Source organism: Gossypium hirsutum, chromosome D06 (assembly GCF_007990345.1).
Source record: "Gossypium hirsutum isolate 1008001.06 chromosome D06, Gossypium_hirsutum_v2.1, whole genome shotgun sequence".
Lineage (NCBI taxonomy): Eukaryota > Viridiplantae > Streptophyta > Magnoliopsida > Malvales > Malvaceae > Gossypium > Gossypium hirsutum.
The window spans coordinates 32,016,780-32,088,868 of NC_053442.1; the positions used below are offsets into that span (position 1 = coordinate 32,016,780).

Sequence of the window (72,089 nt, forward strand, 5' to 3'; positions counted from 1 at the left end):
TGTGTATTAAGTGTTGAAATCGACCCCAAAAATGGACATGCATATTCGGCCAAGGGGAATGAAATTAGCTAATATGTTGTGTTGATGCATGATTTTTGCATGTATGAGACTTTAATGTCTAATGTATAAATATGGGCTAAGTGCCTTGTGTTCATCTTTTGATGCCTAAAATGATGAAATCAATTTATTTGTTTGATTAAGCTCAAGAGCAAAGGGGAAATAAAACCGATAAAGGAAAGGAAAAAGTGGTTGAATAGCTAGCGGAATCGTTCGACAACACCCGAGGTAAGTTCTTGAGTAAGAGATCTTAAATTTCGATGTGATTAAATCATGCTCTATGTGTGGCTATTGAGCCGAATGTGCAAGGACAATATGTGCCTTGTGTTTGAGTTTCGTAAACGAAAATGAAATATGAATGTGCTATGAATTATTGTTAGATGTGCATGATTAATTGAATGCTGTCCGGGCTAAGTCCCGAAGGCTTTGTGCTAAGTGAATATATCCGGATTAAGATCCGAAGGCCTTTGTGCGAGATACTAAATCCGGGTTAAGTCCCGAAGGCATTCGTGCGAGTTATTAAATCCGGGTTAAGTCCCGAAGGCATTCGTGCGAGTTATTAAATCCGGGTTAAGTCCCGAAGGCATTCGTGTGAGTTGTTAAATCCGGGTTAAGTCCCGAAGGCATTCGTGCGAGTTGTTAAATCCGGGTTATGTCCCGAAGGCATTGTGTGAGTTACTAAAACCGGGCTATGTCCCGAAGGCATTTGAACGAGGAGCTATATCCGGTTAAATCCCGAAGGTACGTGATTTGGTAATGAATGAGCTTGCTGTAAAATTCCAGCGAATACTCGAAAAACATCCCAATATGGGGATATGTTACGTATGTGTTGAATTTAATCGAGCCCTTACAATAAATGTTCGCTCAGTTGATAAACGAGCTACCGGCCTTCGGCCAAGTTAGTTTATTGTGTATGTACATAAGGGTTATTAATGTTGTGAAGCAAGTTTGATATCGGTAAATTGCGTATTATGAAATATTCCGTTTAGCTAAATGTGTGCTATTCTTTGTGCATGCTGGAATTCCTTGCTCAAACTTACTAAGCATAAATTGCTTACTCGTTACATTGCTCCTCTGTTTTATAGATTTTTGGTTCTCCAGCTATCGGACTCGGGATCTTGAAGTCGAAGTCGCCCACACTATCAAAGGCTCTTTTGGGTACTATTTTGGTTGAATTTTGATATGGCATGTATAGGACTACCCATTGTTGTCTTTCGAGTACTTTATGAAATGTATAAGTGTACAGCCATGCGAAAATGGCTTGTAGAAGTGGAGTATGGCATTAGACCATTCGTATTTATGAATGTATAGATGGTTTCATGATGTAACTATGTTGGAATGGAAGTGTTGAGCAAATGATCAGCCACTAGAATGGCTAAGTATGATCATATGTGGGCTTATGTATGACAAGGCCCTAGTTGGTCCATGAAACCCCAAATTAGGTAAGGTTCACTTTGAAAACAGAAGCTGATAGCAGCAGTGGTGTGGATTGGAAAAATCACAAGAATTCGTAGGAGTGGAATTAAATAGTGAATAAATTATGTAATCGAACCTTGATGAATCTACTTTCATATGGAAGTAACGAAACAATTATAGGAACAGTACAGAAAGAGATATTCGGGTTCTTGTGTAACAGGGCCAGAACAGTTTCTGGATTCACTGTTCCGCCTTTGGAAATTCACTATAAATTGACCAGAGATAATTAGGGGTCATACCATATATGTATGGATTCCTCTCTGAGTCTAGTTTCCATAGAAACAAACGGCATCAGTATTGAAGCTCTGTGCAGAGAGATATCCCAGTCGTAATGGGAAAAGGTCAGTGTAGTCGACCCCTGTAACATGGGAGACTTTGACTAATAAACTGTACTAATTGGCCCGACCAAAAATTCTAGAAAAAAATCCATAGGTGGGGACATGAGTCTAGTTTCAGGGAAAAATCACAAAACTGATTTTTGAGTTGTGAAACTCAAGATATGATTTTTGAAGCGACTAGTACTCAGACTGGGCAGTGTCTGGAAAAATTTTTCAAAGTTTGTTAACATCTCGTGTCCGACTCCGGTGTCGGTCTCGGGTTCGGGGTGTTACATTTTATTGGTATCAGAGCTACGGTTTAGTCGATTCTAGGACTACCGTAATGTTTTGGGTCTAGCTATACATGCCATTTTATGTGATTACTTGATAGTGTGGTGATTTCCGACAATTGTAAATGTGTTTATTTATAGTAATGGATCCCGATCGTGACCGAGAGGTAGCTGATGATCTTGAGAGTGTAGCGCCTGCTCCCGTACAAGGGACAGTGCCGGCAAACTCTCAACCTAATGCTAGTAATCAGAATGATGAAGCTAGACAAGCATTCTATAGCGTGATGAATGATTGGTTTAACCAATACATTCGAACTAATATGGCTGTTCCACAACCTCCATTCCCGAACAAATACTACCCCCGCACCTACAATACCGCCGGTAACGGACCAAATAAGGTCACATAAGCCCCAGTTGACAGAATCCGAAAACATGGGGCTACTGAATTTAAGGCTATGGATAGCGATGATGCCGAGCAAGCTGAATTTTGGCTGGACAACACTATCCGGGTACTCGATGAGCTATCTTGTACACCCGATGAATGCCTAAAGTGTGCTATCTCCTTGCTACGTGATTCTGCCTACTATTGGTGGAGTACTCTGACTTCTATTGTGCCCCGAGAGCAAGTAACTTGGGAGTTTTTCCAAACTGAGTTTCGGAAAAAGTATATCAGTCAGAGATTTGTTGATCAAAAACGGAAGGAATTTCTTGAGCTTAAGCAAGACTCCATGTCGGTTACTGATTACGAGCGAAAATTTGTTAGACTTAGCAAATACGCTCGGGAATGTGTTTCGTCCGAAGCTGTTATGTGTAAACGCTTCGAGGATGGGCTGAATGAAGATATAAAAATGTTCGTTGGCGTTCTTGAAATACAAGAGTTCGTGGTACTTGTTGAACGAGCTTGTAAAGCCGAAGAGCTTAGAAAAGAAAAGCAAAGAGTTGATGAGGGAACTGGAGAGTTTCGTAAAACATCCTCGGGGAGGTCTCTTCAACAGACATCGAAGAGATTTCGAGATGATGCAGGCCAGTTTAGAGGCACTTCGGGCCTTTTTGGACGAGATCGTGATCGACCCCCTGTGGGTACACGAGGCACTTCGGTCGCCAGTGTTGGGAATGAACGTCGAGACAGGACGAAATGCCGATATTGCGGTAAATGGCATTCGGGGAGTTGTAGATTTCCTGACCGCTCCTGTTACAAATGCGGATCAGTGGACCACTTCATTAAAGATTGCCCGAGGTTGTCGGGACAGAATGCAAATCAGAGTGGGAGACCGGGTGCTACCACTGCTCGAGGTAGACCATCTGGAAATATGGGCAATGCTGGTGGTGGTCAGAGAGGATCTAGAGATGATATAACCAGATCCGAAGCCCGTGCGCCTGCTAGAGCTTATGCTATACGTGCCCGCGAGGATGCTTCTTCGCCTGATGTTATTACCGGTACATTCACCCTCTTTGATACTAATGTAATTGCTTTGATTGACCCCGGTTCTACCCATTCTTACATATGTGAAACCTTAGCATCCAGTAAGACTTTATCTATTGAGTCTACTGAGTTTGTAATTCGGGTGTCAAATCCCTTGGGTCGTTACGTGCTTGTCGACAAAGTGTGTAAGAAATGTCCCCTGGAAAATTCGAGGTTCCTATTTTCCAGCGGACTTGACGCTTTTGCCGTTTGATGAATTTGATGTTATCCTTGGGTTGGATTGGTTGACTGCGCATGATGCGATTGTGAATTGCAAGAGCAAGACTATTGATTTGAGGTGCGCAAATAACGAAGTAGTCCGAATTGAGTCTGAGGACTTGGAGGGGATGCCAGCTGTAATATCAGCAATGTTGGCACAGAAATATGTAAGAAAAGGGTGCGAAGCATACCTTGCATATGTGCTTGATGACAAAGAATTAGAAAAGAAACCCGAATCTGTGCCGGTGGTTTGTGAATACCCGGATGTTTTTCCGGAAGAATTACCGGGTTTACCACATGTTCGGGAGGTAGAGTTTGGTTTTGAGCTTGTACCTGGGACTACGCCGATTTCGATAGCTCCGTATCGTATGGCACCAACCGAGTTAAAGGAGTTGAAAGCTCAGTTGCAAGAACTGACGGAGAGAGGTTTCGCTCGACCAAGTTTCTCACCTTGGGGTGCACCAGTATTGTTCGTGAAAAAGAAGGACGGAACCATGAGGTTGTGCATTGACTATCGTCAGCTGAATAAAGTGACGATAAAGAACAAATATCCGTTGCCGCGCATCGATGATTTGTTCGACCAACTGAAGGGAGCCTCAGTGTTCTCAAAAATAGATTTGAGATCGGGCTATTATCAGTTGCGAATTCGAGATCCAGATATTCCCAAAACTGCCTTCAGAACGAGATATGGTCACTACGAATTCTTAGTGATGCCGTTTGGGCTCACTAATGCCCCTGCGGTATTTATGGATTTGATGAATCGGATCTTCAGACCGTATTCGGATCAGTTCGTAGTTGTGTTCATTGATGACATTTTGGTCTATTCAAGAGATGAGACCGAACATGCTGAGCATCTGAGGCTAGTGCTGCAAATTTTGCGGGATAAGCAGTTATATGCTAAGTTCAGTAAGTGTGAGTTCTGGTTAAGAGAGGTTAGCTTCTTGGGTCATGTGGTATCCGCGTCGGGTATTCGAGTTGACCCGAACAAAATTTCAGCCATACTTGACTGGAAACCTCCGAGAAATATTACTGAAGTTCGGAGCTTTTTGGGGCTCGCCGGTTATTACCGACGATTTGTGAAAGGTTTCTCGATGATAGCCACACCAATGACGAAGCTACTTCAAAAGGATGTTAAGTTCGAGTGGACGGAGAAATGTCAGAAAAGTTTCAACCAACTGAAAACTCATTTGACTGAAGCTCCAATTTTGGTGCAACCCGAATCAGGTAAAGAGTTTGTCATTTATAGTGACGCATCCCTACTTGGGTTGGGTCGCGTATTGATGCAAGAAGGTCGAGTCGTGGCCTATGCGTCGAGACAATTGAAGCCACACGAGAGGAATTATCCGACCCATGATCTCGAACTAGCTGCCATCGTGTTTGCTTTAAAAATATGGCGACATTATCTGTTTGGTGAGAAGTGCCATGTATTTTCGGATCACAAAAGTCTCAAATATTTGATGACTCAACTAGACTTGAATCTGCGACAAAGACGTTGGCTTGAGTTGTTGAAAGATTATGAGCTTGTCATTGATTACCACCCGGGAAAGACTAACGTGGTTGCGGACGCCTTAAGCCGGAAGTCATTGTTTGCTTTACGAGCGATGAACGTGCATTTGTCTGTTTTACCAGACAGTGTGTTAGTAGCTGAATTAAAAGCTAAACCATTATTGACTCACCAAATTCGTGAAACTCAGAAAGTCGATGATGAATTGGTTGCAAAACGGTCTAAGTGTTTTCCGAACGAGGAATCGGAATTTCAAATTGATGATGATGATTGTTTGAGGTTCAGAAATCATTTGTGTGTTCCAAGGAATTCGGAACTCATTTCGATGATTCTGAACGAAGCCCATTGTAGCCGAATGTCAATTCACCCGGGGAGTACGAAAATGTACAACGATTTGAAACGTCAATTTTGGTGGCATGGTATGAAACGGGACATCTCTGACTTTGTTTCGAGATGTTTAATATGTCAACAAGTGAACGCGGAACATCAAGTGTCTTCAGGATTACTCCAGCCGATCATGATACCCGAGTGGAAATGGGATCGAGTCACAATGGACTTTGTGTCCGGACTGCCTTTGTCAGCAAGTAAGAAGGATGCGATATGGGTTATTGTTGATAGACTGACTAAGTCGGCTCATTTCATCCCCGTACGTACGGATTTTTCATTGGATAAACTAGCTGAATTGTACGTTTATCAAATTGTGAGATTACACGGGGTACCTGTTTCTATCGTGTCGGATAGAGATCCGAGATTCACCTCACGATTTTGGAAGAAATTGCAAGAAGCTCTGGGTACCAAGTTGCATTTTAGCACTGCTTTTCACCCCCAAACCGATGGTCAATCCGAGCGGATAATTCAGATACTTGAGGATATGTTGAGATGTTGCATCCTCGAGTTCAGTAGTTCATGGGAACGGTATTTACCTTTGATTGAATTCGCTTACAACAATAGTTTTCAATCAAGTATTAAGATGGCACCTTATGAGGCTTTGTACGGTCGTAAATGCCGTACACCATTGTTTTGGACCGAGCTCGGTGAAAGCAAAATTTTCGGAGTTGATTTGATTAGAGATGCTGAACAGAAAGTAAAGGTAATCCGTGAAAGTCTGAAGGTATCCACGGATCGTCAGAAATCGTATGCAGATTTGAAACGAAAAGACATCGAGTATCAGGTGGGAGACAAAGTGTTCCTTAAGGTTTCACCTTGGAAAAAGATACTCAGGTTCGGCCGTAAGGGCAAGTTGAGCCCAAGATTCATTGGGCCGTACGAAATCTCTGAACGAGTTGGTCCGGTTGCGTATAGATTGATTTTGCCCCCGGAGCTTGAAAAGATTCATGATGTCTTTCATGTTTCGATGCTTCGACGCTATCGATCTGATCCATCGCATATAATTAGCCCATCAGAGGTTGAAATTCAAGTCGACATGAGCTATGAAGAAGAACCGATGCGTATCCTAGCTAGTGAAGTGAAGGAGTTGCGAAACAAAAGAGTTCCGCTAGTAAAGGTGTTATGGCTCAAACTCGGGATCGAGGAAGCTACTTGGGAGACCGAGAGCTCGATGAAAGAACGATACCCAAACCTATTTACCGGTAAGATTTTCGGGGACGAAAATTTCTTAAGTGGGGGAGAGTTGTGACAGCCCAAAGTTGACCCTAGTCGGGAAGTGGTTTCGGGACCGCTAAACCGAGTCACCGAAATGTTTGAATGTGATACTTATTGTGTAGAATATGTAATTATGAATGTGTGAAAATTTCAAGCTTCAATTGGGTTGATTTCATGTGAATTTAGTCAATAGGACTTATGTGAGAAAATTCTAAAATGTGATAGGTCAATGTGTGAGGACCTACTAGTGCATGTGGACAAAGGGGGGACTTGCATGTCAAATTTCCCCCCCTAATGAGTAGTGGCCGGCCATGACAAGGAAGGATGGGCAAAACATGTCATGAAACATGTTTTGTTAGTGGAAGAATAAAATAAGGAGTATGGGTAATAAAGAAATGGAAAACAAAAGAAAAAAAAATGTGTGTGTGGTGTTTGTTCCCCCCATTGCCGTGAGCTCAAGAGAAGAAAGGAGAAAAGTTTGTGTTCATCCTTTCTCACCTCCATTTTAGCCTAAATTAGAAAGAAAAACAAAGAAAAAAATTTCTCATCCTTTGGTTCATCCTTGGCCAAAAATTTTAAGGAGGAAAGAAGAAGAAAGGTGAAGAGATTCGGCCATGCATGTAGCTAGGCCAAGGTATGTTTAATGATGTTCCATGAGATGCATGCATGTTTTAGTTGTTAGCTTGAGTTCTACCTAGCCCATGGTCTAAATCTTGCTATGTGATGGAAATGGCACTTGACCATGGATGCATCATTCTTGGTTGGTGTTTGATGTTGTGGTGATGAGGCATGAGGATAAGTTAAGATTCGGCCTAGGTGGAGGTTGTGTTAATGCCATTGCATGCAAAATATGAAGCTTGTTAATGATGCATGTGATGATGGCTTGATGATTCTTGAACCTCCTTTTTAGCATTTTTGTGTGAGCACATATGTGCATTGGTTGCTAAAGGGAGAAGAATCGGCTAGCAAGATGTGTGCTAAGGCCGAATGTAACTTTGCATGTTGATGAGCAATGCATGTGTTAAATCGATGAAAAGGGGGAGGATGCTTTACTAGTGTGTATATGTGTGTATTAAGTGTTGAAATCGACCCCAAAAATGGACATGCATATTCGGCCAAGGGGAATGAAATTAGCTAATATGTTGTGTTGATGCATGATTTTTGCATGTATGAGACTTTAATGTCTAATGTATAAATATGGGCTAAGTGCCTTGTGTTCATCTTTTGATGCCTAAAATGATGAAATCAATTTATTTGTTTGATTAAGCTCAAGAGCAAAGGGGAAATAAAACCGATAAAGGAAAGGAAAAAGTGGTTGAATAGCTAGCGGAATCGTTCGACAACACCCGAGGTAAGTTCTTGAGTAAGAGATCTTAAATTTCGATGTGATTAAATCATGCTCTATGTGTGGCTATTGAGCCGAATGTGCAAGGACAATATGTGCCTTGTGTTTGAGTTTCGTAAACGAAAATGAAATATGAATGTGCTATGAATTATTGTTAGATGTGCATGATTAATTGAATGCTGTCCGGGCTAAGTCCCGAAGGCTTTGTGCTAAGTGAATATATCCGGATTAAGATCCGAAGGCCTTTGTGCGAGATACTAAATCCGGGTTAAGTCCCGAAGGCATTCGTGCGAGTTATTAAATCCGGGTTAAGTCCCGAAGGCATTCGTGCGAGTTATTAAATCCGGGTTAAGTCCCGAAGGCATTCGTGCGAGTTGTTAAATCCGGGTTAAGTCCCGAAGGCATTCGTGCGAGTTGTTAAATCCGGGTTATGTCCCGAAGGCATTGTGTGAGTTACTAAAACCGGGCTATGTCCCGAAGGCATTTGAACGAGGAGCTATATCCGGTTAAATCCCGAAGGTACGTGATTTGGTAATGAATGAGCTTGCTGTAAAATTCCAGCGAATACTCGAAAAACATCCCAATATGGGGATATGTTACGTATGTGTTGAATTTAATCGAGCCCTTACAATAAATGTTCGCTCAGTTGATAAACGAGCTACCGGCCTTCGGCCAAGTTAGTTTATTGTGTATGTACATAAGGGTTATTAATGTTGTGAAGCAAGTTTGATATCGGTAAATTGCGTATTATGAAATATTCCGTTTAGCTAAATGTGTGCTATTCTTTGTGCATGCTGGAATTCCTTGCTCAAACTTACTAAGCATAAATTGCTTACTCGTTACATTGCTCCTCTGTTTTATAGATTTTTGGTTCTCCAGCTATCGGACTCGGGATCTTGAAGTCGAAGTCGCCCACACTATCAAAGGCTCTTTTGGGTACTATTTTGGTTGAATTTTGATATGGCATGTATAGGACTACCCATTGTTGTCTTTCGAGTACTTTATGAAATGTATAAGTGTACAGCCATGCGAAAATGGCTTGTAGAAGTGGAGTATGGCATTAGACCATTCGTATTTATGAATGTATAGATGGTTTCATGATGTAACTATGTTGGAATGGAAGTGTTGAGCAAATGATCAGCCACTAGAATGGCTAAGTATGATCATATGTGGGCTTATGTATGACAAGGCCCTAGTTGGTCCATGAAACCCCAAATTAGGTAAGGTTCACTTTGAAAACAGAAGCTGATAGCAGCAGTGGTGTGGATTGGAAAAATCACAAGAATTCGTAGGAGTGGAATTAAATAGTGAATAAATTATGTAATCGAACCTTGATGAATCTACTTTCATATGGAAGTAACGAAACAATTATAGGAACAGTACAGAAAGAGATATTCGGGTTCTTGTGTAACAGGGCCAGAACAGTTTCTGGATTCACTGTTCCGCCTTTGGAAATTCACTATAAATTGACCAGAGATAATTAGGGGTCATACCATATATGTATGGATTCCTCTCTGAGTCTAGTTTCCATAGAAACAAACGGCATCAGTATTGAAGCTCTGTGCAGAGAGATATCCCAGTCGTAATGGGAAAAGGTCAGTGTAGTCGACCCCTGTAACATGGGAGACTTTGACTAATAAACTGTACTAATTGGCCCGACCAAAAATTCTAGAAAAAAATCCATAGGTGGGGACATGAGTCTAGTTTCAGGGAAAAATCACAAAACTGATTTTTGAGTTGTGAAACTCAAGATATGATTTTTGAAGCGACTAGTACTCAGACTGGGCAGTGTCTGGAAAAATTTTTCAAAGTTTGTTAACATCTCGTGTCCGACTCCGGTGTCGGTCTCGGGTTCGGGGTGTTACATGGTTTCTCACGAGTATGGACCTAAGAATTAATTTAAGTTTTTGAATTATTATTTGTTGAGATCGAAATACACCAAAAGGTGGTGAATTGGTGTTTTAAAAGGTTTTCAGGAAATGGAAAAAATCAAACGACTCAAGAAATTATAGTGGTTCGGCCTCAATTACCTACATCTACTACCATAGCTTTCCTCAACAAAGCATTTCCCAAATCCACTAGATTTGAACCTTTAAGGATAAGGTTTAACCTTACAAAACCCTATCTTTTCAAAGGTAAGATAGAACCACTTCCCCTTAAGGTTTTCTACCCAAAACCTTAAGTAACACCTCACAAATTAGAAAAAATAATGATGAAAAAGATGATACCTCTAAAAGGTAGATAATTAACAATTAAGAACTCTTATACAAAGTTACAACACTTGAAAGAATGAAGAAAACTTAACCCACAAGTGTGTACAAGAAATATTAAGTGAAAGATTGAGAAAGATTGGAAAATTGAGTTCTTGGAGATTAGGTACTTGTTTCTTGTCTTTGTTGACTTCAATGAGGAGCCCTGACCTTATATTTAAGTCCTCTAACAACCTTGTGGATGTTACTAGTTGTTAGAAACAAAATTGATTCGTTACAGCCATAAAAACTAGTATTAAATGTAGTTTGTAGATTCATTGTATCGGTAGATTGAATCTTATATCGGTAGAAGTCTGTCCAAAATATGACCGTTAGACTCATTCTTTCAGTATAAGTTCCCTTGTATCGGTAGAACTCTGAGGGTTTCATTTGGTATCGGTAGAACCAATCAGAGTATAGGTAAACGTGCAGGGGATGTTATACTTTGGCTACTGTCTTGACTTGTTTCAATAGAAGTCCTCAAGGTATCGGTAGAACTCTGGTGGTTTCAACTTGTATCAGTTGAAGCCATCAGAGTTTTTGTAGAAATGTAGGAAAGGCTGAACCTTGGTTACTATTTTGACTTGTTGTGGTAGAAGTCCTCAAGGTAGCAGTAAAACTCTAAGAATATCAGTAGATTTGACCAGGGTATCGATAGAAGCGCCTGGCCAAAACTACCTTGCTTACTAGAGTGCATTCTACCGATAGAAGTCCGAGTTATATCAATAGAACCAAGAGTTGCATCGGTATAACTTCGAGTTCTACCGGTAGAATTATGTAGCCTTTTCAAGGTTATTTTCATCTTGAGTTCTATCGACACTTTGTCCACCTAAGTATCGGTAGAAGTCCTTTAGACTTAAAAAAACTCGTTAAAAATCAAGTTAATTCAAGGCTTTTTAAATTTTTATTTTTTCCAACACTTTGAAAATAATTTTCAAGACTTATAAACAATTTTTGTAATTTTAAGTAGGGTATTTTTAATATTCTTTTGTTATATCAAAATACTTGAAAAACTAGAGCTAACATTATTTAATTAAATAATTGAAGTTCGAAAATGAAAATAAATTAATTGGTCATTGTGAATCCATTGAATGTAGAAATTAAATATATTTTCTCACATATTCTTTTACGGTAAAGTTATTATGACTTTAACGAAATTAGAATTGAGTTGAGAAAATTATTTAATTAGCAAAATTAATTAATTAAAATTAATTTAATAAATAATATTTATTTTAAAAAATAGAAAATTATGCATTCGATTGAATTAAATTATAAAATATTAAGTTAAAAGTTAAAAAACACATAAAATTGGACCTAATACAGAGACCCAAAACCCCTCATAGTAAATATGAGGGGTGGTAACCTTTGTAAAATAACTAGCGCTAGCCGCCCTTCTTTCTCCTAATTCAACTAGAGGATTGTTTTTCTATTAAATAAATATATTGTATTCTACTCATTCAACTAGAGTTTCTCTTCCTTTCCTTATAAATAAATGATACCGGTAGGGCTTTTAGCACACCACAACAAGAAGTTATAAAAAAATTGAGATACTGTTATTCTACCTGAAAATAAGTCAGAATTTATTTCTAAGTATAAATTCTATTTTCCGAGAATAACAATTCTACCGATTTCTATAAGAGAGAGAGATTTACTTCCCTGCTGAAAGTAAGAATTATTTCTAATTTTGTGTTTGATTCAAAATTGTTCGAGCCCACCCTCGAGGCAGTTCATGGTACGAGAATAGTGGAGAAGGTTGTTTGGTTGAAAGTTGGGAACGTCTAGGATCTATCTCACTCAAAGCATAGTTATTATTTCGGGAAAAAGTTTATTGCTATAAATATAAAAAGTCGGATTAGTTTTCAAAGTTTTTATTTTTTCGTTGTGTAAGAAAACTATTTTCAAACCAGATTTTTTCCAACACACCATAGCATCAAGAGCGTCATCCTTTTCAGTCAACTCACCCATAGTGGTATTAAGAACCCTTTGTGCCGCATCCACATTAGCACTGAGGGCCTATGCCACTTGTTCTTTAAGTTGATCTTGCCTCAATTTCAACTTTGTGGTACTAACATCAACTTCCTCAAGGGTCCCTCACATCACTTATGGATCCCTCGATTTGGAAACCCTGTCAATTAAAGCTGATAGTATATCCCTCGAGCTGCTAGCTTTCTTGCCCCCCACCATGGGTCTCCCTAGGCTCAACCTGCTTGTCTATTCCTTTCGTCATCTTGATCGACACCTTAAACCTTAGCTCAAATACCAACTGTCATATGGTTAGAACTTTATCCTGGCAAACTACACAGCCTTAGACGATCTTTTTCTTCAAATTTTCTTAAGTCAGTCTAACTCTTGAAAAATGAGAATTCTCCTGGAAATTCTCCAAGGCACTAAAAATAAAGCGAAAGCAACTCAAAAATGAAAGGAATTTAAGTGCTTCACTAGTCCACCAAGGCTTCAAGTAGATAGACTTCTCCATATGTTCCACGAATTGGGCCAGTTCAAATGAGTCAAATGAACCACATTTAATCAATTGACCCCTAAAAGACGCTATTTGTACATTAGTCATGGGCTTTGATCTGTGGCTCGTGACACTAGTATCAAGGTGGAAACGATACATCCACTGTTACGGTACTAACTACCTTGATTTTGATACAAAAATTGTATATAGCTAAAAGTACAATAAATTTTTATAAAAATTGTACCAAAGTTCTTTAGAATGGTTAAGCACTCGATAATTGTGTTGTACTTAGGAAGAACGATAACTTATTCAAATATTTGCAAGTATTTGATTTGTAATTGTGATAATAAATATTAAGGACTTAAAAAATATTTGGGTTCCAATCTTTTAAGGCATTAGATATGCATGATATCCACTTTACTTTTAAAAATTTTTATTTGTGAATTGATATACTGGTTTAGGGATATGTAACACCCTTAACCCGTCTCTATCGTCGAATTAGGGTTACAGAGTATTACCGTACAATCGAAAAACATTTAATCTTAATACTTCACAATACAATAATTGAATATTACTTAAGTAAATCACATTAAATACAATCAAACATATGCATTTGGTCCCTAAATTGAGCCTTTGAGGCCCTAAAAATAGCTTTTTGGGACTAATTTTAACAAAACAGAAGATTTGGGAAAAAGTTGGAAAAATTAGAAAACAAGGGTCACACGGCCGTGTGACATAGCCCAGGCCGTGTAACATTCAAACAAAGGGACACATGGCCATGTCCCAACCCCTGTCCTTGGAAACACGAAAATTTACACATTTTTACATACACTTTTTAACTTAAAATCATACAGTTTTGATAAAATTCTTGTCGAAAAAATAATTAAAGTGCACTTACAATATGAACATGTTGAATTTTAGTTAATTTTATAATTATTTTTGATGAATTTTGGTTATTTTCAACAGATTTGCACAAAGAGTGAAAAATGGTTTGACAGACACTACTAGAAGCACAAAACCGAGAAGCAATTTGAAGTATCGAGGTGAACTAAATTTTAGCCTAAAACAGTCTAAAATTATATGTATTAATTTATAATATAATTAATTTTAATTTATATTCAATTTATTTTGGGTTAATAAATTATTATTAATTAATTATGAAAAAGTGGTCTAGTTGAACTGAACCGAGTGAATCGAACCGACCAAGAAATGGACAGCCCAAAAACCGTCTCAAGAGTTGACCCAAATAAGCTTATTACCTGATTATTTAAGCTTGCAAAGAGGCCCTTGAATACTTGTTGAAGTTGCATTCAAACCCCTCTACAATTGGTGGCTTTATAGATTTGCCCCAAGCCTAAATTAGCAAAGTTGAAACTATCAACCTTGCCACATGTGTGGCCGGCCAAGGGAGGGCTATTTGGCTGATAATTTAAGCTATTTTTAGCAGCCTTCCTCAGCTATAAAAACCCCCTTAGGCTGGTCATTTGAAAAACACACCTCAAGCATTCACATCTTTCCTCTCTTCTCTCCATTTTCTCTCTTCTTTTCCATTCCAAAATTTTCTTACTCTCTTGGCGATTTATCCTTTTGGGAAAGGGGCATTGATTAGCTATTTGGAGCAGCAATTAAGTGTTCATAGCAGCCTTGGTCGATGAGAACAACGGAGAAGGAAGAACGGAGCAACTAGTCAAGCTACGAAAAAACACCAGATTTGATTCTTGTTCCCTATCTCTTTAATTTTTGTTGTTATACTGAACATATCTATGAATATTTATGTTGTTGGAATGGTTAATTTAATCAATTTAGCCTGAATTTAATTCGTGTTAGGTTGATTGCATTTCGTTTGCTAAAATTATTGAAATTGTGTTTATGTTGTTATAGGTCTCGGTAAGATGCTTGATTAAGTAGAATCATGACTAAGTTATTCTTGCATTACAATTGTTAGGTAACTAATGAATTAATTATTTAAACAGATTGAAATTGTAATTAATAGACATAGTACTTAATCAGTGCATGTTTAATCATCTAAGGTAGCTGAGGGTTAGATTAGCAACGGTATCTGACAATACATTTACCGTGCATAACTTGCAAGATTATTGTGATTAAACTGTTTCAAGGTAAGGATACTTTGTTACATCATATAGTATTTTATGTGCTTATTAAATCGAGTTAATTGTTTGAATTGACATAGGGATATGTACAAGAGATTATTTCAATTTAAATAAGCATGTATGTGCAATAACATATTTGCCTATTAAAATTTGTTTAATCGGTTGAATTGAAATAGAGATATAGTCAAGAGATAAATGGATTTCGGTAGGTGAGTATGGTCATAAGTTAGCAAATTACCGAGTTGCCGTGAACTTATTCGTAACAATATAAACATGAGTTTAATAATTCTAAGTTAAGAAATGTAATTAATCTAACACAATTATGTCATCTTGATTAAAATTGTATTTTGAAATCGTGCATTTGAGATTTATTTATTTAGTTTACTTAGTTTAAAATCTTAGTTTTTAATCACCCTCTTCAAACAAAATATTTTTCTTCACCAAAGTGTTTTAAATAGCATTCATAAATAATTCTTTTCACGGTCCCTGTGGGTATGATAACTTGACATTTACTTGTCACTTTATTACTTGTTACGATTGTGTACACCTACACATTTTCGTCGTTCTAGTCCTCACCTGTGTAACTCACTGAGTAGGGTCACATGGCCGTGTCGCAGACCATGTAACTCTCTGAGTTGCCACACACGGTTGTGTGCCAGGCTGTGTGTTAGGTCGTGTAACTCACTAACTTGAAACACTAATAAATGATACACGGTTGTGTCACCAGGCCATGTGATCCAGAAATTGACCCAAAACTCATGTCATTTCAAAGCCGAACCATATCTAACCAACCATTCCATTTGAGCTCACATTCAAGGGATTTAAACACCGTTCAAACACACACAACATGCCATTTCAAACATCCTAATTCATCTAACCAATATGCCATTCAAAGGCATCACAATTGTATCAAAACATTATGGATCAAACCAAAGCAATTTGAACATATCTCAAGCACACAACTTAGTTCATTTAACTACTACATGATACCACAAATGACCATTCCCAAACCATCACATACATACCAAAAGAGCCTTATATAAAAGTATTTAAGAAAAGCCAAAATGATACAACTTGGTAAAGCATTAAAGTTCATTAACCCAAACATAACTTCAAAAGCATAAATATGCCAAAACATCCATTATAGAGATCCTATACATGCCATTATTAACCTTGGCTAAAATACTCAAAAACTACTGAAATGGTTTTTGGATAGTGTGATAGGTCTCCGATAATCTATAAAACAAAGAAAAGTAACTACGTAAGCGAGTGCTTAGTAAGCTCGTATAAACTTAGACATAACTTACATTTTCATTAGCACAATTTATAGAATAAGCACAATATCGTAACCAAGACCTTAAGCTTAGCATAAGCCTATACAAGCACCATCAAACTCAAATGTTAGTATGCTTATCCATGATACGAATATATTCAATCATATAGTAGGTAACTTTCACATATACATCATTTGATTCATCAAATTTTTCATATTATCATGAACCGTTTCATTTCATTTTCTTACCCATTGAACCATCTAGAATTGCATCGGATACTTGGGAATACTCACACACATAGGTTGTCTTTATATATAACTGTAACCTTTCCTTTTCAATAATGCTCACATAAGCTGTGAAATAGGCCTACTCACATGAATCGTGGGTCATAATGTAAGCTACATGATGCTGCTCACACGAGCTATGGAGAATCCGCAACAAATGCAAGACCTTAGCCATCGATAGGACATTCAAGACTAGCACCCGAAACATGAAATCTCTAATGACATGTCATTTGTATCCTAGAATTCTTAAGGTTCAAATGGGATTCGTTATCCGTCAATTATTCATAGCATCAATACATTTATATTCAAATTCATTCATAACTAACACAATATAATAGATAGTCAAATTTAACTAATATTAATACGATTACAATTCATACGAACTTACCTCAATTACTTTGGTCATAGAAGTAGAATCGAACACTAACCCGAAGCTTTAGTCTTTCCTCGATTTAAGTCTGATTATGGTTTATCTTGATCTAAATAAATAATTTCATTCAATTAAGTACTTATAGTATTCGATTTAATCCATAATTCATATTTGTGTAAAATTAAAAAATTACCCCTAACATTTTAACTTTTTACAATTTAGTCCTTAAGCTCATAATTTGAAATTTAACCATTTTAATCCTCCATACTAGCTAGCCGAATTTCATAGGAACTCAAACCAACCCACTTAAATCATTATTTCATAATTTTACCATGAAATTTTACTGTTTTCTCAAATAAATTCCTAAATGCAATTTCATCAAAATCACTTAACAATACATGCTTATTTTACAACCAAGATTAATAATCCATCAATTAACATCACAAACACATCAAACTCATTCATGAAAAGCCCCTCAATCTTTAACAATTTTGCAAATTAATCCCTAGGCTAGCTAGATTAAGCTAAAACGAACTCAAAAACATAAAAATCATTACAAATGGGGCACAAAATTATACCATGCAAGAAGAAATTCAAACCAAAGCTCTGCCCCCTTCAAAAATGGTAAATTCGGCCAACAAAGAAGGAAATGGGAAAGATGATAACCTTTACTTAGTTTATTTTAGATTTAATTTACCATTTTACCCCTATTAATAATAAAAAATTTCAAGTTAACCTTATCCATATTTGTCCGCTAACTCATTTAATGGTATAATTATCACTCAAGTCCATTAATTTGCCTTTCCATAACCATTTAACCCTTTTAACTAATAGAATTAAACTTTTACACATTTTAAGATTTAGTCCTTTTTACCTAATTAACCATTTAAACATCAAAATTTCTTAATGAAACTTTACTACATCCTTAATATAATCCTGTAGACATTAAATAAATAATAAAATAATAATTCACTCGTTGAAATTGTGATCTCGAAACCACTGTTTCCGATACCACTGAAAACGGGTTTTTACAGGATAAATTTTTTTAAAATTATCTCCTAGCTCTAGTAAATATGATTTATATAATTATAAAAATATTAAAATTTCCAAATTTTTTAATAAATGTTTTATATATTTTTATATTTTTTGTAATTTTTTTATAATTTTATAATTTTTGCAAGTATTTATAATTTTAATACTTTTTAAATAAATTTTTTAAAGATTTTATAAGATTTATTAGATGATGATGTCACTATAATGCCATAATATGACATGTGACAACATATGATTAGATAGATATCGCAACAACAAAGATATGATAATGTAAGAGATTGAAATAAGCTAAAAAAAAACTTATAAAAGCAAAGAGAGAAAAACGACATAATTCCAACCCATGTCTCTTAAATTGGCGCTTTATTTCTTTTTACAAGTTTTTAGATATTCTTTTATTGATCTAAAGTAAATAAAAATAAATAAATGATTCGGGGGAAGCCGCTAACGAGGGGTGTTGAGGGATTAGCATGAGCAATGGGTTATTGGTTTAATAGGAGTTTAAGACTTTATTCTGCGTTCAATGCTGAGTTATGAGATATTTTAGATGGCTTGATGGCAACTCAAAACAAAAATTGGGACAAAATGTCAATTTAAACGGATAGCGTAGAGGTTATTTAGCCTATCCAAGTTGCTTTCTCAAGGACTTTTAATTCAACACTTATTAGACGTATTCAATAATTTTTGTTGAAAATAATCTAATGGGAAATGATACATACTCCTAGAGAAGAGAATATAGAAACTGATCACATCGCTAAATTAGCTTTCAACTTCTACAATTGTTCGCAGAGAGAGAGCCCGTTGAACTTCAGTAGTTTAACGTCATAATTGTATTGGTTAACTTTTTCAAAAAAAAAAAAAACTAATCTCGTGGGAGAGGGATTCTAACTTATACTTAATCCACATAGCACTTGCGTATACAAATTCATTATCAGCAAACAAAAATTCGAATTTAGTTTTGTAGTTAACAGGGTGAAGTTCCATCATTTACAAAAGAATATTTAAATAACAGAAGAGCAAAATAATTAGTAGACAAACAGGCAGTGGGTTTCAACTTCATTGTTTTCTTTTAAACGCAATTAGAATAGAAGAAAGACATAACTGTTGAGCTACTCAAATTCCGGTGTGAATACTGGTTTTTGTATACGTTGAACATGCATATGAGCAAATTATTCTATGTTTTCCTATGTATTTGGTGGTCGGACAAAAGTGTTGGATAAGGTACTTCAACAGTTCCAAGCGGTTCACAAATCAACCATTCTAACCCTTCTCTGGATTGGTACTCTGGTCTGTTCCCAGTTATGCTGACTGATCCAATCCGGTTCAAATAACATTGAGAATCGCCCCAAGTTGAGGCCTAAAACAACAAATTTCATGAGCCAAATACGAATAATACTCCTTGATATTTGAGATCAGACCATGAACACTCATTAGAACTATCCCAAAAGGATCCCAAATTCCACATTGGATATGTACAAAAGTTCAACAACAGACACAAGTGTTTAACCTACGAGGCTCAATATATCAAAACAAACAATATATCTTAGGTTGGTGCGGACCGTGGACAAGATGCAAGACGCTTTACCTATGCACTCCACCTCGACAAAGAGACCTAAAATATGGCAACACATCAAATTGGCCAACTATTTTCCCTATAAAAGGATCAAAATTTTCAAGTACAAAATGTAACGATTCAAAACAACTCGTGAAGACCAATTAAAGATACAATAGCTATGCATACAGAAAAGGCTCGGTCCCCTCAAAGCATGGCAAGGATTGACAATCAAGACGAATGAAACGAATTCATTGTTTCAGCAATTTTTATCTTCAAAGCATCCAAAGACTCAGTGAGGTCAAATACCTCTTGTCGATCCATCTCCAGCAACATCGCAGCCACTTTTCCAGCATTATTTTGTTCAAGATGCTCCATAAGAGGGTATAACTGTTTCCCCAACATCTATTATTTTTGACAAAGGGAAAAATAAAACAATATATAAATTATTCAGAACAGAGATACAGTTCACTGTACAGATTATTTGGAACTTTAATGCATGGTCTAAAGCCTTGCAAATTAATTACCGGTTCGCTAAGATGATAATACTGTAGAACATTGAGCAGATAATTGTCTTACCTTTGTTATTGTTGAAGTGACTAAAACAGTTTGAAGTCCAAGGTCTTTGGCTTTTGATAGTTGTTGATTCTTTAATTGGTTGAGGATCTTGTGAATTTCGGAGCCAAAGCCATGATCGAACATGGCATCCATTTCATCCAATACCTGTTTAGAGATTTTTGCTGTCACTAAATTTGCAAGATATTGGATATCATTAAGAAACAGAGTATCCTAATACCTCCAGAAGCTAGAACTCTAATATATAAATTGCCGCATTCTAAAACATTGTTGCGTAAATTATATAGTTAAAAGTCAAAATGTTGGGATACCAAGTATTTGATGTCATCTGGAACAACACTTCCCTCCTCAATGTACTGAATAGTTTCACTTGGAGTAGCAACAAGCATGCCTATTGAGTCATTTGCCAAATTCTCGGAGATTCTTGACTTGCTGTAACCATATTCTGAAGTAGAATTCAACTTAGCATGATGGCTGATGAATCTTGCTGTTTGAAAATCCTGCATGATGATCTTGATTTAATCACAAACTTCCACTGATGAGAACTATGGAAGTTGCAAATCTAACTGTGAGGTTCTCTCACACGGGTATAAGAAACAACAAAATAGATACATAAATAACTTTAACAATGGACTTATCAACATAGTGGCATCTTAATTAAAAATACAAAAAAGAACCCCTCAAAGAACTAAAGATATATGTCCAAGAAGTTGTAACAAAGAACCTTGTCGCATTGTTCCTCCGAGGAGCACAAAACAATAGCTCGAGGATGCTTTGGCTTCACGCTGAGCAACGCCTCGTCCCGTCTAAGCAGCTGTTCAACTCAATGTCAGTAATTTGTTCAACCTTTATTGCAAACATTTGGCTGCTATTACATAACTAGAAACATTTTATTATGAATATCAAAGAAAAGTTATATAATAATTGGAATTAATTTGTTGAACTGGTATAATTATTAATTCCTAAATTTTTGGAGGGATACAAGAATACTGATTGACTTCATTTCATGAATTCAACAAAAGGAAATTAATGATTCATATCAGTGTAGAATAGATATATACCAGTATCACAATCTTCAGAAGAAGTTGCTGACAAACATAAATCAATTATAAAGAAAGAGTATGGAGTTACAATCTTGGACTACCACTTGTTTGAACTTTAATGTCGAAGCACTAGATATAATTTTAGATTCTATATGCTTACATATTTACTTAGGTTACTTCGGTTGCAAAGTACAGCTTCCAAAGAGAAAATTAAGGATCAAAATGACAAGTATAAGGTTACCATGTTAGCGATAAAAAAAAGGGTTTACCTGTATGAGAGGTAACAAGAAAGCCAAAGTCCTTCCAGATCCCGATTCAGAGCTTAAGACGACGCTTTTCCCATCCAACAAAGCTGGGATCCCAACACACTGAATTTCAGAAGGAATCCATATTCCCATCTCACTCAAAGCCCCAATTATGTCAGCTTCCAACCCCAGTTCTTGGAAACTAGAAACAAATTTCGTAGCACCACATTTGTTCTTGTCATTCTCAGAATCAACGTCATCCCTTTCTCTTTCCTTTTCAACAACAGTAGAGGTAGGTTTGGAGACGGAGTTGCCTTTGAGCTTTCTTTGTCGGAACTTTTCAAGAATGAGGGAGTCTCTATGGGATTTTGGTGAAGAAGGTTGTAGTTTTGCTGTTTTTATAGTAGGCTTAGTGTTGGAGGAAGATAGAGGCCTAATTAATGGAAAAGGCTTGATGGGGTTTAATGGGTTAGTTGAAGAAATAAGTTTAGAGGAGACAACAAGGTTGCAGAGGTCGGCAAGTGATTTGCTGCTTCTTTTCATGGTCTTTTGCCGTCTATTTTGTTGGCGTTTCTGCTTTTCAAATGTTACTTGTTTAAGGGTTCGTAGCTGTATTTGTGCCCTTCTCGCCTTGTTATTTATTTCTCTTTTGGACATAATAAGTCAATGTTAGTTAAATTCGGTTGTTAAATTTTCAAAAATAGATAAATATTTTTTAAAAGAATTGTTAGATTAAAATATTAATTTTTTAATAATAGTGACTCACTTGATATTATTTATCACATCAACAAATAATTTAAAAATAAAAATTAAAAAATATATAAAATATCAAAATAAAATACATATGAATTATCATACAAGCTATCATGTTTAAATAATTAACATTTAGTTAATCTTTTTATTAAATAAATAACAATTTGATTCTTTTTAAAAATTGATATCAAATTGAAAAAAAAAATATAAATATTAAAAGCTAATTGTATCATTATACTTTTTATTATATTATCTTGATAATTCAATTTTGTAAAGTAAATAATTTTTGAAATTTAATTTTATATATTTTTTAAACTTTTAATTCTTTTTTTATAATTTTAAAAAGTTTTTAAAAAAATTTATGTATTTTTATAAAATTTTATAAACACAGGTCACAATCATGATTATAAAAGAATATTTTAAAATAGTAGGAAAGAAAAACAAAAATATCAAGACGAAAGAAGTGCAGCATAAAGACAGTTAGAAAAAGGTGAAAAGTTTTTTTAAATATTATATAAGAGATGAGATGATGGCCTTCTGATATATAGGAAAGGCCAAGTATCTTTGCAAATGAGACGATAACTAAGACTTGATTTCAACACAATTCCATTATTATTACTACGCCAATTTTCACAACCCTTTTCCCCCATATTTCTTAGCACTTTAGAGCAGCAGGGAATTTCCATTTGCTTGATGCTACCTTTACTTCATGCTTGGCCTCATTCATTCTCTACATTTATGCTCTTTTTCCTTTCATCCTCGTATACAACAAATATGTGTCAAACACCAACATAATCTAATTTTCAACGTTTTCAAAGTATTTAAAAGATCTCTGAAAATCATGTCCATGATTATGCGTCAGTGAACAATTTAATAAAATACTTTAAAATAAAAGTCAGAGCAACATAATCCATGCCTGGTACCTTTTATGCAACCAAATGCACCTGCACCTTGCCAAGACAATGGGAACTTTCTCTACCTTTTCTTTATTATTATAATTATTATTATTTATTTGACAGATTTATTAACAACTGCATTGCAGATAGAAGGAACATTTCCACTGCCATGTTTGCCAATAAGAACGGGGATTCCCTTATGAATCACCACTGCCTTTTGTTTTTTTATTTCCTTTTGATTAAAATATCTGTCTTCTAAAGCAAGTAATGCCAAAAGCCAAATCTAAAATCCAAATTAACCACAATGCTAAAAAATTCAAACAATTTTCAGGGTTGCTTCTTGAATCCTAAGACCTGAAATATACCTTACTAAAACTGCCAGGGATAAATCAAATCACTTGTAGAATTCGGACTTCAAGACACCAATATAAGGCAAGTTCCTATATAGTTCTGCAAAGTCCATTCCATAACCTACAACAAAATAATCCGGACACTGCAAAAAAACATAATATCAAACCAGAAAATATTATAAAAGAAAAAATGCAGCAATGCAGAAATTAATATTTAAGAAACCATGCATTTTGCCAATGCTAAAGAGAAAACCCCTTGAGCATACTGGCAGATTGACCATATAACCAAAGGTATGTAGATATAAACCATCAAGAAAACAAATGGGAATTGCAAACCAAGTGCCTGAGAAAGTTTTGCAATGTGATACAATCAAATGCTCCATTTCCAGGAAACATGAGTAATGTCGTACCTATTATTCAAAGCTAACAAGTAGTACTTTTTACCAGTAAAAAAATTTGAAAGCATGATGGTTAAAATGCAACATATCTAGCAGAAGCTCCAAAATATTAATCTACAATGAGGTTTCTTTCAATAGTACTCGGTAAAAGACAAGCAATATTTCTTTCTATAAATGATCATAGATTCTGAAAAAAAAAAAAAGAGTGTATTCTTTGAAAAGCAATTAATAAGATACAACAATAATCAAAATCACAACATATGTGCATAAAAAGTTTGGGTATAGATTTTTACCTCAAATCCCTTGTAGAACTTTCCATCACCAACTAGCTTGATATGGACCTTCCTTCTCGTAGGTTTATCAAGAAAAGCACAAATTGATACGGAGGACACTCCTTTTGCTTCCAAGTGTTCGATTAGACAGGATAAAGTGCATCCTGTATCTACAATATCTTCAACCTAAGACAATATAAAATGGACTAATCTATTAGTGAACTCGGTTCTAAATGTTAATGGTAATACTCTTATTAGAACAATCATTTTATTTATTACTTTTGCTTAGGAACTTTATATTATGTGTGTATATATATAAATCCTAAACAAAGACTGAATAATCATCAAAAGTTCAAAACCTCTCTAGTGCAATCAATTAAGCACTAAAACATCTATTTTCACCCAATTAAGCTCTTGACCAGATGAAAATCGATTAATGGCCATTACCAATTTCCGTCTAATCAGGGTTTTGTTTTATGAATACACTATTGGGGGTGGGGATGGCGGATGACAGGGTTTGAACCCTTGTCATCTAGCTACCTATAGGGAGCTTTAACTGCAGCTACACACATGTTAAGGTTTTTTGAGGACTCAAATGGATGAGAAAAGATGTTTTAGGACTCAAGTGATTGCAATAAAATGATTGATGCTTTGATGATCATATCATTTTATTTTGGAGGTTTCTTTTTTTCTTTTTTTTTCACACCCCTTTTAGTTATTTAGTTTTTACTTCTCCAAAAGTTGCTAAAATGCATAACAATAGACTAAACTTAATCAAATGGCTAAGATGCAACACCAAGTTGAATATAGTTTATATCAATTCAAAACCTGTAGTCTTTTTGCTACAAAAAATACCCTTCCAAACTTTTAGTTCTTCAATAATACTATTTGGAGAACCTAATAATATAAACCCACTTCTTATGCAGTTTATGAATAAGAAGAAAAGGCAAATTGCAAGAATATCAACCAAATAGTTTACCATTGTTCCTTTTTATTATTATTATAAATTTCATAAACATTCGTAGAAAGCAAAGTAATAAACAATCAAATTACGATATCAACCCACAATGTAATTAGTTCAAAAATGATTTGGTATAAAAATAAAGCATTGAATTGTCAATTCTTCAAACACCCATTTTCCTTTTTCATTTGGAAAATAAATAAAAAGCTGCAAATCAACAATTGAACAACACTACATTACATTTCTTTCAAAAGCATTGAAAAAAAAAAGAAACATAAGAGAAAGGGTAATGGGGGATTACGAGAATGACGTGTTTTCCCTTCACATCGAGCTTCAAATCAAGGGAAATGGAAGGAGCTCCATTAGAGAGAGTATCGGAGCCATAAGATTGAGCTCGAACCAAGTCAACGAAGAGAGGGAACTGGACTCTCTTGACAAGATCAGCCAAGAACAAGAACGCACCATTGGCGACTCCTACAAAGAGGGGTGGGTCGGGAGCAGCTTTAAAATCAAGGGTAATTTGAGAAGCGATCTGGGCTACTCGGTCCAGAATCTGATCTTGGGTCCAAAGAACCTTCTCTATATGAGAGTCCAGAGACATGGACATGGTTTCAACAGTGATGGTTGTTCACCAGAGGCAACTGCGGCTTTTTTGTTTTCCTTGAAATGCTATTTTTATTATATTGCCTAGGGTTAACTTCATGTGGTTTTTATATCGTCAACCCTTTTTATTGACCAAAATACAATTAACACTTTTTCTATACTATAGTAAAGTCATTCCCACCCAACTTTTTTAAACATCGATGTGGCACCAAATTGAAGTGAGCAATATGCGGCTGGCTTTCCTTTGGGGAATCTGCCTATTAACCTCTGTGGAGTGATGGAATAACAGTTGCCAATGAAAACCCTTTGATTTGCAAACTAAACACGTCTTTCATCTTTGTGGGATGTAATGAAATCCAACACGTCGTCTTCAAAAACCCTTACAGTTTTAAAGAGCAAAGAAAACAATGGAAGAAAATCAGTGGGAATTTTTTTCATAGATCTGGAAGAAGCTTTAACTTCTATAAGTGTAAAAAACTGTCATCTGAATCTAAGTTTAATAATTACAAACAAATAGAGAAAAATCATAAATATAAAAAAAACATAAAAATAGGAAAAAAGAACCACTCTTCCTTCCTTTTTACAAAACCAAACCAGTTGAGAAGTGTTGAACTTGAAAGAGAGAGAGAGAGAGGATCAAAGGGTGAGTATTGAATTGACGAGAAAATTAAGAGAATCTGGAGCGTTGAAAAGTGGAGCATGCACGTGTTTAGGGAAAAAAATATTTTTTATTATGCAAAATTCATTTCTATTAATTTTTGAGTTTAGATATTAAGTTATGTCCACATTATATATTACAATTACTTCTTTTTAAACCAAAATTCTGTGGCACAAAGCATTTATGAATATTCATACAAATTACTTGTTTCTGAACCATAATGTTGTGGCTCATACTCATGTATATTTATACAAATTGCTTTTGTAGAATAATTTATTTTAAAACTATTTTATTTTTAATTGTTCTAAATCTACAGTGTTTGCACTATAAAAAATCAATGAAATCTTCGTATAATGATATGGAGATAGAATTTCAAGCCTGGTGGTGAATGAAACAAAAGTTTTGGTTTTGCCACCTTCGATTTCAATTGTATAATAAAAAATTAAAACCAATACTTTTTTCATATTTAATTTATTAACTTTCAATTTCGAATTTATATATCCACCTGACAGTTAAATGCCGTCCAAAGAACAATGCCAACAAAGCTCATTTTTTGGTTTTGAATTAGTATATGTATATTATATAAGAAATTAATCAAAGTTGGAGGATATATACTAAAATTTTAAATAAAATCGGATTCGAGGTGGAAGGTATAAAAATCGGATAGGATGGTCTAGTGGTGGAGTTAGGATGTTAATCTTGAAGGATCAAACTAAAATTAAATGTATTATGTAACTACTGACTTTTAGAAAAGGACTATTTATATTTTTAATATTATTTTTAATACTATAAAAATATTGGAGGGTCTAGGACTATAATATATATAAAGGGAGAAATTACAAAAATCTTAAACCTTAGGAGACCTATTTATATTTTTGAATGAGTCATAATATATTTACAAAGGATTAAATTAAAAAAATTAAACTTTGACTCTACTTGGCTCCACCCCTGGGGTGGCGCTACATTTATGCAGGTGAAGCGACAAGTAGATGGGTGAAAACCCGCCAAGTCTTTCAACGTTCACGCATTAAAGCCAATGATTGATTCTTCTACTATACTATACCAAAATGCAGCAGCCTTCGTTCTACCACTTTGCTAATACGTAAGATGATGAGATTGGTGATCATAAACTTCATAAAGACCAAAACGAAATAGCATAAAATTAGATGCATGCTCATTTCACAGCATATGATAAAGCAAGGATGACAACGTGTAATTAAGAGTAAAGCCTTATGACATGATAAGCAAGGAAGATAATGTGTAATTAGAGGGCTTATTTAGTAATCGTATTGGAAACAAAACCTTGCTGCTGCTACCCATGCTTGTTATCTTCTCAGACTTAGGGTTACTTTTCCATTACTGTTTTGGTTGAGAAGTGATCTTTAGAAAAAGTATATTTAAAAAACGTGGTAGAAAAGTTTTGTAAAAAATTTTGATTTATTAATTTTTAGTGTTCTTCGTTGCTGTCAAAAGTTATGATTGAAAATTAAAATAATTTTTTTGGACATAATTGTGGAAAGTTAAAAATTACTTAAATTATACAATATTTAAACAATTTAATATAATGATACATGAACTATAAATTTTAAATTTTGTAAGTAATTAATAAAAAATTATTTGTAAAATTAGCGATACATAAAATTTTTAAAAACTTAAATATAATAAATTATATTTATATAATTTAATATAATGATAAATGATATTTAAATAATTTGATATAATGATAATTTAATATTTTTTAGATTTTTAAATAATTAATATAAATAAGATTACCCAAAAATCAAAAACACCTAAATTATAACTTTTTAGTTTGAGTGAAAAAAAAATACTTTTTCACCACAATTTTGACCCAAAAACCAGATGTCCGTCATTGCTCTTGCTGTGTAAATCCAATTTTAGCTTCTCAAATGCAATGAAGATCTGAGACTTTAATAAAGACAAGGAGAAAAAAAAAGTTGATTCTAAAGTCGCTAAAATGTTATAAATTAATGTTTAATATTAGCATTCGATAAATAAATATATAATATGATTAAATATAAAACTATTATAAAAGTTTTTTAAATGCCTAAATAAATCTAAAAAGTTAAGTGCATAAATTTTCATAAAGTAAACTATAATATTAGTATTAAACCAATAGTAATTCACATATAAGTTAAATCTTCTAATTTGACAAAAAAAAAACTTTAATTCAATTAGATTTTTCACTGTCAAAATTTTGTTTTTAGTCAAGCTTAACCACAAATTTTACATTATTTTGAAAAATGAAAATTTTATGTTGAAAGAAATTCACAATTTAAAGTGTTTAGGGGATAAAAATATAATTTCTTTACATAAATAAAAATCACTTAAAGTGTTTTTATGGTGTCTTGAGGATGTAATATGTCAAACACAAAATAAATGTAAATACAAGATTCACAATAATTTGTAAGAAAAATGGTAAATCTCTAATCAACATTTAAGAAACTCAAAATTATAAGACAATTAATTCTAATTTATTCAATGATTTGTATTAATTAACTTCTAAATATAGTTATAATCACGATATGAGTGGTTTCATATAAAATCAATATCTAAACCACGATATGAGTGGTTTCATATAAAATTAATATCTAAACATCATTAAATCAATAAAAATTAATTTGGTATAAAATTAAATTATCAAAGGAAAGGCACCTTTCTTACTTTTTATAGAGATTAATCAAGAAATATTGAAAAGAAATTTTTTTTATCAAATTAAAGTGATCCACTTGAAAGCATTGAAAGATTGATTGATATTGTAAAATATTTAGGGAGAGTATAAGGGAAAAAGAGAAATTTGAGAGAAAAAAATGAATTTTAAAAGAAACTAAAAAAAATGAATTTTGAAATTTAGTGGGTGGGGAGAAATTAATTTCATTTTATATAAATTAATTTATTTTTAAATTTGAGGGGACAAATTTATTATTTATATATAAATAATTTATTTTTCTTTTTATAAAATATTTCTTTTTAAAAAATCGTGGCTCCGCCACTGGACCATGCCACAGCAGTCAAGCTAACCAGAAGAGAAATAGCAGCATCAGCATGCACACGCATTCACACAACACAGCCAGCAAGATCAGTTAGTATATGCACACTATCTCCATGGTTAAACGAGAGAAAGGGAAATTCGTTCTAGAGAATCCCAAATCAAATAAATACTAGAACCAAGCTAATAAATGATGATGGTCTATATGTCTCAGATATCTAAATTCCTAAAAAAAATTACTTCCGGAGAAAGCCCAGTGAAGTCAAGACTTTTTGGGCCCTCTAAAAAATGACAGACCATTGCACCTATAAAGTAATATATTTATTTACCTATTGATAACAGGTGAACTCCATTCAGTCAGTTCCAATGACCAACTCCTTACTCGCATCAGATTCTCCTGCTGCAGAATCCCGAAGGACAGCCATTGCCTCAGCCACCTTCTCCTTCGAAGCATCTGGAGACTCGATGAGATGGAGAACCTCTGTTTGGTCCATCTCTAGCAACATCCCAGTCACCTTTCCCGCATGTTCAGGCTCAAAACCCTGCACCAGCGGATAAAGTTGTTCTCCCAACATCTGCATTTGTATATAAATATATATAATAAAAAGTATCATCAAAGAAGAAAATGAATTACATGTTAGCACACCTTAACAGACCAATCATTATAGATGTTAAGACGAGTAAAACAGCAAGATCAATCATTATAAATTAATAGAAAGGATACTACATGCCTTGTTACGTTCTCTAGGGGAAGCAGAAGCTAAAGCAGATATGAGTGTCGATATGTGCACTGGGTTAGGTCGTTGCACTTCAACAGGGTTTACTGGCATCCTTGAAACACCATATGGTAACGGCAGGATAGGGCCTACAACGCTTTGGGTAACTGTAGATTGATCCACACCATCTCTAGCATTACCCATGTATCCCAAACCTTCATTGGTATTACGGTGCAGCACCTGAAGAACAAGAAATTCTGTAATATAGTAATTATACTATTAAGCCCTGCAAAAGAACTACAATGGGGAAAAGTGCCTGCTACCTGTTGCTGCAGCATTTGTTGGGAGTTTCCACCTCGACGAACACCCATCCTTTGACCTGGTTGTCCTCGTTGTCTTTGGAGGTTGTATGGCATAATATAATTTGGAGTGACACCAGGACGGATTCCAGGTATGAGTTGCTGCTGGTAACCATATCCTGCAGGCTGAGGGTGTAACAGACCAGGACTGCCTTGACCATAATATAGCTGCTGAAGATCAAGCCTATGAGGACCAGAATGATATCCAGGAACCCCTGATGCCAAAGGTGACATGGCACCTTGTGTACGAAGTTGAGCAAAATACGACTGGAAACAAAAATTGTTCATGGAGGCAATTAAGGCTACATAAATTACCATGCAAAGAACAAGAATTTAAACCTCAACTAACTGATTCTTACTCCAGGATGGTGCTAATTCAAAAAACATGCTGCTAGAAACAATGTCATCATATAGATTTGTAACTGAAAATCCTGTTAAAAATGCTAAACCTACATCATAAAGTTCAATCGTCTATTTGCTCCATAAACGGTTTGTTTGACAAGCTAAAGATCATTTGGCATTTACATGTCCTAGTGTATTTGGATAGCTTTGTCCAATTACAAGTAGGCAAGCTAAGACAAAGACAACATATCAAGAGTCTATGCTAAATAGAAACATGAGATTAAATCACCTGTAATCTAGCTTTTCTTTCTTCTTTGCGTTGAGCGACAGCAACATACAGAGGCTTCTTTCCAATCATCTTTCCATTCATTGCATTCAACTGTAGAAAGTAAAAATAAAGAACAATTAATGAATGCAGAAGACCTAAAATAAAAACAAGCAGGCATTGAACAATTAAAACCTACAGCTTTCGAAGCTTCTTCAGGTGTAGAAAAGGCAACAAAACCAGAGCCCTTACTAACTCCTTGTGGATCAAGCATAACCTTAAACAATAATTAAGGGACAAAAAACATTTCAAGAATTATTGTAATCAAGCATGAAAGAAAAGGAAAGAGATAAGAAACAAAAACTTAATGGAAAGAGTGGGAAGGAAGTACAAGCCTATCCATTATAAAGCCGTACCATGCATGAGGTAATTGTTCCAAACTCCGAAAATAACTCCTTCAGTTTTTCAGTATCTATGCTGTCATCCAGATTTTTCAGATACAAATTTGCAGCTTGTAGTTTTTCATATCTACTAGTTCTTTCCTGTTCAAATTTGGCTTTCAACTCTGCTTCCCTTTCTGCTTTCCTTTGAGCCCTTCCCACATACCACGTCTTGTCATCATTTTTCATCCCATTTAACTTCTCGACAGCAGCGGCAGCCGCATCTGGGCTCTGAAAGTTCACAAAACCAAAACATCTGGACTTACCATTCTGGTCCTTCATGACAACAACACTGGTGATGGTACCATAAGTTCCAAAAACTTTCTTAAGGTCCTCATCACTTGTTGTTTCTGACAAATTTTTTACATAAACATTAGTGAACTTCGGCGTCACATTGGCTGGCACCCGTTCTTGTCGTCGAACATGACGTCCAACATAAACTTGTTTATCATTTATTAGCATACCATTTAACCTTTTGATTGCATTCTGTGCGGCTTCATCATTTTCAAACTGAACATAGCCGAATCCTTTTGCTTGTCCATTTCTATCAGTAGCAACCTTGCAAGAAAGTACATTCCCGAAGGCAACGAAAATGTCATACAATGCCTTGTTATCAATAGCTGGGTCCAGGTTCTTGATAAAGACATTGGCATATCCAGTCTTACGAATAATAGGATCGCGTTGAGAAAACATAATTCGTATAGGTTTTCCATTGATGGGAGTGAAGTTAAACATTTCCTTGGCATGAGCAGCTGCAGTTTACAAACAGTGTATGTCGTCAAGACAAAGCAGTTAAGGATTCACATTAGCAGTCATCGGTCACTAAAACTTTGTAAAATACAAAAAAAAAAAAAGAGTAACTTTTTCCCCACTTCAAGACACTCGTATGTATTGATCCTAGACACAATCACGATGATCACAATCAATCACTGATCTTCATCCCATTAGCAAAAAATATGTCCAAATCATTTTTTTATTATTAATTACAATTTCCCATTTTTATTCATGAATTATCAATGATCACACTGACAAGTAAAAACAATGTCCAAGTTCAGTCTGATTATCGCAAAATCAACCAAACAATGCTTTCCAGTTTCCACCCTCTAATCAAGAATAAAATATAACAAAAATAAATAAGCATAGTAATCACTTGGATCATTTTAAAACAACAGAGAGAAAGACGATCATCTATTTCTATAAAAAAAAAAGAAAATTACCGTCTTGGTAATTGCTGTAATTGACGTAAGCATAACCGAGAGAAGATCGCTTATTCTGATCCCTACAAATTCTAATGGAAAGAACAGTTCCAACTTGGCCAAACAGATCATACAATTGCCCTTCCACCACGTTCTCCTCCAGATCCCCCACGTAAAGCGACACATTCATATAACCACTTCCCACCGCCGCGCCCCCTGCCGTTTCCGGAGCCACAGGAACCGCCGTCGTGGCCGTCGCCATCTCTGTCTCTCTCTCTCTCCGAACAAACAGAAAGTCCAAAATTCCTCTAAAATTTTAAAAACAAAAGTAGAGTTAATAAATACTAGGTTTGTTTTGACCCGTAGTATATATTATTATGTATATGAATGGAATGTTATTAATGTTTTATTATTTTTTATAACTTTTTTTCTTTTTATTAAATTTCCTATTAATTTTGGAGGAGCGCAGAGAGGGAAGGGAAAAGACAGGGAGACGCGAGACGGAGCCTTCCTATATAGTGAACGAAGCGGTTCGTTTGCACGTGCGGGTAATGACGTGGCATTCAAGGAATTTGGGGCCCCGCTTTTGTCTTTTTATGTCGTTCGTTTTTTTGCCCACACTTTTTATGTCGTTTTGTTGTTGCTGCCTGTTTAGCCTTTTTTTTAGCTTACTCGCAGAAGAAAAAGAAACCCGCGACAAAAAGAGCGAGAGTTCCAGAGCCGTCGTTTGTGACGTCGCCGAACAAGGAATATACACGTTTTCCTCTAACTTTTTTATACTACCACAATACATGGGATAATCATATGGGCAAATAATTAATAAAAGCCCAATTATTTTTAAAATTATCGAAATGACCAGGTCCTGAATTAATTATCAAAATGAACCATTTTTCTCAAAAACACATCCATGTCAGTGCATTGTCAGGGGATAAAGCAGGAAAATGCTTTTTCAAGGAAGTACTTTGTCCACGTGGACAGAAAACGCTTCCTTGAGGGCGCGCTTTGTATCCACGTGGACAAAGCGCTTCCTTGAGAAAGCGCTTTTCCGGTCTAAGATTTTTTGCAATCAAGGTTAGGGTTTGAGATTTTTGGGATTTTAATTTTTAGGGTTTTAAGAAAAAATTAAATAAATAAAGGTTTAGGGTTTCTTAATTAAATTAATTATAAATTTTAAAAAATTATAAATTAATTATTAAGTCTAAATTTATTTAAATATAGTTAAATATAGTTAAATATTAATTACAATTATTATATTTTTTCTCGAATTTTGAATTTAAACTTCTACAGTTTAAAATATATATTAAATATTAAAATATTAAAATTTATGTCAAATTCCATTATAAAGTTATTAATACTTATTTATAAATCATTCACTAACAATCGATAAAACATTTACCCATGATCTTAAGACTTAAGGAATTATTATCCTTAAAATATTCTATTATTAATATGATTGTATTATATTAAATTTCATGTATTTTTTTGCATATTATATTATATTAATATTTTTAATTTATTATAAATTTAAAATTACAGCAAAAGATAAATTTAATATATATATAAAACTTTTAACTCTTTTTCTATTTTAAAATTTGAAAATACAAAAACTCATTATATATTTTATTTTTAATTTATTATTAAAAAATTCTTTTAATAAATTTAATTTTTACTAAAAACATTTAATTTTATTAGTTTATTTTTTAGAAGAGTTTAAAATATATAACGGATAACAGCTACCTTTATTTGATTTTTCCTTAAAAACCCTAAATACTAAACCCCAATCTAATTTTTTTAAAATTTATAATTAATTTATTCAAGTAACCCTAAACCCTAATTTATTTAATTTTTTCCTTAAAAATCCTAAACACTAAACCCTAATCTAATTTTTTAAAATTTATAATTAATTTACTCAAGTAACCCTAAACCCTAATTTATTTGATTTTTTCCTTAAAAACCATAAATGCTAAACCCTAATCTAATTTTTTAAAATTTATAATTAATTTAATTAAGAAACCCTAAACCCTTATTTATTTAATTTTTTCCTTAAAACCCTAAAATTTAAAAACTCAAAACCCCCAAAACCCTAACTTTAATTACAAAAAACTCTAAACCCTAAAAAACAGGAAAGGTGCTTCCTCAAGGCAGCGCTTTGTCCACGTGGACACAAAGCACGCCCTCAAGGAAGCGTTTTCTGTCCACGTGGACAAAGCGCTTCCTTGAGGAAGCGTTTTCCTGCTTTATCTCCTAACAACGCGTTGACGTAGAAGCGGTTTTGGGGGAAATGGTCCATTTCGGTAATTAATTCAAGACCTGACCTATTTTGGTAATTTTAAAAATAAAGGGGCTTTTATTAGTTATTGGCCCTAATCATGTGTATAAATATAAATTTATTAAATTAATTATTTTAAATTTTTATTAAAATTCAATAATCGTACTTTGAATAAAAATAATTATAACATAAATGTTTAATTCCTTAAATTATAAATATGATATTAAATTGATTATAACTAATAATTTTATAATGTAATTAAAAAGTTGATGATAAGTAATATTATAAATTGATTATTCCTTAAAATTATTAAAATAAAAAGAAAATTGAAAAGTAATATTATAACATGGAATAAATAATAAGTCTATAATATAAGTAAAAAGTTGATGATATCATTGTTCCATCAGTTTGATTTTATGACCTACAATTTGTTAAAAAATATTAGTATTATTTATAGTGTTAAGTTTAATATCCATAATAATAAATTTAATGTATAAATAATAAATAATTTATTTTAAAATTAAACTATTTAAAATAATAATTTTAATGTATTATTTAGTTTCGGAATCAATTATTTTGTTTATGTATTATTATTTAAAAATAAATATAATGTATTATTATTTATGCTAAGTTTGGTTACTAGTGTAACAACTATAGGAAAAATCAATAAAAAAATAGTTATCATTAATATAGCGAATGTTTACAATTTTTCTTAAAACTAAGCCCTTTTGTAATATTTATAGTAACAAATCCTAAATAGGAATTATGTCTGTGCTTTATGCGAGGTGGACTCAAGTCAATCCTGACTTTTATCCAAATGGTTTTCTCCACTATCCTCGTACCACGAATTGCATTGAGTGTGGGCTCGAGCGACACAAACCAAAGCACATAAAATAAACTATTTACTTACTTTCAATAGGAAAGTAAGCTCTCCCTATAAACCGATAAAACTTGTAATTTCCAAAATATAGAATTTATTCTTAGTAAATAAATTTACACTACTTTATGGCAGAATAACGATGTATTAATAATGTATGAATTGTACTTTTTAGGCCCAACAGTGTCCTTATTTATAGAGGGAAGTCCTTGATAAATAATATTATTTAATAGAAAATAAGACTCTTACTAAAACTGGAGGAGTGACGGGTGGCGCAACCCGTTTAATTTTACTAAGGTTGCCGCCCTTTGTGTTTGCACAAGGCACAAGTTGGACCTCTCATGTATTAGGTCCAATTATATGTGTTTTTTAGACTTTTAACCCGGCACTTTATAATTAATTCAAATCAATATTTATTTTCTATTATCCAAAATAAATTTTATTTAATCAATTACTTTAATTAATTAAATTAACTAAATTAATTTCTCAATTAAATAAAATTTTCAACTTAGGCTCCGTTTGTTTCACTGAAAATGACTTTCAAAAAATGATTTTTGAAAAATGACTTACTTTTTGGAAAAGCTAATATTTTCTAGTGTTTGGATGAATCTGTGTAAAATATTTTCTGTTGTTTGGTAGATTTCTTAAAAATATTTCATAAAAGTTATTTTCAATGAAACAAACATACATTTGAGGTTTTTTTTCATTGTTTAATTGAATTCATTTTTATCTATAATTTTATATTTTACATTTTTTTTGCATATATTAAAAATATTATGTTAAATTTAGCTTCATTACAAGTTATTTTTTAATTATATGGCTAATAAGCGAGTATTTTTATTTTAAAATGTGGCATCAACAAAATTGACAAAAAAATTTAATGATGTCAACAATTGGACTTGATTTTCAAATTTGAAAAGTAAAGGGACTAAATTCTTGAAAAAAAAAGTACAAAGACTAAATTACAAATTTGTGAAGTGTACATAGACTTATGACATATTTTAACCTTTACACTACAAAACATTTATTATTAATATATTTATAATTGTAATAAATATTTATTATTAAAATATTAATATTGAATATTTTCAATAATATGTGATTAATATTATTTAAAATTATTATTTTTAAAATTTATTATTAAAATAAAATTGAAATATTAAATAATTTATTATTTTAATAAATTATATTTACTATATTAATAATTTATTATATGACTACATATAAATAATTAAATATGTAAGTTTAATAATATTAAAAAATATAATATTTTAAATATTTTTAAAAATAAAAATAAAATTTATCATCAATATAATAATATTAAGCTTGATTAAGTTAATTTTTATATAAAAATAAAATTATCTATAGATGAGCTCTTTTCTGGAAAATGACTTATGCTTTTTGAAAGGGTAAGTCATTTTATAGGAAAAAAAGCTTATTTTATGTTGACCTGTAAGTCATTTTCTGTTGACCAAACTGTTTTTTGTGAAACAAATACAGGAAAATACAAAAAATATTTTCCGTAAAACCTTTTGCATGTAAACAAACAGACCCTTAATTTGAATTTCGTTAAAAGTCATAACAACTTTATTGTAATAGAATCTATGAGGAAAATGTATTTAATTTCCTTATTCAACATATTCATAATAACTAATTGATTTAATTATATCTTCAAACTTCAAACTTCAATTATTTAATTATAATTCATTAAATAATAATTCAAAAAACCTTAAATTAATTTTTAAGTCATTTCTGTACTTAGCGAGAAAACGCATTCATTGTGAATATTGTTACATTCAATCTATTTCTCGTACTTAATCATTTCTATTCATATCCATTCTTTAGTTCTATATGCAATTCACTTCTGGTTATTTCGAGCTAGTGAAGGTATTGATTAGACATATATAATTAGGACTCAAATAATTTATAATTAAGTTTTAACTTTTCGCCTATATTTATAAACTTATTTAGTCACGAAGTCATTCCACTAAAGTATTTATGACCGAGCTCTCTCTTATTATATTACGAAAGCTACTTAATAAGTGCTCGTCTAACGACCTTGTCATAAGTGTGTTACCCTTATTGGATATCTTTAATTTCTTTGAGATAAATTCGTTCTCTCAATATGATTCTATTTTATCTTATGGTAATCATTACATCTTTCTTCATGAAAAGTCAGTTACCATCAAATAGTAATAAGCCATTTATCACAAAGACAAATGACCCGTGGCCAAGTTTACTTCTCATCTATCATGTAATGCTAATGAGAGGATATAACTTACCCATTTCTTGGGTTATGAATTCCACTATTGTGAATGATGCTACATATTGCAGAAGTCGTATACTAAATGCACCGGTTTTCTATCACACCCCAAGTCGGTCAGATCTGAGATTAAGGTGTAGAAATGTGAAGTTATTTGTTTGGCGTATTGAAATCCACCATGTTACAACCTTCTGGCGAATTAGAATATGGCATATAGTTGGAACGACGGAAATGCGCAAGTGTACACAATCACAACAAGTAATAAAGTGACAAGTAATGTCGAGTTATCGTACCCATAAGGATTGTGCAATAAAATATTTATGAAATGAAAAATTAAACAATTTGGTGTTGGAAAATATATTGGGTTGAAGAGGTTTTATAAAAACTAAAAATCAACTAAGTAATTTTAACTAAGAAAAAATAAAAAGTAAAAATATTCCAATGCACGATTTCTAAAAGATGAGTTTTAATCAATATGACATAAATGTGTTAGATCAATTTTATTCTTTAACTTAGAATAATTAAAGTTGTGTTTATGTTATTATGAATAATTTCATGGCAACTCGGTAACTTGATAACTAATGCACATACTTACATACTAAACCCAATAACATCTTGACCATATCTCTATATCAATTCAAATGGTTAATTGAATTTTAATAAACAAATAAAAGATTAAGTGAAGTAACAATATATCTCTATATTGAAACAATTTAATCACAATAATCTTGCACGTTATGCAAGGCTAATGTATTGTTTAATACTGTCGCTAATTTAACCCTCAACGACCTCAGACGATTAAACATGCACCAATTAAATATTGTGCCCATTAATTACAATTTCAATCCGTTGAAATAATTAATTCAATTGTTACCTTACAATTAAAATGCAAGCATAACATAAGCATGATTTTATTTAATTGAACAATTTACTGAGACCTAATAACAATACAAACACATTTTAAATAATCTAAGCAGACAAAATGCAATTAATCTAACACGAAAGGAATTTAAGTCATTTTAATTAATTGAAGAACAACAATACAAATATTCATGTTAATGATCAAAACAAAGATTAAGAGAAGGGAACTAGAAGAACAAATCTCGGTCGTTTTTCGAAGCCAGACTAGTTCGCTCTTCTCTTCTCTGCTCGTTTTGCTGATCCAAGGCCTTCACAAGCACTTGATTGCTGCTACTCCAAAAGGCGTGCAAGCTCTTTTTCAAGAGGGGAAATTGATAAGGGTAGAAGGGAATTGAAAGACAACTAAAAGGGAGAAAGAGAGAACAATGAGAGAGAGATTTGTGAAGTGAGGGATGAGAAATGAGAGAGTGAATGGGGCTTTTTATAGTGGGAGATGGCTGCTAAAATTAGCTAAAAATAGGAGCCAATCCCCCTTCCCATTGCTTGCAATGCTAGGTGGAAGGTTTGGTTGATTCAAACTTGCTATTTTTAGCTTGTGGCTAAAGATAGAAGGCATGAAAATAGGAGGGGTTTGAATGACATTTAGGAAAAGTTTAAGGGCTAATTTGCAAGTATAAAAATAAGCTAAAATAAGTTGATTGGGTCAGCTAATGTGGACAGTTTGGGCTGCCATTTTCTTGGTGGATCAGTCCTCTTCACTTAACACAACTATGCCTCTTTCTCTTCATCAGGCTTGTAATTAATTTTTATAATTAATTTTAACCCAATTTGTGTTAGATTAAAATTAATTATAAAATATCCCTAATAATTATTATTGGATAGTCCTTTGGCTAAAAAAAATAATCGGCCATGCTCTTGGGTCGCTTGGTACAACAATTGCCTCAACGGTTCAAGCTTCTCAAGGTGCCTACCGATTCGATTATTACCCTTCGTGCAAAACTATCGAAAATAAATTAAATTTGTGTAAATTTATTATAAAAATAATTAAAATTTAAAATATTCATAATATGAGTGCAATTTAACTATTTTATAATTAAAGTATGATTTTCGACAAAAATTACTATGAAACTACATAATTAGAGCTAAATAGGAGCTACTAAAGTCTATATATTTTTGTGTTTCTACACCCCCAAACTTAATTCATTGCTCGTCCCGAGTAATGCACAAATTGTAAAAGAAGTTGCTTGAAATCACCTTTTGAAAGATTTCTTCGGAAAACATTTCTCCCACAATTATGAGCTTAGTGTAATTATGCTCAAGAACAAGAATTTTGAAATTATGCAACTCAAGTATACATATTGTTCGAATTATTCTTAATTACATATGTAATTATGCTCATGATATCAAAATATGCACAATTACATATGTTTTCTCAATTGACTCACCAACCCTACTACGGAACAAATATTTGGACGTGTGCATAACATAACATAAATGAGACTTCCTACTACCAAAACATAAGGAACCTTTCTCATGTATTATCTTTCTTCCACTTGTTGGAAAAATGTGGTTCAGAAAATGTTGTGGATCCTTAACAACTTTGGCGGTAGCATTAGATGGTATGCTACAGGTTCAACCAGCTTTAAGACCTCATAAGGTCTGATAAACCACGAATTAAGCTTGCTTTTCATGCCAAACCAAATGATCTTCTTCCAAGGTGAGACTTTGAGGAAAACTTTATTGCCAACTTCATAGGAAATGTCCTTTCTTCTACGATACGCATAAGACCTTTGGTGATCTTGAGCAACCTTTAAATGATTTTTGACAATTAGAAAATTTTCTTCAGTCTCACAAACTAAATTAGGGCCAACAAGCTTTGTCTTTCGTCGACCTCTATCTAGCAGACTGAAGATTTGCACTTTCTTCCATACAAAGCCTCGAAAGGAGACATGCCAATGCTGGTGTGTGATGGCTATTGTTGTAGGCGAATTTGCCAATGGCAAATATGTAAGACCCCTAACCCGTATTCGTCGCTGAAATAGAGTTAAGGAGTATTACCGAAAAATGTAAAACTTGAAACATTTATTTCTAAACATTTCAAAAATCATATTATAATCCATTCAAATACATGCATATTGTCCCCTATACGAGCCCTCGAGGCCCTAAAAAACACTATAGAAACGAATCAGGAAATTGGAAATGTATATAATTTTTGTGAAAAATTTAGAATTTTTTTCAAACTACAGGGGTCATACGACTGAGACACACACCCGTGTCTCAAGCCGTGTGGAGATTCGAAGTAGGGACACACGGCTGTGTCCCAGCCCGTGTAACTCTCTTACTTGGGTCACATGGGCAAACCACAAGCCCGTGTAACCCTCGAGATGGCCTCACACTCCCGTGTGCTAGGCTGTGTAACAGCCTGACTTGCAACCTTTTGAAACCTACAGGGGACACACGACCGTGTCGCATGGCTGTATGTCATATATGGCTGGGACACACGATCGTGTCTTTGGTCGTGTGGACAAGAAATAGGCCATTTTCAAGCCATTTCCTTCACCCAAATTGTGCACACATAAACAATCCATTTGCACCTATTTCAAACATCCAAATTGTACCTAAAATATGCATAATCAAGCTAGCATAATATGATACATATTCATACAACCAATATGCCAAAAGGCACCTCAATTTTCATGACATTACATATACTTAAACACAAGCATAACTTAGCCATTTAACAACTCAATAATTGCAACCAAATTTCATACCAAATTCTACAAAAATGACCATACCAAATTCATATTCAAATAGACTAAAATGATCGCTAAAACATACATCAACTTGACCATTCCATCATCAAGCACAAAAGGCACCAAAATGCCAAATTATCCACCACTATAAAACCACATTTATATACAAGCCAACATGACAACTAATTCATTAACCAAAATACCACTTTTACAAGCCAAACATAATGGCTATCTCATCAAACACAAAACACTATACATGCCATTGTAACCATGACTTAAAAACATCAAAATATACTGATATAGCCGATGGATAGTATGATAGGTCTTTGACGAACTTCCAACCCAAACGAGTCTCCGATTTACTACAAAACATAAAAAAAGAACACGAGGTAAGCATATAATGCTTAGTAAGTTTGTAACACATAAACGATGCTTACTAATACAATGCATAAGCTTAAAATAATTATGGATCAAATCTAATACAAGCTTGGCACAAGCCTAAGCATCACCATAAATCCAAATTAATGCTTAATCACATAATTTCAATATCAACACATGATAAAATAACTTTCTTAAGTTTAAAACATATGAATCCATACTTTCCACCATCAAGCATCCACATATTTCCTACCTTCCATTCTAACAAAGTGAATTGCATAAAAAATTCTTACCAAAGCCTACGCGAAGTAAAATTACAATGGTTGTCACCATCCCTTTTCATAGTTCGATAGCTGAAGCTATCCCTTGTCATATTTCGATGGTCGTCTCCATCCCTTTTCATTGTTGATAGTCATCACCATCCGTTTTCATAATTCGATAGCTGAAGCTATCCCTTTTCATATTTCAATGGTCATTACCATCCCTTTTCATAATTCGATAGCCAAAGCTATCCCTTTTCATAGTTCGATGGTCGTCACCATCCCTTTTCATGGTTGATGGTCGTCACTATCCCTTTTCATATTCTGATAGCTGAAGCTATCCTTTTTCATTGGTTGATGATTGTCGATACGCCGTTGGATTTTTCCACCGAAACACAATTTGATGTTATAAAATAATAGCATTTAAGATATAATTTAAAACGCTATTTAAACGTATAAACTTACCTCGACGATAAAATATAGAAATGGAGTCAGTTAATCTGAAGCTTTTTCTTTGCCTCGATCTAAAGCCGTATGAGGTCTATCTTGATCTAAATGAATAAATTCAATCAATTTAATCACTATTTTATTCAATTCAATCCAAATTCACATTTTTGTAAAATTATGATTTCCCCCCTAGTGTTCTACTTTCTTTATAATTTAATCCTTAAGCTTGTAAAATGAAATTCATGCAATTTCCTCCTATCCAAACCTAGACGAATTTCATACAAGCTCATAGCAGCCCACACATTTTATTATTTCACAAATTACACCATGAATATTTCATATTTTTCAATTAAAACCTTAATTGACAAATTCATCAAAACTCACTTAACAAAAGTTGTTTATCTAACAACAAAGATTCATTTTCTTCCATCAAACATCACAACCAACTAATATACATTCATGGTAAAACCCTAAACTTTCAACAGTTTTGTAAATTAGTCCCTAGGTCAGCTAGGTTAAACTACAACGACTCTAAAACATAGAAATCATTAAAAACGGGACCAAAAATCACTTACATACACAAGGAGACTTGACCGGATGCTTAAGAACCCTAAAAATGGTGTATTTCCTCCCTTCAATTTCGGCAAGAAGATGAATGAAGAAGAAAATTGGCTTTGTTTTACTTAATTTGATTTTATTTATTAAATTACATATATAACCTTTATTATAAACCTTAAAATTCATCTATTTAATGTCTAACTTTGTCCACTCAATTTAAAAATGGTCTATTTACCATCCAAGTAATCAAACATTTAAGTTCCATAGCTATTTAATGCTTTAGCCTATAGAACTCTAATTTTGCATAATTTGCAATTTAGTCTTTTTTATCGAATTAAGCATGCAAACGATAAAATTTCTTAAAAATTTTTTATACGACACTACTAACATGCTATTGACATTAAAATAATAATAAATTAAATATTTTCATATCAGATTTGTGGTCTCAAAACTACTATTCGGATTTCACTAAAAACAGGTTGTTATAAGTCTCCCCCTAAAGAAATTTTTGCCCCCGAAAATCATATCAGAAAAAAGGTTCGTATATTGTTTTCTCATAGCTTCTTTTGTTTCCCAGGTGGCTTCCTCTATCTCATGTCGTTGCCAGAGAAGTTTCACTAAAGTTGTATTTTTATTTCGTAATTCTTTAACCTCTCGAGCTAAGATTCTGATCGGTTCTTTACTATATGACATATCAGGCTGAATTTGAACATCCGTTTGTGAGATAACATGCGAAGGGTCTGATCGATACCATCATAACATTGATACGTGAAACACATTATGAATTCTTTCCAACTTCGACAGCAAAGCTAAATGATATGCTATTGGCCTGGTAGTTTCAATAATCTTATACGACCCGATAAATCGCAGACTTAGCTTTCCTTTATGACCGAAATGAAGAACTTTCTTCCAGGGCGATAATTTCAGGAATACTTTATCGCCAACTTGAAATTCAATATCTTTACATTTTAAATCCGCATATGATTTTTGTCAATCTAAAGCTGCTTTCAAACTATCTCGGATTACTTTCACTTTTTCTTTAGTCTCTAGAATCAAATCAACCCCGTGAATCTTTTTCTCACTGAGCTTAGTCCAGCTCAACGGAGTTCGGCATTTATGACCATACAAAGCTTCGTACGGTGCCATCTTTATTCTCGATTGATAACTATTATTATAAGCAAACTCAACCAACGGTAAATATTTCTCCCAATTGCCTTCGAATTCTAAAATGCAACATCGAAGCATATCTTCAAGTACCTGAATTACTCGTTTGGACTAACCATCTGTCTAAGGATGAAAGTAGTGCTAAAATGTAACTGCGTACCTAGAGCCTTCTGTAACTTGCTCCAGAATGGTGATGTAAACCGCGGATCTCTATCCAAAATAATGGAAACGGGCACTCTGTGTAATCTGACAATCTTAGCAACATATAGCTCAGTTAATCTTTCAAGAAAATAATCTGTACATATAGGAATAAAATGTGCAGACTTCATCAGACGATCAACGACAACCCAAATTGCATCTCTCTTCCTCAGAGACAAGGGTAGTCCCGATACGAAATCCATGGTTATACGCTCCCATTTCCACTCCGATTTCATTACTGACTGTAACAAACCAGAAGACACCTGATGTTCAGCTTTAACTGCTGACATAGTAAACATCTCGATACAAACTCAGAAATTTCTTGTTTCATACCCGGCCACAGTACATTTGCTTCAAGTCATTGTACATCTCAATGCTACTAGGATGAAAAGATAAACTACCACTATGAGCCTCATGCAAAATCTTCTGGACTAGATTTGAATTTCTCGGAATGCAAATTCTGCCTTTGAAGTATAAACAATTTTCGGATCTAATCTGAAAATTTAAATCAGAAGTCGACTTAAATTGTTTTCATTTAACTAACAACGCATCATCATGTTTCTGAGCCTTGCAAATCCATTGTAAAAACACCGGTCTAGCATTCAACTCAGCTAGGATCGAACCATAATCAAACAACATCAATTGCATATTCAACACTCGCAAAGCAAATAGAGATTTTCTACTCAAAGCATCAGCGACTACATGCGCTTTACCTGGATGATAGTCAATGATCAAGTCATAGTCTTTCAATAATTGTAAACAGAAAAATATGTAGGATTTTTCCTATGTAATTTATCACCTTTTTACTTAAATCAGTTGTTAAAACTAAGTAATTGTTTAATAAATTAATGAAATATGTGAAAATATGAAATTAGGACAATGAAATTATTAAAATGTACTTTTATGTTTTATTATATAGATTTCATGCAATAAATGACTTATTTTATATTAATTTGAATATATTATATTTTTTAAGACATAAAATGGGCCATGCATGATTAAATTAAATAATAAAATTTAAAATTATATTTAATAATTTATTTTAAATATTTCATTAATAATTCGGGTTTTAATTAATTAATTAGAATAAATTTTATTCTTTGGTCCTCTAACTTGTTGATTTATTCTGGATAGGTCTGATAGCTTTTCTGGATTACAAAACCGTCCAAATTAGAGACCAAGTCAACCCAATATTTGGCTACAAATGGCTGTCCATTTAAACCATTTTTTGGTTTAATTGCACAAGGTCCTTGCAGTGTTGAAGAAATTAGAGATTAGCCCGAAGGTTTACGATTGACCGAGTCTCAATCCTAAGTTGTGTGGCATCCAAAATTGCTTAAAAATCAAGCAAAAATCAAGTCAAAAGCCACTAAGCATGGCCGACCACAATTTGAGGAGATTTGAAGAGGTTAACATCCTCTATTTTTAGCAAACTATCCCCCTCTCCTCACCTATAAATAAGACCCTCTTATTCCTTCATTCATCATCCCTCAATCATTCCTCATTCCTCATTCTCTCTTTTCTCCAAATTCTCTTAGCCTTTTTCATTTCCACACCTAGCATAATCTCTTCGTAGAGATTTTAGCAATTAGGCCTCTTAAAGAACCCTTGGTCGGCCACCTTGGAGAGCTATCAGCAAAGGAGCAAAGCAAAGGAACGAATGAGCCTCGTCAGTAAGAGTCTTGGGTGACAACCACTCTGAATTAGGTTTAATCTTCCTTTTCTTTAATTTAATATAAAGATGTTTGCTATGTGTTCTTTGTTCTTTTTACAACAATGTTAGCTTAATTTTATTTAAGCTAGGATGATTGCTTTGATTAAATAATATTTATTTGATTCATGCTTATAATATTTGTGCCTCAATCGATCATGTTTTCATTTAAAATCAAGTCTGTATTTCATTCATACGTGATTGAAATGCACCTGAATTAGCTGAGTGATACTGACCAGACAACAGTTAATGGACACATAATTAATATGCATGCTCAATTTAGATCCTGACCCGGTTAAATTGGAGGTTGCATAACAACTCTGACCAAGCTTTGTTATCTACATAGTTTTTAGATTTGTGTGATTAAATTGTTTCAAACCTGACATGTCCCTGTTACCTCACATGAATGATAAGAAACCCTTAGTAAATAAGGATCAGTAAAATGCGTATTTACTAAGTAAAGGATTCCGAAATGGCCTAATGTGGTTTCCAAACTCATGAAAGATCGAGTTGCCATGAAATGTTTTTTCGAATTTTATTAAGCATGTTGATAATAAATTGAGTTTAATTAAAGTAATTGTCTCATTTTATTTATGTTATAATTGTTGCAAATTGTGTCTAATTTTACTAAACTCTATTTCATTCATATAGTTTGCATACTTAGGATAATTTGCATTAGGGATCATTGCATTTAGTTTAATATATCTTAATCACCACTTCTCAACTATATTGTGTTTTTATTTACCAAATTGTTAATATATTTTTACAAATAGGTGACTTAGCAAAAATACAATCCCAGTGGAGACGACAACTCGATACTTACTTATTACTTGATAACAACTGTGTACACTTGCACAAAGCTATGCGTTACAATAACTCGAGCCATCTACGCTGTCTCGGTTTCAAATCTTTTTGTGACATTAAATACTTCAAACTTTTATGATTTGTAAAGATGTGACACTTTTCACTGTACAAATGGTGTCACCAAATCTTCAAAGCAAATACAATAGCTGCAAGCTCTAAATCGTGTGTCGGATAATTCTTTTCATGCAACTTTAACTGTCTGGAAGCGTAAGCTATTACTTTGCCTTCCTGCATCAAAGCACAGCCTAAACCATTCAAAGAAGCATCACTAAAAATCATGAACTCTTTACTCGACTCAGGCTGACCTAACATTGGTGCCCCGGTCAACAATGCTTTCATCTGATTGAAACTTTGCTGACATTTCTCAGACCACTCAAATTTCACATTTTCTGCAATAATCTCGTCATCGGTGTAGCAATGATTGAAAATCCCTTAGCAAACCTTCTATAATACTCGGCTAGTCCTAGAAAGCTTCTAACCTCAGATACATTCCATGGAGGTTTCTAATCAACAACAACTGATATCTTACTTGGATCAACTTTGATGCTTTCAGATGATACAACATGCCCCAAAAATCCAACTTCCCGAAGCCAGAATTCACATTTTCTAAGCTTGGCGAATAATTTCTTTTTGCGCAGAGTTTGCAAAACAATTCTCAAATGCTTGACATGCTCAATCTCATCTCGTGAGTAAATCAAGATATCATCGATAAATATTGCCACAAACTGATCTAAATACGGTCCAAAAATTCTGTTCATGAAATCCATAAATACTACAGGTGCATTAGTTAAGCCAAATGGCATCTCAAGAAATTCATAATGTCTGTACCTGGTCCTGAACGCAGTTTTTAATACTTCAGAATCTTTAACTCGTAGTTGATAGTAACTAGAACGAAGATTAATCTTTGAAAATTCTGTTACACCTTTCAACTGATCAAACAGGTCATCAATATGTGGTAATGGGTATTTATTCTTGATCGTAACTTGGTTGAGTTGGTGGTAATCAATGTATAATCTCATAGATCCGTCCTTTTTCTTAATGAACAGAATAGGTGCACCCCAAGGTGAAAAACTAGGTCGAGCAAAACCCCTATTTGTCAATTCTTGCAACTGTACTTTCAACTCTTTCAACTCAATAGGAGCCATTCTGTAAGGAGCTATCGATATCAGTGATGGTCCCAGTACTAACTCAATGGCAAACTCAACCTCTTTGATCAGCTGTAACCCGAGTATTTGGAAACACATCTGGATACTCACAAACCCCTGGAATTGATTCTAACTATAACTCAGAAACTCTAGAATCAAATACATATGCAAGGTACGCATCACAACCCTTTCTCACATATTTCTGTGCTGACATAATCGAAATAACACTAGGCATACCACTCAAACTATCTGATTCAATCTGAAGCTTTTCACCGTTCTGACATTTTAACACAATAAGCTTTCGTTTACAGTTCACAATAGCATCATGCAGAGTCAGCCAATCCATGCCAAAAATCACATCAAACTCATCAAACGGTAATAGCATCAAATTGGCTGGAAAATTACAACCCTGAATCATCAATGGATAGTTTTTGCAAACCTTATCAACTAGGACATACCGACCTAAGGGGTTCGATACTTTAACAACAAATTCAGTGGACTCAGTAGGTAAATTCTCACTTGACACTAGATTCGTACATACATATGAATGGGTTGATCCTGAATCAATCAAAGCAGTAACATCAGTATCAAAGATAGAAAAGGTACCAGTAATAACATCTGGCGTTGAAGCTTCCTCTCGTGCTCGAATTACGCAAGCTCTGGCTGGTACTCGTGCCTCAAATCTCATAGTAGAATCTTTTGTTCCAGTATAACTATTACTCGCATTTTAAGGATTACGAGGTGGTCTACCTCTCGTGACAGTATTGCTAGGTCAAACATTTTGAAAATTTTCTTTCTTGAGTACATCTGGGCATTCTCAAATAAAATGCTTATATGAACTACATTTAAAACACGCACCATTTTTCACCTTGCATTCACTAAAATGTCGATGTCCAGACTGTTGACAGTCAAGATTATTATCGTTAACGCTATTTGCACTCACTACAGACGTAGCTTGCGCCTTTGAACCCGCATGTTGTTTACCTCAGTCTCTACTAGAATATCCCATTGAAACAGTTGAACGATTATATAATGTTCTCTCGATTTCTTAAATGATGACTGATATGAGTTTCTCGATGATCTCTTTCTAGAATCTCTAACTTCATAATAAACTTTTCTCTTCTCTTTGCTAAGCTCCTCGGCTTTATGAGCTCGATCAACTAACACAACAAATTCTTTCAGTTCAAGTATACCTAATAGAAGCTTTATATCTTCATTTAACCTTCCTCAAACCATTTACACATAACCTCGGTTGGAACACATTTTTGGGCATAATTACTCACTTTAAAAAACTCTCTTTCATATTCAGACACTGAAATACGACCCTATTTAAGCTCAAGAAATTCCTTGCATTTCTGATCAAGAAATCTCTAACTTATATATTTCTTTCGAAACTCGGTTTGGAAGAATACCTAGTTGATACGCTCTCTCGGCAGAACCGAAACCAAAATATTCCACCACTGATATGCTGAGTCTTTTAGTAGAGATACGACACATTTTACACACTCTGCCAGTGTACAAGATAACTCGTCGAAAACTCTGATAGTATTTTTTAACTAGAATTCAACTATCTCTTGATCATCATCAATTGTAGCTCTAAATTCTTTAGGCCCATATTTGCTATTTTTGTTGACTAGTGGTTTATTAACTCGCATTGACTGCAAACCTTGAGGAACAACAGGAATCTGTTGGGGAACAGGTGGGGTGGAGCTTGGTGAGCCGTTGGGTTCGTCCGTACGAACTCAATAAACCACTCAATCATCACTTGGAAGAAAGCTTCTTCAGCTTCTCTCCCCGGCCCTCAGATACGGGCCTTGTACCACTTGACACTGCTCCGTGAATGGAGGCTTGCGCGTTACTTTCGATTTCATCAGAGTCAGCTCAGTTGGATGTCATTACTATATGAGAACAAATTTCAAAATGAGTCAGGAGTTATCACACTATCACAGGTTATACAATGGCATGCATTTCGAGACTCACACACGCTACGTTCAATCCGAGAATCAACTAAATCATAGCTCTGATACCACTAAATGTAACACTCCTAACCTGTTTCCTTCACTGGAATAGAGTTATGGAGTATTACCGAAAATTTAAAACTTGCAACATTCATTTTTAAACATTTCATAAATCATATTATAATCCGTTCAAATACATGCATACTGTCCCTTATACGAGCCCTTAAGGCCCTAAAAAACACTTTATAAATGAATCAGAACTAAATCGGAAACGTATAGAATTTTTGGGAAAAAGTTAATTTTTTTTCAAACTACAAGGGTCACACGACTGAGACACACGCCCGTGTGTTAGGCCATGTGGACATTCAAAGTAAGGACACACAGTTGTGTCCCAGCCCGTGTCCGTTCCCGTGTAACTCTCTGACTTGGGTCACATGGGCAAACTACACACTCGTGTGCTAGGTCGTGTAACAGCCTGACTTGCAACCCTCTGAAACATACAGAGGACATATTGCCATGTCGCATGGTCGTGTGTCACACATGGATGAGACACATAGCCGTGTCTTAGGCCGTGTGGACAAGAAATATGCCATTTTCAAGCCATTTCCTTCACCCAAATTGTGGACATATAAATAATCCATTTGCACCTATTTCAAGCATCCAAATTGTACCTAAAATATGAATAATCAAGCTTGCATAATATGATACATATTCATACAACCAATATGCCAAAAGACACCTCAATTTTCATGACATTACATATACTCAAACACAAGCATAACTTAGCCATTTAACAACTCAATAATTGTAACCAATTTCCATACCAAATTCTACCAAAATGACCATACGAAATTCACATTCAAATAGACCAAAATGGTTGCTAAAACATACATCAACTTGATCATTCCATCATCAAGCACAAAAAGTACCAAAATGCCAAATTATCCACCACCATAAAACCACATATATATACAAGCCAACATGACAACTAATTCATTAACCAAAATACCACTTTTACAAGCCAAACATAATGGTTATCTCATCAAACACAAAACACCTATACATGCCATTGTAACCATGACTTAAAGATATCAAAAATACGAATATAGCTGATGGATAGTGTGATAGGTCTTCGACGAACTTCTAACCCGAACGAGCCTTCAATTTACTACAAAACATAAAAAAAGAACACAAGGTAAACATATAATGCTTAGTAAGTTCATAACACATAAATGATGCTTACTAATACAATGCGTAAGCTTAAAATAATTATGGATCAAATCTAGTACAAGCTTGGCACAAGCCTAAGCATCACCATAAATCCAAATTAATGCTTAATCACATAATTTCAATATCAACACATGATAAAATAACTTTCTTAAGTTTAAAACATATGAATCCATACTTTCCACCACCAAGCATACACATATTTCCTACCTTAAATTCTAACAAAGCGAATTGCATCAAAAATTCTTACCGAAGCCCACGCGAAGTAAAATAACAATGGTTGTCACCATCCCTTTTTATAGTTCGATAGTCGAAGCTATCCCTTTTCATATTTCGATGGTCATCACCATCCCTTTTCATTGTTGATGGTCATAACCATCCCTTTTTATAATTCGATAACCGAAGCTATCCCTTTACATATTTTGATGGTCGTCACCATCCCTTTTCATGGTTGATGGTCATCACAGTCCCATTTCATAATTCGATAGCCAAAGCTATCCTTTTTCATAGTTCGATGGTCGTCACCATCCCTTTCCATGGTTGATGGTCATTACCGTCTATTTTCATGGTTGATGGTCATCCCTTTTCATTGGTCGATGATCGTCGATACGCCATTGGATTTTTCCACCGAAACACAATCTAATGGTATAAAATAATAACATTTAAGACATAATTTAAAATGCTATTTACATGTACTAACTTACCTCGACGATAAAATGTAGAAGTGGAGTCGATTAATCCAAATCTTTTTCTTTGCCTCAATCTAAAGCTATATGAGGTCTATCTTGTTCTAAATGAACAAATTCAATCAATTTAATTACTATTCTATTCAATTCAATCCAAATTCACATTTTTGTAAAATTATGATTTTTTCCGTAATGTTTTGATTTCTTTACAATTTAATTCTTAAGCTTGTAAAAAGAAATTTATGCAATTTTCTCCTATCCAAGCCTAGACGAATTTCATACAAGCTTATAGTATCCCACACATTTTATTATTTCACAAGTTACACCATGAATATTTCATATTTTTCAATTAAAACCTTAATTGACAAATTCATCAAAACTCACTTAACAAAAGTTGTTTATATAACAACAAGGATTCATTTTCTTCCATCAAATATCACAACCAACTAATATACATTCATGGTAAAACCCTAGACTTTCAACAATTTTGTAAATTAGTCACTGGGCTAGCTAAATTAAACTACAACGACTCTAAGGACATAGAAATCATTAAAAACGGGACTAAAAATCACTTACATGTACAAGGAGACTTGAACGAATAGTTAAGAACCCTAAAAATGGTGTATTTCCTCCCTTCAATTTCAGCAATAAGATGAATGAAGAACAAAATTGGCTTTGTTTTACTTAATTTGATTTTATTTATTAAATTGCATATATAACCTTTATTGTAAACCTTAAAATTTATCTATTTAATGTTCATCTTTGTCTACTAACAATACTAGAAAGAACATATGTTTCTCCCTACTTATTGGTTAATTTGTCCCCATTTAGTTATCTTTAGCACATATTTAGCATTGTCACTTCAATAAATTGCATTTTACAACTTAGTGGATCTTAGCCTATTTATCCTTAATTTTGTCATGTTTTGGTTCTGATGTCACTGCATGAGTATTTTCAGATTTCCCCCAGAATTGTCGCCACACCTGACAGCTGTCCGGATAAGAATAAAATTATGTGAACTGTCCAGTCTAGTACAACCAACTTGTACGTACAGAGGAAACATGATTCTGATGAAAGGACACTTGTGCTATTTGGATAAATATTAATATTCATGTGAAAAGAAAAAAAAGAGGTTTTTTCTGGGGTATCATCTTTTCAACCTATCTTTTAAAGCTTTTCGGCTATGGCGACTTAAGTTTCTTACGGGTGAACCGATGTGAAAGGGATGCAGATTAGCTCTTGATGAAGAGCCCTGAGTGCGACATAAGAGGGAGTTGAGAGATCAAGTTGAGATTTTCTAGGAATAGTACTCTCCACTTGTTTATTTTATATTTCTTTTCTAAACGTTGGTGATTACTTTCTATTTCGTGTTTGTATGGAAGTATACATGATTTTTGGGTTAAATGTTATTTTATTCAATCTTGCTTCTATTGTTTAATCTTTGGGTTTGAATGTTTTTAGCATGGAAGTGTTATTGCGGTCACTAGCAATGGAAAGTGCAGCGAAAGTTCAAGTTAACAAGCATGACAACGGAAGTTGCTTGAGGATTAGAGGAATTTAATCCACTTGTTCTTAATAGTGTTCCATGGTCATCATTAGAAGGTGTGGTGAATGTGCATGTTTAAGTCCTATATTAAATATAGAAGTTAAGCTTGGTAAGATAATCAGTGCAATTTAATGCATCGACAATCATCTATCCTTTTATACCTTTTGAGCACTTAGTATTATGTTGAATATTCATGTTAGGGATCCCTTTTTATCATTATCATATTTTATCTTATTTTTTCATGTTATTGCTTTGACAGCTACTCTCACAAATTATCTCGTTTCTATCTATTTATTGCACTGACATTGATAGACAAAAGACAACCATCCTCGTGGGACCGATATCCGATAGATTCATATCTGTCTACTATACTTGCATCGACAGTGTATGCTTGCACATTATTGCTGTGATGTTAAACAACCGGTCAAGTTTTGGTGCTGTTGCCGGGGAATGGCTTTTTTTGATGTTTATTTTTGTTTGTTTTTCTTTTATAATATTTAGTGTTACTAACTTGTTTTCTTTTTGTGTATTTCTACATTTTATTTTAGGTGTTGTATGACCCGAAGCAACTCAGATTTTATTGCCGATTTTGATTTAGAAATTGAAAGAAACGTTCAGAAGAGACTTCAAGAACAAAAGACTATGGCTTTAATAAGAAACTATGAAGTCATATCCCCGCTGTCGTACCAAAATGCTAATGACCCATCGTTGTCGCAAGACACTCAAATACAAAACAAGACTATACGAGATTTTGTAATACCTATCTTGGAGGACTTACAACCGGGAGTTGTTAGGCCAGAAATCCAAGCTTGAAATTTTGAACTCAAGCCAGTAATGTTTCAAATGCTAACTTCTAATGGGAAATATGCTGGACTGCCATATGAAGATGCACGAGAACATCTTAAATCATTTTTATTAATTTGTGCTTCCTTTAGTCAACAAGGCATTCTTGATGATGCTTTGAAGTTGCAATTATTTCCTTATTCCTTGCAAGTAAGAGCTCGTACTTGGTTTCTTGGGCTACCTGCTGGATCAATTACTTCTTGGAATGCACTAGCAATTCAGTTTGTTTTACGATTTAATTATCGACAATGAATGCTCATCTTCGAAATGATATTATAGCTTATCATCAGCTGAATGATGAGAATCTTCACACTACATGGGAACGTTATAAATCTTTGCTTCGACGCTATGCCATGCATGGCATTTAATAGGAAACACAGATTGAGATTTTCTATAATGGGTTGAATTCGCACACGAGGAATCTTGTCGACGCATCAGCCAATTGTCCTTTGCTGGATTGTACTTAGAATGATGCTATTGGAATTCTTGAGAGAATTGATCTGAATGATTATCAATATGCTATCTCTAGAGCTGCACAAGCAAAAGCTACTCCAGGAGTTATTGAATTAAATGCAATATATACACTTAGTGCTCAAGTTTCTTCTCTTGCAAATATGATAAAAAATATGCAAGGGACTAGTGACCTTACACCTATACAAGCTGATCAATAAGTTGATGTTCCTACCTTTTTTTGTAAGATTTACAGTGACAACCACAGCTATGAAGATTGTCCACAACATGTAGAGAATGCCTTTTATGTTAGTAACATCCGCAACAATTCTTATGACACCTCATATAATAATTCTACACCCAATCAATAGTATTGGGGAAATCAGACTGCTGGACAAAATGCTACGACATTCTGATATAGGAATATATCTACTCAAGGCAATTATAATTCAAGATAAGGGAATTACAATCAACAACAACAGAACTACAATTAGCACACTTAGATGTATCCACAAAAAAGCCATATGCATCCACACTAGAATCGGATGTAGCCACAACACTCTTCAATGTCGAATTAGTATGTTCAAGGACATCGAAAACAACAGTACACGCAAGCTTCTCCTTTTGACCCGTTAACAGCTCTTGAGGCTTTAATGCGGGAGCATATGACTCGTACAAAAGCTATTGTACAAGGGGATTCATCTTCTATTTGGGCACTGGAGGCACAATTAGGACAACTTGCTGTGGATTTGAATACTTGACCACTGGGCACACTACCTAGTGATAGGGAAAATGCCAGTCCGAGGGGGAAAGAACATTGCAAGGCTATCACTTTCAGGATTGCTAAACAAACCAGTGAGCCGACTACAGACTCTGTTGTAGCTCCTTAAGATACTGGTGAAGTGATCCCTGGTGAGAAGGTTGAATCTGAAGAGCTTGTTGATGTACCAAACAAAGAAGTTCCACAAATTATCACTCATATGACTAATGACTGACCTTCGAAACTGTCGATGCAATCAAAGGTGTCGGTGCAATTAGATGTATCTCTACCTTTACCTTTTCCACAAACATTCAGGGAGAATGAACAGGATAAGCAATACCAATAGTTCCTGAACACACTGAAGTAACTTCAGGTCAATATTCCCTTAGTAGACGCTCTTGTGCAAATTTTGAATTATGGAAAATTTATGCAGGAACTCTTGTCTTAGAAGAAGAAGCTCAGTGATATGGAAACTATTGCACTCACAAAAGGCTATAGTGTTGTTTTGAAGAATAAGTTGCCCTAAAATGAAAGATCCTGGGAGCTTTACTATCCCATGTTCAATTGGCAACCATTATTTTGGCAAGGCTTTATGGGACTTGGGGGCTAGCATCAACCTAATGCCATTATCAACTTTTAGAAAGTTGGGAATTAGTCACAAGAAACCTACTGCAGTGACATTATAACTAGCTGATCGATCCTTGGCTCAACTGAAGGGAAAATTAAAGATATCTTAGTTTGTGTGGATAAATTCATTTTTTCAGTTGATTTTATCATACTTGACTGCGAGGCAGACAATGAGGTTCCCATAATCTTGGGACGTCCATTTTTAGCCATTGGACGAATTCTTATTGATGTTTACAAAGGTGAACTAACCATACGACTTAATGATGAGCATGTGACCATCTGTGTTTTAGAATCTATTCAAAGCAAGGATAAAGAAAAATGCCATACTGTTGATGTGCTAGATGATCTAATTGAGGAAGAATTTAATGACCAAAGCACAATACTTTCTGAGGAGTTTTTAGTGACATCTAATAATGAATTCTTTGATAATTGTGACAACATGGTTGAAGCTATTGATATTGAATTCAGGCATGGATGGCAGATTGAATCCTTAGACTTAGCCAATAGAACAACTCTAATTTTCAAGCCATCTATCGATGAACCTCCTACTTTGGAATTGAAACCACTAACTACTTATATTAAATACGTTTTTCTTGGTGATAACAACACTCTCCCAGTTATTTTTTCCGTAACACTAGATGTAACTCAAGAAGAGAAATTGGTCTATATTCTTAAGCAACATAAATGAGCTATTGCTAAGAGTATTGCCAATATTCGAGGCATTAGTCCATCTTTTTGCATGCACAAGATCAAGTTGGAAGATGAAGGCAAGCGATTGATTAAGCAACAAAGAAGATTAAACGAGAAGGATAAGACAGGTTTGAAAAAAGAAATTATAAAATGGCTTGATGCTGGAATTATTTACCCTATTTTTTATAGCAATTGGGTAAGTCCAGTGCAATGCGTTCCTAAAAAGAGTGGCATCACTGTTGTTAGCAACGACAAAGATGAATTAATTCCTACATGTATTCCTACGAGATGGTGAATCGGTATGGATTATCGCAAACTTAATGTTGCCACAAGGAAGGACCACTTCCCACTTTCTTTCATTGACCAAATACTGGACAGCCTTGCTAAAAAAGCCTATTACTACTTCTTAGATGACTATTCTAGGTACAATCAAATTGCTATTGCACCGGAGGATCAAGAGAAAATAACTTTCACCTGTCCCTTTGGTACATTTGCTTTTCGCCGTATGTCTTTCAGTCTTTGCAACGCACTAGCCACATTTGAAATGTGCATGATGGCAATATTCTCAGATATGATTGGAGATTCTTTACAGGTTTTTATGGATGATTTCTCAGTCTATGGGAATGATTTTGATTATTACGCTGACAATTTGGATAAAGTATTGCAGCGATGCGAAGACACACATCTTGTTCTAAATTGGGAAAAATGCCATTTCAAAGCAATTGAAGGCATTGTGTTAGGCCATTGTATCTCTAGTCAAGGCATTGAAATAGACAAAGCTAAAGTGGAAATCATTGAGAAATTACCTCCACCGAAAAATGTGAAAGGTATTCACAATTTTCTTGGGCATACGGGGTTTTACCGAAGATTTATTAGAGATTTCTCAAAAATGTAAAGCCCTTATGCTCATTATTGGAACAGAATAAAAAATTCCTCTTTGATGATGCATGTCTGGATGCATTTATTCAATTAAAGGCGCAGCTAGTAAATGCACCTATTGTCGTTGCACCAGATTGGTCTCAACCTTTTGAAGTTATGTGCGATGCAAGCGACTTTGCTATGGGTGCTATTCTAAGACAACGTAAGGGAAAATATTTCACTCCATCTATTATGCTAGCAAAACTCTTATAGAGGCTCAAATCAATTATACCACTACAGAGAAAGAATTGTTGGCTGTAGTATTTGCTTTCGACAAGTTTCGTTCTTATCTTGTTAGCGCAAAGGTTATTGTATTATTGATCACTCGGTGTTGAGATGTCTTTTTGCAAATAAGGATGCAAAACCAAGAATGATAGGTTGGATCTTACTATTGCAAGAATTTGACATCGAGATAAAAGACTGAAAGGGTTCAGAAAATCAAGCTGCAGACCATTTGTCTCGATTAGAAGTTGCAAGAATTGGAAGTAGTGAAGTATCATTGGAACGAGTCGTATTTATTCAAGGTATGCAATGACAACATTATTTGGTGTTGTGTTCCAGAAGAGGAGATTCTTTCAATCCTGAAATACTGTCATGATGCTCCTTATGGAGGTCATTTCGGCGACATGCGAACTGTTGATAAGGTTCTCCAATTAGGATTCTACTGGCCTTCATTTTTCCAAGACGCCCATAATTTTGTGAATCAATGCGATAGGTGTCAGCGCACTAGTTCTATATCTCGATGCAATGAAATGTTACAGCAACCAATTATGGAGGTTGAATTGTTCGATGTTTGGGGTATGGATTTTATGGGACAATTTCCAAGTTTATTTGGAAATCTTTATATATTAGTAGCTGTTGACTACGTCTCAAAGTGGATTGAAGCTGTTGCAGTCTTAAAGGATGATGCAAAGACAGTGCTTAAATTTTTCACAAGCATATACTCACCCACTTTGGCACACCCAAAGGCATTGATTAGTGAATAGGGTACACACTTTCATTGCAACCAAGTGGCATCCGCACTGAAGAGATATGGAGTTAATCATAGAATGGCTACTACTTATCATCCGTAAACTAATGGACAAGTCGAAGTATCGAATTGACAAATTGAAAACATTCTTGAGAAGGTTGTGAACCCTTCGAGGAAAGATTGGTCTTCCAGACTAGATGACACGTTATGGGCATTGTAGACAGCATACAAGACTCCATTAAGAATGTTGCCATATCAATTGGTTTTTGGGAAAGCATGTCACTTGCTAGTTGATCTGGAGCACAAAGCAATGTGAGCAATTAAGCAAGTGAACATGGAGTATGAAGATGCTGGAAAGAAAAGGCTGTTGGATATCACTGAACTAGAGGAGATTAGATGAAATGCCTATTAAAAATGCTACAATTTACAAGGAAAAGACCAAACGATGGCATGACAGAATTATTTTGTAGCGATAATTCATCGTGGGTCAATAAGTTTTATTATTCAATTCTAGACTGAAATTGCACCCGGTTAAATTGCGCTCTCGTTGGGCTGGGCCTTTCGAAGTTGTCGAAGTATTTCCTTATGGTGCAGTCACAATCAAAGATTTACATAACGAACACCAGTTCAAAGTGAATGGCCAACGATTGAAACATTATTTTGGGAATATTGAGCAAAAGCAGTCACAGACCATTAAATTGGTCAAAAAATTTTAACTTTTATAGAATTTATTTTTATGTAATTTTATTTTATTTTTGTTTCTGCTCAAGTTTGTTTTACTTTTTATTTTATTTTTGTAGAATAATTAGGTACCATTGTCGATGCATTTGGGCTTTATTGTCAACTGTAAACGGAAAAATATATAGGATTTTTCCTATGTAATTTATTATCCTTTTACTTAAATCCGTTGTTAAAACTAAGTAGTTGTTTAATAAATTAAAGAAATATGTGAAAATATGAAATTAGGGCAAAGAAATTATGAAAATGTGATTTTATGCTTTATTATATAGTTTTCATACAATAAATGAGTTATTTTTATATTAATTTGAATATATTATATTTTTAAGACATAAAGTGGGCCATACATGATTAAATTAAATAATAAAATATAAAATTATATTTAATAATTCATTTTAAAATATTTCATTAATAATTTGGGTTTTAATTAATTAATTAAATTGGATAAATTTTATTCTTTGGTCTTCTAACTTGTTGATTGATCTGGATAGGTCTGATAGCTTTGCTGGATTACAAAACAGTCCAAATTGGATACTAAGTCAACCCAATATTCGGCTACACATGGCTATCCATTTAAACCATTCTTTGGTTTAATTACACAAGGTCCTTGCAGTGTTAAAGAAATTAGAGATTTGCCCGAAGATTTACGATTGATCGAGTCTAAATCCTGAGTTGTGTGGCATCCAAAATTGCTTAAAAATCAAGCAAAAGATCAAGTCAAAAGCCACTAGGCATTGCCGGCCACAATTTGAGGAGATTTGAAGAGGTTAACATCCATTATTTTTAGCAAACTATCTCCCTTTCCTCACCTATAAATAAGACTCTCTTATTCTTTCATTCATCATCCCTCAAGCATCTCTCAATCATTCCTCATTCATTCTTATCATTCATCATTCTCTCTTTTCTCCAAATTCTCTTAGCCTTTTCCATTCCCACACCTAGCATCATCTCTTCATAGAGATTTTAGGAATTAAGCCTCTTAAAGAACCTTTGGTCGGCCACCTTGGAGAGCCATTAGCAAAGGAGCAAAACAAAGGAACGAAGGAGCCTCGTCAGTCAGAGTCTTAGGTGACAGCCACTCTGAATGGGGTTTAATCTTCCTTTTCTTTAATTTAATATAAAGATTTTTGCATGTGTTCTTTGTTCTTGTTTACAACAATGTTAGCTTAATTTTATTTAAGCTAGGATGATTGCTTTGATTAAATAATATTTATTTGATTCATGCTTATAATGTTTGTGCCTCAATCGATCATGTTTTCAATTAAAATCAAGTTTGTAATTCGTTCATACGTGATCGAAATGCACTTGAATGAGCTGAGCGATCTTGACCAGGCGACGACTAATGGACACATAATTGAAATGTGCATGCTCAATTTAGATCCTGACCCGATTAAATTGGAGGTTGCATAACAACTCTGACCAAGCTCTGTTATCTGCATAGTTTTTAGATTTGTGTGATTAAATTGTTTCAAACCTGACACATCCCTCTTACCTCACACGAATGCTAAGAAACCCTTAATAAATAAGGATCAGTAAAATGCGTATTTACTAAGTAAAGGATTTCAAAATGACCTAATGTGGTTTCCAAACTCATGAAAGATCGAGTTGCCATGGAATGTTTTTCCAAATGTTATTAAGCATGTTGATAAGAAATTAAGTTTAATTAAAGTAATTGTCCTAGTTTATTTATGTTATAATTGTTGCAAATTGTGTTTAATTTTACTAAAATCTATTTCATTCATATAGTTTGCATACTTAGTATAATTTGCATTAGGGATCATTGCATTTAGTTTAATATATGTTAATCATCACTTCTCAACTATATTGTGTTTTTATTTACCAAATTGTTACTATAATTTTACAAATGAAGTGACTTAGCATAAATACAATCCCTGTGGAGGCGATAACTCGATACTTACTTATTACTTGATAACGACTGTGTACACTTGCACAAACCTATGCGTTACATCAACACAGTTCGTACTATTGTACTGTCACATAAGGCTCACCACAAATGAAGGGCAGATCAAAATTTTCAGATCCCACCATTTGATCAAAGGTGACCTAGCCATCTTATTTGTCTGAACAGGCGCAATTTCCATTGGACACATTTATTCCCGCCAACTTTATATCTCTTTACATAAAAAACCATGAATTTCCATATTCTTCTTTCACTTGCTATAAACCCACCTTCACAGTGCCCACTGTAACACATACAAAGTAGCCGATGATGTCAGGGCAGCGTCGAAAACTGAGGAGCGATCCGAGGACCGTGAAGCCGAAAGAAAAGAAAAGAAAGCACTCCAAAGACAAAAAATGCAATAAGGAGGAGAAAAAGAGGAGGAAGAAGAAACATCGTGCAGCCACATTGATGGCCGAGGAAAACTGAGTTAGTATATTTTAAGTTTTAGTTGTAGTATTCATGCATTGCATGTAGCTGTAATTTTCATTTTGTTAGTGCATATTATTGTTGCATTTTTATTTTCATTGCATTTTTATTGTCATTGCATTTTAATGTTAGTGCATTGGGGACAAAGCAAAATTTAAGTTTGGAGGAATGCATATGGGGTTTTGAAATACACCCACATTTTAATTTTTTTTCTTTTTTTGAGTTTAGTGAAGCATGCAAGGTTTATTTGTGGTTAATACAAATGTGTTTGAAATTTTTTATTACATTCGATGCTTATTTCTTGAATCATGTGAATTATCAATGAATGAGTTGGATAAACTTGACTGAATGTTATATCTTCAATTCTTTGATGAAAGATTTAGGTTACATTAGTAATAGATGACTAGTAGCATTCCTTGGATCTTGAATGAATTTGCCTTTTACAATTGCTTATATATATAGTTATGAATAAGAGGCACTCAAAAGTGGGTGTATTATGAAATGATAATGAGGGAACACTCCAATGCAAGCATTAGAAAAATGAATCTGGCTAAAGGCTATCGCTGCATGAGTGTGTGTCGGCTCAATTACGTACTCCCTGGGGGTTTGTTGCACTCCATCGTTACTTCTTAGGAACAAGGGTACTGTAATGAAACGATATCCCTTATTCACAAAAAAGAGAGAGAGAGACATATATTGTACAATAAATGCTGTGTTGGTAGATAGAATTTAGGATTTAACGCATGATGCTGGTTTTGATGAAGTTCCAATCTTATTCATTCATACTTATGTATTGCCGATGCAATATTCTGTCATCTGAATGTGACTCATTCATTGGGATTTTAGGTGATTCAAGTTGCTAGAAAGATCATTTGCCTTAGTGAATTCTTGTGTAGCCTTAATAGTTTCTGTTTTACTTGAGGACAAGTAAGAACTCAAGTTTAGGGGTGTGATAGTACTAGAAAGAACATATATTTTCTCCCTACTTATTGGTTAATTTGTCCCCATTTAGTTATCTTTAGCACATATTTTAGTATTTCCACTTCAATAAATTGCATTTTATAACTCAGTGGATCTTATCCTATTTATCATTATTTTTGTCATGTTTTGGTACCGATGTCACTGCATGAGTATTTCCAGGTTGTGCCTAGAATTGTCGCCGCACCTGACAAATGTCTGAATAAAAATAAAAATGTGTGAGCTGTCTAGTTTGGTACAACCAACTTGTATGTACAGAGGCAACATGGTTCTGATGAAAGGACATTTGTGTTATTTCGATAAATATTAATATTCACGTGAAAAGGAAAAGGGAGAGGTTTTTTTTTGGGGGTATCACATTCTTCAACCTATCTTTTGAAGCTTTTTGGCTATGGTGGCTTAAGTCTCCTACGGGTGAATCGGCATGAAAGGGATGCAGATTAACTCTTGACGAAGAGCCTTGAGTTCGACACAAAAGGTAGTTGAGAGACCAATTTGAGATTTTCTAGGAATAGTACTCTCCACTTGTTTCTTTTATATTTCATTTCTAAACGCTGGTGATTACTTTCTATTTCATGTTTGTATGGAAGTATACATGATTTCTGGGTTAAATGTTATTTTATTCAATATTGCTTCTACTGTTTAATCTTTGGGTTTGAATGTTTTTAGCATAGAACTGTTGTTGCTGTCATTGACACTGGAAAGTGCACCGATAGTTCAGAGCTAACAAGCATGACAACAAAAGTTGCTTGAAGATTAGATGAATTTAATCCATTTATTCTTAATAGTGTTCCATTGCCATAATCGGAAGGTGTGGTGAATGTGCATGTTTAAGTCTTAGATTAAATATAGAAGTTAAGCTTGGTAAGATATCTATTGTAATTTAATGCATCGATAATGACCTATATTTTTTTACCTTGTGAGCACTGAGTATTCTGTTGAATATTCACGTTGGGGATCCCAGTTTATCATTATCACATTCTATCTTATTGTTTTGAATTATTGCTTTGACAACTACTCTCACAATTTATCTCGTTTCTATCTATTTATTGCACTGACATTGATAGACAAAAGACAACTATCCTCGTGGGATCGATATCCTACAGACTCATATCTGTCTACTATACTTGCATCGACAGTGTATGCTTGCACATTATTGCTGTGACGTTAAACAACTGATCATCTATTCAATTTAAAAAACGGTCTATTTACCATCCAAGTGCTCAAACATTTAAGTTCCATAGCTATTTAATGCTTTAGCCTATAGAACTTTAATTTTGCACCTTTTGCAATTTAGTCATTTTTATCGAATTAGGCATGCAAACGATAAAATTTCTTAATGAAAATTTTATACGACACTACTAACATGCTGTAGACATAAAATAATAATAAGTTAAATATTTTCATGATAGATCTATGGTCTCGAAACCACTATTCTGATTTCACTGAAAATGGGTTGTTACAAAATATCTTTCCTAGTTCATTCCGAAATCAATCACACAACTTAACTAACATTAGGGTTCGTTGATGGATACTGTCATCCATTACATGTGCAGTCACCAACGGCTCTATTCTCATACGAACATTGGTTTTGTCAAATCACATACACAAACAGTTTCATGCCACAGAAAAAGTTTTTTCCCATGCAATTACCAGTCATTGTTAAGCACAAATCACGTAGACAATCTATTATCTAAACACTGTTCACGTGCATTAACTTTACGTAACTCTCACTTGCATGCTTTACATGAACTATTTATGGACCCATTTCTTGTGTTAGCTTCTAATCGACATAACGCTTCGAAGAGCCACTGTTTCATAATCACAGTATTGGTCTAATGAGCCAGTATTTCATATATCTAACCGAACCTCCACAAATCCTCCTTGTTAATTCGAACACTTACATGTTCCCTGCAAGGCTAGGGCATTCACCATTCGTGATTTGCATTTACATGCCCTACCGGTGGTAAATCTCATTTCATATCATAATATCCATACAAATCTCCCATCAAATCTCAACAGTTTCCACCATTTCCTCTCTTTCACCATTTTGAATACGGAGCTTGTGCGCCAAGGAATAGTATCCATTCACAACAATTCATGCATATATTGTCTTTATCATTTTAGTTCGGTATCATAGACATACACAATTGCTTTTTAATAACATACTTACCTAGAAAAAAACACTATCACGAAATTAGATGAGATTTAATAGAATCACAAGTAGGAGGAACTCACTAGAGATGACCAAGATGAACTTTGCCTATTTTATGGGTTCTTTTCCTTTTATACTAGGGTCTCCTCTCATTTCTTTAGCTAAATAAAATTAAACATTCATTAATTACAAAAACAACTGAACTTTTAATGTAAAAATAGGAATTGGAAACATGCAAATATTAACCCGAATGAAGTTTCCTTCCCTCCAACTTCTAGTAGAAACCTGGATAAATGGTTCCTTCAACCCTATCATTCTCTGGTATTAAACTAAAGAAGGACTTAAGAGTTTATCAGTATTTGGCTTGAGAAAATCTGTTGCTAAACAAGTTGAAAGTTGGTACCTTCTTCAAAAAGCAAAAACACACTAGGTTTCTATTTAAAAGAATAGGGATGAACAAGAAAACGAAAATTAGAATTTTTCTCCGTTAAGCCTTCATCCTATTTATATAGGACTTAGCCCATAATCCCACTATAATGGGTTACCTAATCACTCTTCATGCACGCACGATTCTACTAATCAAACACAATTCCACTAATAAAACACCATGAATGAGGCTCTACAGGTGTCATGCAAAATGGCATGTTCTTTACTAAGTTTGACAAATGACTAATACGTGATCATTTCTAGCTTTCGCACACTTCCACTAATTAATCACATGTTACAAGGCACTTCAAGTGTCCTAATTACCGACACGTTGCCTCCAATAGGACATTAAATGAATTAAACGTGTTTCACAAGCTATTTGCTTACTCTAATGACTATGTAAAAACACAATTGGCGGTCCTATTAGTGAAAATGTCTACCTAATAAGGTCCCCACCCTAATCTCTTACCTTACCATTACTCATTATTATATCCCGCCACATTGGGGAAGTTCTGTGAAGTACTTCGCCAAATAGTCGCCAACCTTCATTAGGCTAATTCCAACAACCTAGGCATCATTTACTGGTGTAGCCTTTGCAACCTAATTTGGTTCGCCAAATCAGGGTGTTACAACTCTTTCCCCCTAAAAATAAATTTTGTCCCCAAAATTTCATATAGAAAAAGATGCGAATATTGTTCCTTCATGGTGCTTTCTCTCTCTTATGTAGCTTCCTCAACTTTATGGTTTCGACACAACATTTTAAGTAATGGAAATGAATTTTTTTTATTCCTAAGCATCTTAATCTCCCTATCCAGAATACATATAGGTTTCTCCTTATAGGACAAGTAAGGCTCCACGTCCAATGTATTCTAGTTGAACTATATGGTTTGGGTCCGAGCTATATTTCCTCAGCATTGACACATGAAACACATTATGGATCTTGGATAATTCTAGCAGGAGAGCTTACCGGTATGCCACTATCCCTATATGCTTCAAAATTTGATATGGTCCAATGAACCTTGGGCTAAGTTTTTCCTTTAATCTAAAATGAACGATCTTCTTCTAGGGTGAAACTTTAAGAAACACCTTGTCGCCAACTTCATAAGACATATCCTTCTTTTTTCTATTGGCATATGCTTTCTTGCGATCTTGGGCAACACTCAAGTGATTCTTTATAGCCATTACTTTTTCTTCCATTTCTCGGACTATGTCTAGGCCAACTAGCTTCTTTCTAGTGAGCTCCATCTAATAAATTGGTGATCTACACTTCTTTCCATAAAGTGCCACAAAAGGTGGCATGCCTAAATTGGTATGATAGTTGTTATTATAGGCAAACTATACTAAGGGCAGATACCTTTCCCAATTCATCCCAAAATTGATTACGCAACTTCTAAGCATATCTTCTAGCACTTGGATTACCCTTTCTGATTGTACATCAATTTGAGGATGGAAAGCAGTACTGAACCTAAACTTCCAAGAAATGACTGTAGCTTTTTCCAAAATCTCAATGTGAACCTAGGGTCTTAGTAAGACACAATCGAAGAAGGAATACTGTTTAGGCGAACTACCTCTGAAATGTATAGCTCTGCCAATTTCTCCAACGAGTAGTTCGTTCTTACTACAATGAAGTGGGCTGACTTTGTTAGTCGATCCACTATCACCCAAACAACATTCTACTTGGATACATTGACATGCAATCGTGCCACAAAGTCTATCATGATTCTATCCCACTTCCATTTTGGAATCTCTAGCGAACATAATTTTCTAGAAAGAACTGATGTTCTGCCTTGACCTTCTGGCAGGTTAATCACTTTATCTCAAACTCTGATATCTCTCTCTTCATTCCTGGCCACCAAAATAATTTATTTAGATCTCGATACATTTTCATACTTCTAGGATGAAGGGAATAGGGTTCTTGGTGAGCTTCTCTCATTATTTTCTGCTTGAGATTTTCCTCATTTGGAACATATAGTCCTCCCATAAAGCATAATTCTTATTCTTGCTAGACTTTATGCATTTCTTTATTTTGTTTCCTCGTGCATCCATTTGCTGTGCTTTTACTATTTGAGAAAGGAACATGGGTTGTTCCTTCAACTCAACAAGAATTGACCCATCACACTCCAGACATACCTTTACTCTCAAAGAAGCCAGAGTTGATACAGTCTTTTAGCTCAGGGCGTCGACTACTACATTCGCTTTGCTTGGATGATACTCAATAGTCAAGTCATAATCTTCTAACAGTTCAACACATCTTTACTGGCGTATATTCAACTCCTTTTGAGTGAGTAGATACTTTAGGCTCCTATGGTCAGAAAAATGTGGCATTTTTCTCAATAAGGATAATGCCTCCAAATCTTTAGAGTGAGCATTACAAGTTCCAGTTCCAAGTCATGAGTTAAATAGTTCTTCTCATGAGGCTTGAGTTGGTGTGACATGTACACAATCACCTTTCCTTGAGGCATGAGCACACACCCTAACCTATTCAAGGATGCATAAATCATAATGACGTATTCCACTCTTGATTCTAGTTGACTTAACACTGGAGCTTCAGTCAAACCTTCTTTAATCCATGAAAACTTCATTGACATTCTTCTGATCAGCAAAAAATTTCATCCTTTTTTAACAACTTAGTTAGTGACATCACCATCATTGAAAAGCTTTCAAGAACCTTTTATGATAACCCTCTAAAATTAGAAAATTACGCACCTCAGTAATGTTTCTCAATGGATTCCAATCTAGGATGGCGCTAATCTTCTTAAGATCCACCTTAATTCCTTCAGCGGATATAACATGTCCTAAGAAATGAACTTCTTTCAGTTAGAACTCACACTTACTGAATTTGGCGTACAATTTATTTTCTCGAAGTACACCTAAAACTATCCGCATGTGTTCATCGTGCTTCGCTTCACTCTTAGAGTAAACCAGGATTTCGTCTATGAAGACATCAAAACATCAATCAAGGTAAGGTTGGAACAATCTATTAATCAAATCAATCAACATTGCTGGCACATTGGTTAAACCAAAGGGCATCACTAAGAATTCATAATGACCGTAGTGAGTGCAAAATGTAGTCTTAGGAATATCATCTCCTTTTATCTTCACCTAATAATATCTTGACCAGAAATCTATCTTCGAAAACACCTTGGCTCTGCTTAACTAATCAAAAAATGGATACTTGTTCTTTATATTCACCTTGTTTAGCTGTTTGTAGTCAATACACAACTGTAGGGTCCCATCTTTCTTCTTGACAAACAATATTGGTGCACTCCAAGGAAAACAAACTTGGTTTGATGAATCCCTTATCTAACAATTCTTGGAGTTGTGTTTTTAACTCTTTCAACTCAACTAGAGCCATTCTGTAAGGCACACTCGATATAGGTACAGTTCTTGGTGTTATATTAAAAGAGAACTCAACGTCTCTGTTTGGTGGAATCCTTGGTAATTCATTCTGAAAGACATCTGAAATTTATTCACAACTAATACTTGTCTAAATTCTCCCATTACTACTTTAGACTCCAAAATATACGCTAAGTAGGCATCTTCACCCCTAACCAACAATTTTTGGACTAACAGTCTTGAGACTAAGCTATCCCTGATATCTCGCTTTACTCCCGAGACAAACACTCTATCGCTGTTAGTAGATACTAAGATACTCATAATGATGTCAGGTGCTTCAGCATCCTCACTAGCCTATATAATATACATTCTTGTTGAAGCCTTCGGGCTGGGTCTGACTCCATTTCTTTTGGGAGTTCTCTAGACTGAACTTGATCTAGCCACTGCCCCTGTCTTTTCATCAGGTTGGGTTTCTCTAACTACTTGAATAAATTGTTCAGTGTTTACTCCTACCACCATGGGACAATCCTTCCTGAAATGGTCCTAGGCTCCATAACCAAAATAGGCCTAGGTATTTTTCTAGCATAAACCGTTATGATCATTCTAACAAATTTTACAGAAGGGAAATCTCATCCTTTGTGATCATCCCGTACTAGCCATAGACAACATATAACATACACTCATTTATTTTTAGAATCCCATATTTGACAACTTCTTAGCTGGGGCAGTAAAGTATCGTCGAATGTCTCTAGGTCTCTTGAACTCGACATTAAACACAGCTCCTGAAGCTGAAAGCTTGCTTATTTCTCTGTCTTGGACCTTAGTCCTCTCCTGGATGGCAGTTTCCATTCTTTGAGCCTTAGCAGATAAAGTTGTAAAATCTCTTGTCTCAAGGGCAGGCAACAACACCCTCAATTCCTTATTTAACCCACCTTCAAACCTGAGGCACATCCTTTCTTCGTCCAACACCAACTTCTTGACACACTTGCTTAACTGAATGAACTCCTTATCGTATTCAAACACCTTTATTCTTCCCAATTTAAACTCTAGAAAGTCTCTCTTCATATGTTCAACGAAGTGTCTATTGATGAACTTTTCCTTGAACTTCCATAGGAAAAAGTTCCAGTTCACCTGGTCTCTAGGGACCATTCTAAACATTGTGGTCCACCACTGATATGCTTCATCTTCCAGTAGGGAGATGACTCATCTTAGATTTTCAATTGAGGAGCATTGTAATTCCTCCACCACTCGAAAAACTTGGGAAAGCCAGTTTTCCATTGTAATTGGATCATCCTTTTTGTTGCCTCGAAACTCTTTGGCACCTCTCTTTTGGATGATCGTTACAGGACCCCCTCGAGACATTGCTATAGTTGGGGCTGGAGGTGCAGGGCATGCTAGTGGTACAACCTCTGCCATCCTTTCTGTCTAGTCTTGTCTCATCGATTTATCTCGACATTTAGGTAATGAGGTTGGAGTAGCTTCCATGTATCAATCGTACCATTGCCCATCATATCCAACAAAGCATCCCTAGCTTCTATTCCTAATACTCCTATGCTTATACAATGAGCAAGACTACCCTCTACTGGAGTGTAAAATGCCAAACCTGACCCGATAATTGGATTCGAGTATGATGTGTCACAACTTAAATTAGACAAATTTAAGCAAATCATGCAATGGAAGCTTTATAAAATTTTTACGAAGTATAAGTATAAAATGTATGGTAGTTATTATTTTGCAAACGTTTAAATGTACATCATTGAAAATTCAAAATAATATTCAAACCATTTGGTGTATAAATTCGAATAAGTAAACTTCATTGAACAGGATATAATAATTTAAATCTGAGCATTGAAATTTGATAAGGTTATAATAGAAGAAATGTCTCATTAAAAGAGTAGTTTGTTATATAGATCATTTTCAAAAGTACAATTACACGCCACCTCTAAAAAGTCATGCATGACACATGAAAAAAAAGACAGCTCACAATAGGAATTGTTCTCTAGCGCAATCCCTTCAATAGAAGGCCTTTCATCAGTTAGCAAGCCTGAGAAGGAAAATATAACAGAATAAGTTCATACGAACTTAGTGAGTTCCAAAACATAAAGAGAATTTATATACATCATTATTTAGGATAATACCAAACCTTTCATATAGGTTTATGATTTGCCACAAATCAATGTGGCAAATTAGGTTTTTCCGACGCATTTAAAGAGCTTTTTCTCAAGCAAAATAGAGTTTTTAGCATAGTTTTTCGCTATTTTCATTATTTTTATATTTTCAAGTATTAAGTGAAAATGTCTATTTTTTTGCCTATATTTTTTCCCAAATTGGTCACTAGTGCCATTTGGAGGCCTAACGTCTGTTTGAGTGTTGTAGGGACATGTCAGAGGTCAAAAACGAGCGAGAAAGACAGATAGGGCAAGGGTATCATGATATTGAACCCTTAGGATCGCGATACCGCCAACAGTGTAGAAGATCAAGAATTTGCTTCAATGGTATTGCGATATCACCTTGGGTATCGCTATATCCACTTCGCAAGGAAGACCCTAAGTTTCAGTACTACTCGAGATATCGCGATATCCTTTTTTGGGTATCGCGATATCACCTTCGTCAGGGGGTTAAACTTGGACAAGAAGGGCAGACTGTGTCTACCTGGTCCACCAATCACACAAGACCCATGTAAGGGCATTTTTGGCATCAAAAATTCATCTGAATACAGTTCAAAATAACTAAAATTGCTGAGGAGAGAGACACATTTTAGCTTAGTTTTAGGTTTTTTGTTCTCTAGGTTTTCTTTAGCTCTTCCCTATAATTTTCTAGGGTTTTTATTTTTCTCTTCTACCTTAGATCAGAGTTTACTTTTTTTGCATTTACTTCTTGTTCTTGTTGTTCTTAGTGTTAGTTAAGTTAGTTAACACTGTGGCTAAGGTTTATTTACATTTCC

The 72,089-nt window shown here is 34.4% G+C and overlaps 3 protein-coding genes across 7 annotated transcripts; all 3 read right to left on the reverse strand.

Moving 5' to 3' along the window:
• Positions 1-19,003: 19,003 nt before the first annotated feature.
• On the reverse strand, positions 19,004-23,624 carry LOC107901758 (DEAD-box ATP-dependent RNA helicase 39). 4 transcript variants are annotated; one of them, XM_016827894.2, is made up of 7 exons: positions 23,499-23,624; positions 21,509-22,130; positions 20,921-21,010; positions 20,508-20,696; positions 20,200-20,343; positions 19,930-20,025; positions 19,004-19,425 (listed from the first exon to the last, which is right to left on the reverse strand). In XM_016827894.2, exons 2-7 carry the CDS (start codon positions 22,025-22,027, stop codon positions 19,243-19,245), a joined length of 1,221 nt encoding a protein of 406 aa, XP_016683383.2. In that variant the 5' UTR covers positions 22,028-22,130; positions 23,499-23,624; the 3' UTR covers positions 19,004-19,242. The 4 variants fall into 4 exon arrangements, with proteins under 4 accessions (XP_016683383.2, XP_016683382.2, XP_040951821.1 ...); XM_016827893.2 differs by having other exon boundaries at positions 20,508-20,708; XM_041095887.1 differs by lacking the exon at positions 19,004-19,425 and adding an exon at positions 19,474-19,680.
• Positions 23,326-26,302, reverse strand: LOC107901760 (hypoxanthine-guanine phosphoribosyltransferase). The gene is made up of 3 exons (XM_016827896.2): positions 25,416-26,302; positions 24,175-24,339; positions 23,326-23,626 (listed from the first exon to the last, which is right to left on the reverse strand). The coding sequence occupies exons 1-3, from the start codon at positions 25,719-25,721 to the stop codon at positions 23,528-23,530; spliced, it is 570 nt and encodes a 189-aa protein (XP_016683385.1). The 5' UTR covers positions 25,722-26,302; the 3' UTR covers positions 23,326-23,527.
• Positions 26,303-27,145: 843 nt separating this feature from the next.
• LOC107901761 (polyadenylate-binding protein 3) lies at positions 27,146-33,304 on the reverse strand. Of its 2 annotated transcripts, XM_016827901.2 has the most exons (8): positions 32,722-33,304; positions 31,481-32,256; positions 31,264-31,341; positions 31,089-31,178; positions 30,422-30,724; positions 30,114-30,338; positions 29,712-29,957; positions 27,146-27,505 (listed from the first exon to the last, which is right to left on the reverse strand). In XM_016827901.2, exons 1-7 carry the CDS (start codon positions 32,960-32,962, stop codon positions 29,736-29,738), a joined length of 1,935 nt encoding a protein of 644 aa, XP_016683390.1. In that variant the 5' UTR covers positions 32,963-33,304; the 3' UTR covers positions 27,146-27,505; positions 29,712-29,735. The 2 variants fall into 2 exon arrangements, with proteins under 2 accessions (XP_016683390.1, XP_016683388.1); XM_016827899.2 differs by lacking the exon at positions 27,146-27,505 and having other exon boundaries at positions 29,477-29,957.
• Positions 33,305-72,089: the final 38,785 nt, after the last annotated feature.

Coding starts and splice junctions, on each gene's coding strand:
- LOC107901761 (XM_016827901.2), bottom strand. CDS start 32,962: ATGGCGACGGCCACGACGGCGGTTCCTGTGGCTCCGGAAACGGCAGGG. Junction 31,179..31,263: donor CTGAAGAAGCTTCGAAAGCT/GTAGGTTTTAAT, acceptor TACTTTCTACAG/TTGAATGCAATGAATGGAAA. Junction 30,339..30,421: donor AACAAATGCTGCAGCAACAG/GTAGCAGGCACT, acceptor CTTGTTCTTCAG/GTGCTGCACCGTAATACCAA.
- LOC107901760 (XM_016827896.2), bottom strand. CDS start 25,721: ATGTCCATGTCTCTGGACTCTCATATAGAGAAGGTTCTTTGGACCCAA. Junction 24,340..25,415: donor AGGGAAAACACGTCATTCTC/GTAATCCCCCAT, acceptor ATATTGTCTTAG/GTTGAAGATATTGTAGATAC. Junction 23,627..24,174: donor AGTTCTACAAGGGATTTGAG/GTAAAAATCTAT, acceptor GTTTTTTTGCAG/TGTCCGGATTATTTTGTTGT.
- LOC107901758 (XM_016827893.2), bottom strand. CDS start 22,027: ATGAAAAGAAGCAGCAAATCACTTGCCGACCTCTGCAACCTTGTTGTC. Junction 20,709..20,920: donor CGGAGGAACAATGCGACAAG/GTTCTTTGTTAC, acceptor GATTAAATCAAG/ATCATCATGCAGGATTTTCA. Junction 20,026..20,199: donor TCACTTCAACAATAACAAAG/GTAAGACAATTA, acceptor CAAAAATAATAG/ATGTTGGGGAAACAGTTATA.